At 37.7% G+C, this 72,089-nt stretch overlaps 2 protein-coding genes and 1 pseudogene across 2 annotated transcripts in view; all 3 read right to left on the bottom strand.

The window, feature by feature from the left end:
- Positions 1-3,685, bottom strand: part of LOC130849460 (apolipoprotein R-like) — a 5,628-nt gene extending 1,943 nt beyond the window's left edge. The window contains exons 1-2 of the mRNA XM_057728352.1: positions 3,528-3,685; positions 353-523 (exon numbers count right to left, since the gene is read on the bottom strand). Coding sequence (XP_057584335.1) covers positions 353-523; positions 3,528-3,612 — 256 coding nt within the window. The 5' untranslated portion in view covers positions 3,613-3,685. The remainder of the gene's footprint in view (positions 1-352; positions 524-3,527) is intronic.
- Positions 3,686-15,894: 12,209 nt separating this feature from the next.
- On the bottom strand, positions 15,895-71,577 carry LOC130850478 (C4b-binding protein alpha chain-like). Its single transcript, XM_057730069.1, is given in 11 exon segments — positions 15,895-16,287; positions 16,835-17,010; positions 18,001-18,174; positions 25,152-25,337; positions 56,071-56,268; positions 57,595-57,777; positions 59,703-59,897; positions 60,054-60,139; positions 69,038-69,137; positions 69,701-69,880; positions 71,436-71,577. Coding segments are annotated over 11 exon segments (1,782 nt in total). The 3' UTR covers positions 15,895-16,125.
- LOC130850479 (nicotinamide/nicotinic acid mononucleotide adenylyltransferase 1-like) lies at positions 23,235-24,036 on the bottom strand (annotated as a pseudogene).
- Positions 71,578-72,089: the final 512 nt, after the last annotated feature.

Genomic DNA, 72,089 nt, shown 5'->3' with positions numbered 1-72,089 from the left:
ATTACTCTTTGGAGAAAAACAAATTTTGACTCCGACTTTACACCATAAACCTGTAGGAATTCCAAATGGGCTGGGGATATCAATGTGAAAGGTAAAGCAACAAAGCTCTGGAAGATATCATAGAAGAATATTTTTGAGACAAATATTTTTTTTCAAACAGCACAGTACCACATCCAAGTATTAAATACAGGAAATGACTAAATACATACACACATACATACACACACACACACACACACATACATACATACAAATTTCTAAGTGCTGCCTCCGGCTGTATGGAAACCATACTGTCAGAACTTGCATGGTGGTCCTACCATCTTAGCAAAGGCCATCAGTAAAGTAGAGTTACCTTTACACTGAGGGACTGGAGATGACCAATGTGAATTTCTGCAGGTGATTTTTTCTTCTCCAACCAGAACATAGCCTTTATCACATTTATACCGCACCACAGTATCGAAGGAGAAAAATGAACTCACATCTTCATAGGATCCATGGGCAATGCTAGGAAACATGCTGCAGTCTTGAATGGCAAAAGGGGAGAAGAGAATGAGCTAGAGTTTAATTAACTGTTCAGAGTGATGTACTCTTCCCAGTTTATAGAACAAAGTCATTAGATTATACTGCTGAGGTATGTTTCATTTCCTTGACAAAATCACTAGGAATGATTTACTGAGTTCTTAACCACTTGCTAGACACTGGGTTAATCATCATATATATGTTATACCATTTAATCCTCATGCTAACTCGCTGAGGTTGTATGAACATCAGATCCACATTAGAGAAAAGGAAACACAATCTTAGAGGGGTCAAATATTCTAAACAAGGTCACAGCTAGTGAGTACCAGTAACATGAATTAAACTAAGGATTCAACTCAGGTTTGTGTTAATACAAAGGCTACTGCCACTTTCTGGAATTCTGCTCTCTGTACTGATCATTGGATTTTCACTTTCTGTGGCATCAGTGGATGCTTAAAGGCCACTGATGGATAAAAAGCATAAAATGGAACTTTGGGCTGAAGAACAATACTCTCCTTGTTATTTGCAAAGTCTGGCAACACTCCATATTTGATTAAGCAAGCAGCTCAGAAACCACTTAGGAAACTCTTAACTCCCTCACTTAAAGACAATGTCAGGAATTTAAATTATTTTAAGAATAATACTTAGGGAAGTATTTTATAAAGCTTTTGATATTCTGTGAACACCACCCCCAGTCCCAGGTGAGGCCAGTGTGTGGGTGAATTTATACTTCACATTGCGAGAAGGGCCCTCAGGAGCTCACTGAGAAAGCCTAATATGCCTCCTTTCAGGCTGAGGGGACATTAACCACAGTGGACTAGTTTCCAGCTCCTGTCTAAGAAATCTAAAAGGCTAAGAATGGGCTGTCTAGTGGCTCTGAGGTGAGAGTTAAGGACAGATTTCTCCCGCTTTGAAGTTGGCCTGGACACCTGACATTATCAGAAGCAAGGAGGAGTTAGCACTTGCAGTGGATTAGAAATGGGCTGCATGAGAAAGACAGTCATGGTGGAATTGGCTTCAGGTCTGTCCAAAAGGGCCTCCTGAGGTGGGAAGAAGGCCTCTGTAAAAACCAAAAAGCTCTAGCAGTCACCAGATACCTAGGAGATGGGAAAGAGGAAGTGAAAAACCAGAATCAGAGGTGACCCCAGGATCAACCAGACCCTGAATTGCAAGTTGCACTTAGCAGATCCTCAGTGATCATGAAGGACCAATTTAAAAACAAACAAACAAAAAACTCATGAGAGAGAACAAGCTTTAAATACCCATGAGGCCAAGAGCCAGCTCAGGTTCTTGTTTCCCTTACCTGTGCTCCTGCCAAAGCTTCAACTCGGGGCGGGGGTGGGGGGGGGGTGGTTCAGGAAGCATAGTAACAGTGACTCCAAGTAAGTTCTGTTTCAGTCGTGAGGAAAAGAAATTCACCTGCGTATAAATCGACAGCTTCCACACAGCCTTTCTTACACCTTGGATTAAGCACCTCCATAAAAATCTTAAAATGGCTCAGTTTTTATAAGTAAACACATATGTGCAGTTCTGTACTGGGCTTTTCTTGCAGTGTACTTTAAAATATAAGATATAACCATATAAATAGTTCTACCACAACACCAGTCACACTAGTGCCAGAGGATTAGAACAGGAAATTAGTTCTGTAGGAGAAGGTGGTGACAGAACAGAGCACTAGAGTATTGAGGAACCCAGGAATAAGCTGGAGATACATCTTGAAGGACGGCTGGAAGGTGGGTCGTTGACAAGATGTGAGAGGCAGATGGGTACTGAGGCAGTGGCAAAGTCTCTGGCCTCAGAAAATTGTTACTGTGAGAGAGGGGGGAGGCAGAATCAGAAACGGAGACTCACGTCAGAGTTGACAGACCTTAAATGCCATTTCAGAGAGTCAGGGCCATGGGTCCTGGGAAGATTTGAGGGAACGGAAGAGAAAGGGAAAGGGAAACAGGAACATGGAAAATATAATTGAAAGACGTGTTGACAAATTTGATAAGGCTTTTCTCTACTACCTCAGTCTCTGGAAAAAGGGAACTTAGAGATGAAGTTGGAGGACTGAAAACCCCAAGCATAAAGTTCTTTATCCTGTACTGATCCTATAATCTAAATTAATACTGTCCCTCAATAATGTTCATGCACTTGATATAAAAAATCATCTTTCAAAGATAGATATTCCTTAATTAACCCATGTTTTCCCCCTTACAACTTTCAGTGAGGAAGAAAGCATGGCTTCCACACTTCTAAATCAGTAGGCTAGCTCATATTTTCAGCTCAGAATTTTCCCTCTAAGCTATCCCAAATCCCCCATTTTTACATCATGGCAGCGGTTTCAGGGAACATATTCATAAATATTTTAAATTTATTATGACAATTAATTCTCCTAGGTAAAAATGTTAGCTAACAAAAGAGGAAAATATCACTTTGCTTAAAGGACATTTCCATTTGAATTCTGTAACAACAAATTAATTTCCATAGTGACAAGTCTTCAACCAGTTCTGGTAAGTTCTCTCAAATCCTTTGGTTTCCCATGTGTTGCTAAAAATTTTCTTACATTTCATGAAGTACCCTATTTTTTACCCGAGAAAATTTACTCCATATTTGTAACAGCAGAATATATTTTTGTTTATGGATGGAACTTTAAAAAATTAATCAGTAACTAAGATTGTAGATGGTGTAATTATCCTATTTGGAAAGTAATTTGTTTTAAGCATTTTAGAGCATTTAAATTCACGAAATTGATTTGAAAATTAAAGACTATTCTTTGCTAAAGCAGCCTCACAAGAATTTTTGCATTTCAACACTTTTGTTATTCTAGACACTTTAAAAGCCTCTATCTGAATTAGAACAATTTCTTTTATATTTACATTTTATTTCTTATTAATATAGTTCATTGTACTCTCAAATAGATTATGATATACCACCATTTCATTCTATTTGATTAATCCTTAATTGGGTATTTTTCTCTATACTTTAAAGAAAAGATCCCCTTTTCCCACAACCACTGTACTCACCAGACAAGCAAGACGGGCACAGCAATAGCATCAAGACCCCAAAGAGATGCAGTGCTGGGAAAATGCACTGCAAATTGGGGGCCATGGCGCAGTGGTGCACAGCTCCTCTCAGAAGCCTTGAATCAAGATGAGGAAAAGTACTCTAAGTAACTGTTGAAATGGTGCCTAAGCAAAGAAAAGCAGCCTTGGCAAAGCTCAGCTGTGTGTCACTAAAGAGGAGGGGCTGGGGGAGTGACTAGAAGGCCAGGTGCTGGGCACAGCTCTGACAGGGACAAGCTCATAAGCCCCCTTCTTGGGGAGAAGGGTCTGGAGGCCTCAGGAATTCTATATGTATTTACTCTTTTAACCCCAAGCCTTCCTTGCAGTTCAGATATAGCACACGGGGAATTCCTTTCTGGATTGATATACACGATGCTCTCTGGGTAAACAGGAGCAAATGGTACAAAGACATCAGCTCATGATGCACAGTGTCTGTGGTTGCCTCCCCAGGAGGTAGAAGCCATAGCATGAGGGAAGATGAAACGTCTAAGAAGCAGTCCCTGCCCAGGGAGTGGTTTCTTTAATCAGGGGTATGAATTGCTCATAGAAAAACTGGTTTTTTAAAAATCTAGAAAATTAAATTTCTCCCTAGATAGCCCACAGTCTAGCCAGAACAGAGTAATATGTCTCTAAGTGTGAAAGGACTAAAAAATCCTGCCCATACAAAGATTATTCTCACAAGACTTCAGTAGGAACTTCTTTTCCCCGTTTCCTAGGTTTTCTCATGTAGGTAAAAAACAGCAAATGATTCACTCTAGGAAGATATCCTAGCAAAGAAACTACTCTAGCCTGTGTTTGTAGCACAGAAAAAGCGTGCACCGAAATTTAACTGGCTGAGGGTGATGAGTTATGGAGAGAGGAACGTTTATCATCACTCTCAGAACATCTGAATGGTGCTGAATTTGGGGGAAGCCCTAGATTTTGTCTCTAAGCACTAAAAGACAAGTGGGTGGAAGGCACATGTGTTATTCTTCATGGATTATTAACCCTAAGACTAAGGTTTCTCTTAACCATCTGGGACTGCTTGTTTATTCAACCCTATCATTTCCTAAATTTTGTCTCCTTAAGTGAGACAGGAGAAACTACTAACCTGGATTTTAAACTTTGCCCACCAACTGTAGATTACTGTTCCTAGAGGAGACAAAGATAATTGGCTAAACAAAGGAGAAGACTAGGCTCTGGAAATGAACTTCACTACTCAGCTGACCTGGAGTGACTCTACATATCAACAATAGCCAAAATGCTTACTTCTCAAAATTAAATGAGAAGAATTACCAAATACAGCTGAGTGAACTTCTTAGGCATACTAAAGAAAACAAAATTAAATTTCAGCTTCCTGGAGAAAAAGAAAAAAATAAACCTACTAACTGGTCGCTGCCTTTAGAAAGAGGAGCCACAATAAAGCAATTTAAATGATTAATCAGAAAGTTTTGTTGACCTGCTTTTAATCTTTGAGCACATCCCATACCAGAATTTTACCTAGATTATCATAACTGATCCTCAAAAAACCTTCTAATATGGCCCTTACCTTCCTCACTGCATGGATGAGGAAACAGGTTCAAATAGATTAAGTAAACTGCCCCCAAACCTTTCAGATAATAGCAGCTAAGCCAAATTCTGAACCCGACTGATTATAAATTCGAGATTTTTTTCTTTATACCAAAATAATTTCCACTTACTGGCCAATAATGGTTTCCCTTCAGAACACTGGAACAGCCAAATTGGGAGTAAATCAGCACTGTTGGTCTTTACTCAATGGCAGTTTCACCCTCCAGATGCTGCTGGTGCTGCAGTTAATGGCTTGGACCCACAGGTCCTTCACCAGAGAATGTGCTGCGATGGCAAGAACCACCCCATCCTGATGTACCTAGAAAGCTATACCCTGCCCCCCAGGAGCAACCAATGCCAACTGATACTAGGGTACAAAAGCCATAACTCTTTGCCTCAAGTCTGGACAATGCTGTGGTGCAATCTACACTCTAGAGCCACCATGGATCAGGTGATTCTCCACTTAACCTGAGAACAGTTCTTGATCAGCTCCTTTCTCTCCCTATCCTGCTGCTTTATTCCCTTACAGTTGTTTTTTGTTGTTGTTGGTTGTTTTTTGGTTTTTGTTTTTCCTGAAAATTACAGCATTAAAAATTCACATGCATCTGAATGACTTCTGAAGAAGCTGACTGAAGACAATTTGTACCACAAGTACATCTAAGAAGCAAACTCCAAGAATGTGATTCTAGAGTTTGGATCATTCATCACCCAACATGGGAATTTCTTGATATACAATTAAAAGAGGTCAAGAATGAATGATATAAAGACTGAGGTCATCCACTTCCATTGAAAGTCATGATCTCTTACTCAGTTATCTTTACCTCTCCCCACTTGGCAATTTTCTCACCAGTTCTCAGACTGAAAGTGAGGACAGATTCCTGTGAGGAAGGATCATGCAACACTATGGCAAGTGTATTATTGTATACTTCTCCAGTCCTTGCCCCAAAGGAATCTTCAGTAATTTACTTGTCATTGTGCACTAGAATCTTTAGAGACTTGTGGTACCTGGGAACAGAAAGTGTCACCATGACCCCATTCAAATAGTTGCTACAGGGGCCAGGCAATAAAAGGATTCCTAGTTGATGTCAATCTCAGCGATCCACTGGGTTTTTGGATCCAGTTAGTGGTCATTTCTGTGGTCCTCAAATAGCAGTTTGTAGGACCCTCCCATTGGTACTCTGAACTTTGAAATGAAAGCTATCAAGGTAAGGAAACCTATGTTTAAAAAAAAAAACTGTAAATATTATCATTTACTGATGAAACAATGAATGCTTTTCCCTTAAGATTAGAAGTTAAGGCAAAGATGTTGACTCTCATCAATCCTATTCAGCAAAATATTGAAGGACCTAGCTAGTGCAATATGGTAAGAAAAATGAGTGTAAGACATACAGTTTGGAAGGGTAGAAACAAAACTGATTATTCGCAGACAGCATGATTGTTTATTTGGTAAATTTCAAAGAATTTATAGGAAACCTGCTATGACAGATTAGAGAATTTAATAATATCACAATATACATGATTAGTATATAAAAATCAATTGTATTTCTATATACCAGCAATGAAAAATTTAAAATTGAAATTTAAATAGTACTACCATCTCAAAGGCAAAATGCTGGGTGACAAAAACTATCTCCAAAAGATCATCTACTCTATGACTCCATTTGTAAAGCATTGTCAAAGTGACAAAATGTAGATATGGAGAACAGATCAGTAGTTACAAGTGTTAGGGATGGTGGGCCAGGGAAAAGGAGTGAGTGTGAATATAGAGGGGTAGATCAAGGGGGATCTTTGTGGTGATGGAATAATTCTGTATCTTGATTGCTGTGGTTGCTCCACAAGTCTACACTGTGATAAAATAGATGAGAACTATACACACACATTGAACCAATGTGAATTTTCTGACATATCGATATTGTTATAGATCTTTATGACATAAGCTTTAAAAGAAATTAGGTGGTGGGTACTTGGGACCTCTCTGTACTACCCTGGTTTATTTCTGTAAATTTATAATTATCTCACAATTAAACATTGTTAAAACAGCATAAGGTCTGTATGGTGCATGGCTGCTGAAAACACCAAAACATTCGTGAAAGAAAATAAAACCTAGTTAAATGGGGTGATATGCCTTGTTCATGGATAGAAAGACTCAGCATTATTAAGATGTCATGGTACCAGAACAATTGGCCATCCATTGCAAAAAAATGAATTAACTCAAAATGGATCATAGACATAAATACAAAACCCCAATTTGAGAACTACTAGATTAAGAGATATACTATTCATTCATTCCTCTATGTATACCAGGGCCTAATCTTTGTTACAGAACTGTATCTCTAGCACATACCTGCCTGGACCTCCGTAGCTTAACTCCTTGCAAAAGTGTCAATGCTAACTCATATTTTACTATATCATCTCAATTTTCTAAAGAGATGATATATTTGGCTTTTTAAAAACTCATGAGCTGAAGTTGAAGGTATTATCTATTATGTTATTCACTGTTCTTTGTAAAATAAGCCCTGTGAAAAATTTATTTTCTACTTTCATAACAGACCAAAAAAAGTTTCTGCTTTAGAGTAATGCTTCTTCTTACCAATGTAAATATTTGATCCATTAGATTTCACAATTTTGATTGAAAACAAAACTCAATCATAATTACTGTATAAGTTAAATTTTAATAAATTTACTTCTATCTCTAACATGATTTTGATTTTTCATTTTTATTTTAGCAGGTTTAAAACTATGCATATCTACTATAAACTGATATATTCTTTTTTTAATTTTGAAATTATTGTTTCTCCTGCCTAAAGTGCTAAACATAAAAAAAAAAGATAGACTATACTTAAGAAAACTCTTTAGCAGGAAAAAATTTTAGTTATGTAAATATACATCATTTGTTATGCATAAATATTATGAGTGATAATTCATTTTGTCTTTAAATCTAAAAATATCAGTATCAGAATGTTTATAATTTGCTAAAAATGATGAGAACTCATGATTAGGAGCTATTCACATTCACTATTAGATCAGAGGAATTTTAAGAAAAACCCAATTCCTTTTGTGCCCCTCTGCATCCCTAATGAGATAGCAAAATGGCAGCTCAATTCACAGTCTACATTCATATAAAATGCTACATCTGAAAGACTCTGATTCACCAACTTCCTCCTCCCCAGGCTCTTTCATTAAATGTGAAAAAAGAATGAGTCACATACTTATAGTTTGTTTCCCTGTAGTAGAGAATAATATTCAGCAGCAGAAATTTTTCTATTGATCTTTTGTTGGGTTGCATGAGTAATAAATTAGCATATCATGCAATCTCAGATACTCTTTACTCATGATATAATAGTCAGCACATACTGTTGGCAAACCTCTAACAGAAATACAAAGATGAACTTAAGATGAATCATTCCACTTAAAACAAGGAGATGAATGCAACCACTCTCCTTTCTAGGGATGGGAGCAATTGTTTCAAGAAAGAAAATAAACTATCTCAATGCTAAGTGTGGGAAAGTAATGTTTCAGTGGAAACAGGTTGAGATGCTTAGGGAGAAGCAGAGAAGCAGTAATCTCATCCTGCTTAGTAGAAATTCAAGTTAATAAAGAAGTGGGCAAGAGGCTGGAGGATCCTTCTTGGAAGAAGCTGGACAGAAACAGAAGAGATACAAATAAACATTGATGTTTGGGGATTATCCTGAATTTGTTAAGGTAAAACCAAGCTGCTGAAACAAAGGCAGAAGTTCATATCTTTTTCATGCAACGGTCCAGAGAGAGAAGTGTATTCAGGTTAGTCAGCAGCTCTGTACAAAGAGGTCATCCAGGGATCGGGTTTCTTCCTCTTTGTTGCTCCAACATCCCCAAGCATGTTGTCTTCATCAGCATAGTCAAGTTAGCTCACCAGCACCCTGTCAGCATTTCAGCCCTCATGGGGTGAAAGAGGAAGTGGAAGGTAAGCAGCTTCCTCTTCAGGAAAGTGACTAGGCAGCTGCACCCATTAGGAGGTTGTTCCAAGGGAGGCTCCAGCTGAGGAGCCATTTGCCCTGCTAATATCTAAAGGGGTGAGAGTAGTTCTATTACTTGAAGGAGGTAGGGGAAAATGGATACTAGGAAGCAACCACCCTTTTATGGTCCCCAACAAGAAAAAAATAGCTCTCTGCCTAATCTCCCTATGTACATGGAACCTAATTCAGCTTCTGTGGGCCTCACCCTTGGAAGTAAACATACAGTCCAGAATCATCATCAACAGATATTTGTAATGAACAGAAATTCCAAAGAAACTGTTATTAATATCCTCTGAGATATGAGTAGTCAGCACATCCATAAAGAACAGAACACATTTTAAAATGATGTGAACATTTTATAAAATCAATAAAATTGTTAAAATACAGAGTCAAGGAAATATCCCCAAAGACGATGGGGGAGAAGAAAATCAGAGATGATGGTATAGGACACAGAAAGAAAATTTAAGAAAATTACAGTATTGACAAAGAGGTTCAATATCTCACTAGTAGGATACCGGAAAGAAAGAAGAAAAAAAAGTGGAGAAGAGAAATATGAAGAAACTCTACCAAGTGAATAGAAACTATACAAAATGCCTCTGAGAAAAAAAGAATACAAGTGTCCTCATAGAAGATTAGATATGAAAAAGTCCTATACAATTAATAATTAAAATGATCTCTGACTTCTCCCTTGCAATATTGGAAACTATCATACTAAGAAGATATTCTTTAAAAGTTCTAAAAGAAAGTTATTTTTAATTTAGTTTTCTACACCCAGCCGACTTATCAATCAAGTGTTCAGATGAAGACAGTTTAAACATGCAAGAACTCAATATTTTACTTTCTATATATCATTTCTTAAGCAGCTCCTTGAGGATGTAGTCCAGTAAAATGAGGAAATTAAGAAAGAGAACATGAATCCAAGAAACTTAGAGTAGGAACACAACTAGGTAGACATGAGAGTATCCAGTTCTGTTGAAGTGTGTAGCAGTTAGAGTCAATGTCCTGTCAATATCACTAGGGCCTTACCACTTCAGCACACTCTGCACGATTTCCAAAAGCCAATGTATCTGCTTTCTTTCGCCCAGGCTTTTTGAGCCATTGAAGACTACTCTAACAGCTTGTACAGTAGGTCAAAAATACCAGGTAATTAGCACTTCCCAAAAGCAGACCTTAACATCTATGAGGGATGGAAGACATTGTATCAGCTATCTTACTCAAAGGCAAGCTCCCTTGCCTTTGAGTAGGATAACTCTCAGGTATATGGTTGACACCCCCCTTACAGTTTCCCCATAGATTTAGGTTCTAGTTACCCTCAGAGGTAGGTGGCTTAACAATGCAGCTCTTTTTGGCTGCCTTCCCTGTTCTGTCTCATTGCCTCACTCAATTTCTTAAATACTCATAAACATATTTTAAGCACATACATAAAATCTACCAAGTATTTCTGAACGTATAACACTTAAAACATCAATTATCTATCACTCACTGAACTCACAAGTGCGTTTTTGCAGTAGAATGCAATGTTATGATACAATATAAAATATGAAATCTTTCTTTACTCTCCTCTTCAAAAAATGTATTCAAATGTAAATAAACAGTGGAATACCTTTCTTAAGATATAAAACCAATTCAAATAGCACTTAAAAGAAAATAAGCAAGAAAGTATTTTTAAAAAAATATTAGTAAATGATTGAAGAATTTTCTGAATGAGGCTTGGTAGCAAGAGGGGGAAGTTGGGAAGAGGGTGATAGTCACTCTTTGTGGTGGGAGGTAAGTGAGAGATAGTGAGAGCCAGTGAGTGAAACAGTTAAGTGTCTGCTAGTTGTTTATATCTAACCCTAAGGAACTAGTCAACATCCTCTCCCCAAAGCCACACGGACTTTGGAGGTACGTAGAGAGAACCACTGCAGGAAGCCACAGACATAAAATGGACATCTGTTTGAATTTCTTTTGCTTATAATTATACTACCATTACTAACATATGCTGATGATTCATTTTTAGTTTTAGTTTTAGTTTTTCATGTGATAAATCTGCCCACCTCCTTATAAAGCAATGGCAATTATTTTTTTGTACTTTCTAAAAGTTATTTTTAATATTTGGTTTAAAATTATCCAGGCTCCTTTCCTTCCTCTTCAAGCACCCAGCAGTGAGATCAGGTTGAACCAGTTTCCCTCTTTTAAATTCTTCTTATGAGCCATTTCTAGGCCCCTTAGTCTCACCTATATTCTTAACATTCTCTTCCACTTTCATTGATCATATTTTTAGTGAATAAAGTGGAGAAGAGATATTGAAAATGCAACAGACACTTAAACAATGGGAGTATCCAAAGAAGACATACGGATGGCCAAGAGGCACATGAAAAGATGCTCAACATCACTAATTATTAGAGAAATGCAAATTGAGACTACAATGAGGTATCACCTTACACCAGTGAGAATGGGCATCATCAAAAATCTACAAACAGTAAATGCTGGAGAGGGTGTGGAGAAAAGGGAATGCTCTTGCACTGCTGGTGGGAATGTAAATTGATACAGTGACTATGGAGAACAGTATGAAGGTTCCTTTCAAAACTAAAAACAGAGTGACCATATGACTCAGCAATGCCACTCCTGGGCATACACCCAGAGAATACCATAATTCAAAAAGACACATGCACTCCAATGTTCACTGCAGCACTATTTACAATAGCCAGGACATGGAAGAAACCTAAATGTCCATCAACAGATAAATAGATAAAAAAGATGTGGTACATATATACAATGGAATATTACTCAGCTGTAAAAAGCAATGAAACTGGGACTTTTGTAGAGACATGGATGGACCTAGAGACTGTCATACAGAGTGGAGTCAGGAAGAGAAAAGCAAATATCGTATGTTAATACATATATACGGAATATAGAAAAATGGTACAAATCAAGTGGTTTGCAAGGCAGAAACAGAGACACAGATGTACAGGACAAACATATGGACACCAAATGGGGAAAGCAGGGAGGCTTGGGAGGGTATAAATTGGGAGATTGGGATTGCCATATATACATTACTAATAAGAGAAAAAATACCAACTTGTACACTCTCAATATATGCAGTTTATTGTATGTTAACTGTATCTCAATAAAAGTTCTTTAAAATAAAAAGAGAGAGCAGAGAGGTGAGCCTGTTGAGAAATATCTGATGCACCATGGGGGCTCATCCTACATCCTTATGCCCAAAACCAAAAAAGGAAACTCAAGATTTGGTATAATGAGTTTTTGATTTATTTGTAAATTTCAATTAAGTCATTTTGCAGGCAGGTTTAGCGAATATTCGATTTGTGAGAATTCAGATAACAAGAGATAAAGGTGAAATGTCCAATGGGAGCTGGAAAGCTAAATGACTTACTCTAAGAAATGGAAGGGAATTGTGCTAGAGCCAACAAAAAGCAAGTGATGCAGAGGTCTGATAAAGGGAAGTGAGAGATTTGAATAGAGATAGAAAGTGATAGACAGGAACACCATGTCCACAGAGCCAAGCAGAAAAGGCAGCTGTAGACGAGGCCATCTGTGTTCCACCCATATCCCTACCCTGGAGGTCACTGCAAACAGGCTTTTAGATGTCATTGGCTCCCACTGTTGGCATCTTCAGGAGTGTGCTCAGCTGGCCCCCAAGTGCAGCTCAGATGTCCTGGGAGACAGTGCTACTGGAGCAAACCTATTCCAATAAGGGGAGAGGCTGAGTGGATAAATACCTCAGGTCCATTTTTAGTTTTTTAATGAACCTCCATACTGTTCTCCATAGTGGCTGTACCAATCTACATTCCCACCAACAGTATAAGAAGTTTCCCTTTTCTCCACACTCTCTCCAGCATTTGTTATTTGTAGATTTTTTAATATTGGCCATTCTTACCAGTGTGAGGTGATACCCCATTGTAGTTTTGATTTTTACATTTCTCTAATAATTAGCAATGTTGAGCATCTTTCCATGTGCCCTTTGACCATCTGTATGTCTTCTTTGAAGAAATGTCTACTGAGATTTTCTGTCCATTTTTTATTCGGTTGTTTTTTTGGTTTTAATGATTTTTGGTTTTTGACATTGAGCTGTATGTGCTATTTATATATTTTGGAGATTAATCCCTTGTCGTTTGAACCATTTGCAAACATTTTCTCTCATTCTATAGGTTGTCTTTTAATTTTGTTGATGGTTTCCTTTGCTATGCAAAAAAAGCATTTAAGTTTATTTAGGTCCCATTTGTTTAATTTTGTTTTTATTTCCACTACTCTAGGAGAGGGATCCAAAAATATATTGCTGTATTTTATGTCAAAGAGTGTTCTGCCTATGTTTTCCTCCAGGGGTTTTATAGTATCCAGTCTTAACATTTAGATCTTTAATCCATTTTAAGTTTATTTTTGTATGTGGTGTTAGAGAATGTTCTAATATCATTCTTTTATATGTAGCTGTTCAGTTTTCCTAGAACCACTTATTGAAGAGACTGTCTTTTCTCCATTGTCTCTCCTTGCCTCCTTTGCTGTAGATTAATTGACCATGAGTGTATGGGTTTATTTCTGGGATTTCTATCCTGTTCCATTGATCTATATGTCTGTTTTTGTGTCAGTACTAACTGTTGATTACTGTAGCTTTGTAACGTAGTCTGAAGTCAAGGAGCCTGATTGCTCCAGCTCCAATTTCTTTCTCAAGATTGTTTTGGCTATTTGGGATCTTCTGTGTTTCCATAAAAATTTAAAAATATTTTGTTCCAGTTCTGTGAAAAATGTCATTGGTAACTTGATAGGGATTGCATTGAATCTATAGATTGCATTGGGTAGTACAGTCATTTTGAAGATATTGCTTCTTCCAATCCAAGAATATGGTATAGCTTTCCATTTGTTTGCTTCATCTTTGATTTCTTTCAGCAGCATCTTATAGTTTTTGGAGTACAGGTTCTTTGCCTCCTTAGGTAGGTTTATTCCTAAGTATTTTATTCTTTTTGATATGATGGTAAATGAGATTGTCTCCTTCATTTCTTTTTGTGATCTTTCATTGCTAGTGTATAGATGCAACAGATTTCTGTGTATATGGTCCTGCAATCCAGATATACATCCAGGAGAGACATATATATGGAGAGAACCATAATTCAAGAAGATACATGCACCCCAATATTCATTGCAGCACTATTTACAATAGCCAAGACATGGAAGCAACCTAAATGTCCACTGACAGAAGAAGGGATAAAGAAGATGTGGTATATTTATATAATGGACTATTACTCAGTCATTAAAAAGAATGAAATAATGCCATTTGGAGCAACATGGGTGGACTTAAAGATTACCATGCTAATTGAAGTAAGCTAGAGAGAGAAAGACAAATATTATATGATATTGCTTGTATGTATAATCTGAAAAAATGATGCAAATGAACTTATAAAGAAAAAAGACCCACAGACATAGAAAACAATCTTATGGTTACCAAAGGGGAAGAGAGGATGAGCGATAAATTAGGAGTTTGGGATTAACATGTATACACTACTATATCTAGATAACCAACAAGGACTTACTGTACAGCACAGGGAATTATACTCAATATATTGTAATAACCTATAAGGGAAAAGAATCTGAAAAATATATATATATTTATATATAACTGAATCACTTTGCTATACACCTGAAACTAACACTACATTGTAGATAAACTATATTTCAATAAAAAAAGTTTTTAAAAAAACCTCAGGTTCTAAACCTCAGGAGTACATTCTGAGTTGTGTTCCACATGCCTTCAGAGGGCATTCAGCATTGTGCAGATCCTGTTAGCAACAACAATAACCCCCTCAAATACGCTCCCTCTTTAGGCTGTTCTCCCTTCCCCAGCTTACTACCCGCTCGCTTACAGTGCTTCCTGGGATCACTTCTCAAGGAAACTAGTTATTCACAAATCCTTGAATCAGAGGAAATCAAAATAAACATCAGCCAAAATAATTCCTAGCTGCAAGAGCAGGTGATAGCTTTTAAGATCATGAATGAATACCTCTGTATTAAGTAGTTTTCTCTAACCATTCGAGCTCCTCTGTAGTATCTAAGGTTTGGTAAGAGCCTGCTACACACCACTACCTCATTGGAATACGCTTGGGGAAATTGAACAGAAGAGGTCAATGTTCCCAGCAGAGTTCTGTGTACAAAAAAGATGGGACAAAGGAGCCAAGATATGAAGGGAAGAGAGATTTCAGAGAATGTAAGAGTTAGAGGAAGTAGTGAGTGCAAAGAATTAAAGACTCCAAACACTTCAGGACATAAATGTAATTGATATGGGGTTTCTCCTCATGTGGAAGATAGTTGCTTGAACCAATTTGCTTTTCCAATAAGGAAAATGGGACCAATCAGATTGAGGATGTGGGAGCACAAAGGTGCTGCCTGGTGGGCTTCCACTCATCAGGCTTTCAGAGTTTGTTCCAGAGGATGGAATAAGGAAACCAGATAAAGACATGAATTTCCTTCTTGCAAGGCAAAAGCCAAAGGGGAGCGTTAGGGAGGTAGAGGCGGGCATAGTAGCTTAGAAAAGGGCACGACTGATTCAAATGGGGGACAAAGGACAAAGCTTTGGGGGTGTGTTGATGGTTAATCTAAATACCGAGCACCTGAGTGACTTGTACATGTGGAATTGTAGAGTAAAGGCAATCCAGGGAAAGGTAATGGTGTGAACCCAAGTCCATGTGTCCCAGGTCTCTACAATAACATAAATGTGTCATCTTTATGTATGGGTTGGTTCATAGACCTCATTTCTCACAGTCCTAATGACCACAAAGACAAACATTGTTGCATATGTAAATTTTTTAATTGATAAAATGTGTACTCTGTGTCCAGAAAAGCAGAAATATGAGTCAGAAAATGATTAATAATTCTACACTCTCCAAGCACTAAAAATGAACAAATTAATCTTTCTAGATAATTATCACCAAAATGATGGTGTAAATGAGATGGTAAAGGTGATTAACTGAGGTGATCCATATTGGATTAAAGGAAGCAAGGCACAATTTCCTCCCTCTTGTGGGAAACTACTTAGTGGCACTCTTTGCCTTATCTATCTGAAGCTCCAGTTGTTGAATCTCCAGGTACAGTTTGTACACCTCCAGGACCAATTTCACCTCCTCTGGGCTTGAGAGACACTGCATGAGTTTCTTGCCTTTGACCACTTGCTCACAGCCTTCAGGATACACCTAAAGGGGAAATACGGGGTGAGTAGTGTGCTTGAAAGGCTTCCCTCCCGGTTGTTAGGGGACATAGTTCATGCTGACAAAGGCAGGACTACAGATTCAGGACAAGACCTACCCAGGACTGGTAGATGAGTAGGACAACTAGAAAACACCTTGGGTCCCACCATCATCCTCCTTAGAGGAATATAACTCTGCTCTGAGACAGCCTCCCAGAAAGTCTCTGTGGGAACAGAGACTATTTCTGTTGACTACCCAGAAATGGGACAACAGTATATCATATCCCCTAGAAAAGTAAACTTAGGAGTCGGTACTCCCAGGTCTATGAGACCCTCCACTCCAAAGGGGCTCAGTTTTCCCTGTTCTCAAGTGAGAGCAGGAAAACTTGCCACTCCTGCCTGATCAGAGGGCTTCAAGGTAAAAATGAGAGTTCTTTTGAGTGAATGAATCTTGAAAAGTCAGATGTCACCTTTACTGGCAGGACAGTGCTTTGGCGGAGACACCCTTTTTAGTGTTTGATAGATTGGAAACTTCCTTGAATTCTGCCACTTACCCACTCACACTTGGGCACCTCCGGGTACCAGGTTCTGTCCTCTGAGCAAGTGACACTTTGGGAACCAACCAAACCATAGCCAGAGTCACACTGGACGGTGACCTTTTCAAGTTCAACATATCTATCCTTATCCACAGATAATCTTCCATGTTCTATGTCTGGTTTCAGACACAAAGCTGCAGTGGGAACATAATTTTAAGCAATCTGTAGATCTAAGAAAAAGATATGAGACTACAGTACTAAGAATGAACTATATTTAAGTGCTTCTAATTGTTTTACCTTGTCTTTCATCTGGAGAATATAAATAATATTCATTAACATACGTATTGAGCTTTGGCTACATATTAGACTTTGGGCTAGGACTTCATGTGATTATCTTAATTTAAGTCTCACTATTTCATCTAAGAGAAAGTGAGATACAGAAAGGTTAAGTAACTCGCACAAGGACATAATTTTAAATAGCATGACAGAATATAAAAGGAGCATGTGACCCCAAATTCCCAGCTATCAAATCAATATCTCTCGTATCTTGATCCCCAGACACCAGATACAAAATTTTCCCTCTTGCCTATTATCCTCCTGTGTGCAATGGAGACAATGGTGGCAAAGAATCCCTGCAGTTGTTGATGACAAAGTGACATTAAACCTGTGTGCATGTAACAATCAAACCCGATCTTGACCCCTCTTGTCCCCACAACAGCTGGGAAACTAGGAATCCCCCACAACATGCCTACATCCTGAGCTGGTGGTACCCTGCACTGGCTCTGATGGAAGTACCTGTGATTTCATCACAATGCTTGGAATTATCCCATGGGAGTCTACATTCATGCTAGACCAACTTTCTATGAAAATTTCGCTATGGGCCACAACTATGGTCAGATAAAATGTACCTCCTGTAGACTATTTCTGGAAATACACAAGGAACTAAGAATAGGGACTGCCTCACAGGCTGAATTTTGCCCCTGGGAGAAAGAGGTAGGGGAGATTAATGTTGCAGTTGTGCCCTCTGTACTTTTGGCTTTGGGTACTGTAAGAATATAGTAATTATTTAAAAAAATTATTTCGAATCAAATGTATTTTTGCTGTCTCTGGCAGGGAAGAAACTGTACTCTCAAGCATTTCATAACAGTTCCCCACCCCGAAGATGAAGAGGGAGCTGGAGTTACCTTTACATTGAGGGGCTGCAGGTGACCAGCCTGCAGAAGTGCAGGAGAGTTTGTTCTTTCCAACCAGGGTGTACCCTTCATCACATCCATATGTAGCACTACTAGGTTTAAGTGCAAAGATTGAAGAATCTAGTGTATGATGTCCATGGGCAACAGCAGGAGGAGAATCGCAATCTTGAGGTGAGACATAAAAGTGAAAGAGGGTCAGCGTGTCAAATGCATATAATAACACTTCCCAGAATCTGTGTCGTTCATAGGAGGCCTCCTTCTGTCCTTCTATCTTCTCTCCCCATCTGCTCACTTAGCCAAATCCGGACCTGTGCTGTCCTTCTGCAGCCTTGAGGCTGGGGAACCATAGAAAGGCTCCAACAGAACGACAAGCACCTAAAATTTGCTTCACTTTATTGACAGTTCACTAAACTTGACACTATTTAGGAGCCATTTTGGCATGAAGGCTGGATTAGGCCCAAAGTCGCATTGTACTAGTGGTGCACTCCACTGATTTGAGGCTAAATGCAGAGATGTGCACCTGGGAGAAACTGTAGAGATGGAAAACAAATCCACAATCTCTGACTCATTGCTCCTAATCAAACCTGTCCATCCATCCCCCCAACAATACACTTACCGTCTTCTAAAACAGTTTCGGAAAGAGCTCATAGAAAGAATAAAAATGATGGCTTGCATGTTGGAATAATAGACATGATACGGTGCTGAGTACCTCTCTGAGAGTGAACACTGCCAGGACCCACAAACAGTGCATGAGAAATTTAAATAAAACAGGAGCTAAGGAATGTCAGGTAAAATATTAAACTGATGCACTATAGCATCTACAAGTACTATCCTAAGATGCCTCCTTGAGGCATAGAAAACAATGAGATCCAAGTGCTGGAGTTGCCATGGCACATGGTAGAAGGAGAGATTAAGTGACTCAGAAAAGTGAGCATGCTGGAGTGGATGTACAAACACATGCTGGAGACCACACCAAATGATTATGTTTCCTGGGAAAGCCTGGAGGATACGTTTACCAAGGTCAGAAGGAATATCCTAACTAGAAAAGCACCATATCAAAGGCCAGAGCTGATGATGGGAAGACCATTAAAGAACAAGCTTCACTTTAGCAATCACATTCTGAGAGGTGCTCATATGCTTTAGAAGTTAAGTAAATGTTATCATCATGAGTAGCAGGTTAGAGAGACAACCAGAGGTGCCTGAGAGCTAGGAAGACGCTTAATAGACCATGGCATTCATAAGGGTAAAGATAGATGAGCAGCCAACCAGATACTGCTCACTTTGTACCATCTAAAGAAATTAAGGATGGATGATCAGGAGGCTGATGGCATTTGGTCCAATGAAAAGTTACAGTCCCTTGCTCAGCTTCTGGACTTGTGCCATTTGTCTGGTCTGGAGATCACTGACTGAAGAAAAAGACAGTTTCCAGGGGTGAAGATACTACAGCCCCTTGGGAAATATGCACAGTGAAGAGTGCCCCAGTCTCCCAAGAGGACCTATGTGTATTTACATAGGTAACTGTGCACAGGTGAGAGGTGCACAATAATCCAAGGATTATTGGACACAGAGCTTGAGTTGACATGGATACCTGACACCATCATGGCCCCCTTATTAAGCCACTTGGTGGCCATTTCCATTTCCTTTTAAAGTATAAAGAGGATAGGCCAAATTGGTCATTGGCACAAACCCCATTTTGGTCCTTGGCCTATGAAGTAAGAGCTGTCTTATCCAAGAAGGCCAAGTAGAAGCCATTGATACTACCTACAATCTCCCCCTTGGAGCCAAAGAAGGTAAGATTTTTTTAAATATCATGTACTGAGGGAAATGGAGAAATTTATGCCACTCTTAAAGAACTAAAGATGCAGGAGTTGTCATCATATCCCCATGTACTTCACCAGTGTGTCTACTACAAGAATTTAGGATTCTGGAGAATTACAGTTAACTACTGAAAACCCAATAACATTTTAACCCCTATTGCATCTACTCTACCAGATGCGGTATCTTTGCAACAGCAGATTAATACGTCTTCATGTCTTCCAGTAAGTAAGGCCACTGATTCAACAGAGGCTTTCTTTTCCACCCTTATCAGAAGAGAGGGTCACAAATAGTTTGCACACACGTGGGAGAGTCAAGATCAAATATCTGCATTTTCAGTCCTTGGCAATGTTAACTCCCCTGTACCTGTCACAATAGAGTCTGAAAATATCATGACTGTGTGGACAACCACAGAATGTATCACATTGATACAGAACATTGATGGCATCACGTTAATTCTACTGAATAAGCAAGAAATAGATGGCATGATGATGTTCCAGAGTATGGAAAGTAGAGAAGGAAGAAAAGAAGTAAGCTCAGAAAGGTAGGTTCACTAGATTTGGGCATGGTTTATACTGCAGGTGAAGGCACATGGACCAGAAGGAAGGGAAGAATAAAGAATACATACCAAGAAACTAAAGGTAGTAATTGTAGCCTAGCTTAGCTATTAGATGTGGCCTATCTTCATTGATTCAGAAAAGAGAAGGAAGCCAGGAAGGTCTAAAGAATGGGAACAAACAATGGGGGAAAGAGAGAAAGTTGGACTGAGGGGCAGTAGTTTTTAACAAACGTATCCACTCTAAAAATCATTCAGGGTACACAAACTTTTTCATCTCATGTGGTTTTTTTGTTTGTTTGTTTTGTTTCATTTTTCCAACTGAATGATGCTGCAGTAAAGGACTTTCACTGCAAGGTCATTTACTGCATTCACATTAGACAAACAATGTTAGGGGTAAAAAAGTACAACATAAAAAACGTCAGCATCAAACAAAACACCAGCTTTACACATTTCCTAAATTCTAAATATACATTATAAAAGCAAATTATGAAAAAGGCATGTAGGGAGTAAACAATGGCATATTTCCTTTTTCTCAATGGAAGTCACAGCAGTTACTAAAATTTATTGCGCTATGAAGTTCATTGTTCTAATTTCCATTATCCAAGGAGGAAGTCTGTCCTTGAGGATACCCAAAACCCTATTATGCTGTGGTATTAGCAGCATCCTTGACACCTGGACAAAAGCCAACCAGTTTGTTCTATGTTCAAGCTGTTAATCAATAAACAGCACAATAAGAGGGTCATTTCACTATTACCAGGTTTCCTGGGAGGGTGCCTGCATGCTTCAACCAGTGGGTTCTGAGATCAATATACTCACAGCTGAGCAGGGTATGGGCACTTCTAGGTAAAAAGGAGGGATAAGAGAAATTTCCAGCATTGGAGCCTTTCTGCAGTTCACACACATTTCAGATGAACTGCGTAGATTCCCAAGAGAAGAAATCAAACTTAAATTTGATAATTTTGTCTGCTTCTAGATTTTTCTTCTTTAGTACTGCTTCAACTCTTAAACTCCAAAAAGCTAAGAAGGGGGAGAATGACACCCATCTCTAAGATCTGATTTTCTACCCTTTCATTCATTTAGCAGATAGAGACTGCAACCTACTGGGTGCTGGGCTTTGCACCCCTCCCTGTCTCTAAGAACTTAGGCCTTGGCTTTAACGAGAATGTCAGGAGCATAAAATTTGCACCAGCTTTATGTAACATTTTCCTTTTTTAAACTGTGGATTCAGATCTGATGATACGATTGCACAGTTATAAGTATTATTTTCTTCTGAATGAAAGTGAGCAGGACCCTGTGGGGCTCCTGGGCACAAAATCTTTCTGTCCCCCCGTTTCTTGTAGGGAACAGACCTCCAACCTCCATGAGCTTCCCTGAGTTCCAAAGGGCAGATTCTAACAGGCGCTAATCCAGGAAGGGAAAGGAACAGAAGGGAAGGGAAGGGGAGGGGAGGGAAGCAATAAAGCTGTTCTTTTCTACTTCACCCAAAACTCTATCTCCAAGATTTGATTTGGCACCAGTACACACAGGCTGAGCTTTCGGCATCATGCAGAATTATAAATCCTTCATCTAGAGTGGTGTAGATATGAAATACAAATTCCAAAAAGGGAAATTATTCCATTCTCATTAGAAATTTAACCATAGTCCTATTTCTATCACAGAATGATTTTCATCAACCATAAAACTGTCTATAAGAGGCATTTCTGGTCTTTTTACTTTACCAATTGATAAAATTTCCACAAAATTTTAATCAGTAGCAAACCATATAAAAAGTTTTTTAACATGAAACTGAGACTTTAATTATTATTTGAGAACTCTACTTTGTGAAAGTCCATACAAAAGAACAAGAAGAGAAAAAGTATGAGAAAACAGACCCTTTTTCTGCTTAAATTCACAAATGGCAGATTCAGTTTGCTGAAATAGAAACAGCAGGGCTTTACAGAAACTCAAGAGTTTTAGATTGAGATCACCAAGTTCTTCCACAATCCATTCATCAGTGCCTAAAAATCTGAGCTGAAGGAACTGCTGGACTGACCCAGTGTGGCATTTTTAATGATTATTAAGCTATCAGTAAAGGCTAAGAACACTCATACTTCACAAAATTCTTGTATGAGATCTCTCATTCTCAGTGGTTCTCTCTACTCCAGGTAGCATCATGTCATCTCTGAAGTTATTCCTGAAGATAAAAAGATGACAGATGGCCAGGGATAGAACATGACCCACAAGGGGATGCTAAGAGAATGTATATTGTTATACAGACTAAGGCAGAGGCTCTCTCCCTCTGGAGGGCATTAGAAACACCTGTGCACCTTTCTAAGCCTTCGGGGGCTTGGAACCCTCTCTCTGCATCCAAAGGTGATGCTCCAGTGTGTCTCCAGCATGTCTTGGCAGAGCTTAATTGGTCCTGAGGTATATGCTGGAGAGAACAAATTATTGGCATAAAGTTTCTGCCAGGCACATTCACATCCTGTATTTTGCATAGCTGGAGAAGAGGTGACTAATCAGTGGTGCATTTTACCAGATCACTACTTTAAGAATTACTTCTTTAGCCACCCTGGATGAAGACTGCCCAGAAATAGGCATGCATAAAAAGTTAGTTCCCTTCATGACTATAGATAGGATTTCAAATGAACTCTTGCTTTTCACACTTTGCTTCTTTTATGTAGTAAAGCTAAGATGTCCTTTTTGTCTTACTTTTGTAGCTTGTTTGATTGATTTTAATTTACCACTGTTTCTTACCAACCTTTTAAGCTTTTGTTTATGAAAGAAGGATCACAATTCCTTTCCCTAGTTACTAATGTGATTGTTTCAAATTCCTAAAAGGGAGGTCCAAGATATCACACTGTAGAATTTCTTATGAGTTACCTTCTTCAGTGTTTTTATGCAAATGAACCAGGATAACCCCAACATTCCTCCCTTCACTCCCAGAGCTACATAATTATGCTTTTCAGTATGTTCTTGGACAAGATCTGGCACCAAATAGCAAATGCTCTAGTACCAAGTAGTGAAGGGCTGGCCGGATCTTGCTGTTCTCATGCTTCCACAGCACGTGGGTTTCATAGGTGAATTCCTGAGCATCTTCTCCAGCCCAAGTAATATATATCAGCCTGGAGTCTCCCACAGTTTGAGGGATATCCTCACTCTTCCATAGATTGGGAACACCAAAGGACTCCAACAAATCTGCCCCACATAGCAACTTTACCTTTGGCAAAGTGTTTGGCTTTGGTTCTAAAGATTTTTTTCTTTTAATTTACTAAACTCTTGTCTTTGTTTAGTCCACTTCCTCTTCCATCCAGGCCTTTCCAGCACAGGTAAGTCCTATCATTGATCACAGCTACTAGCCTCCAGGGTCTCTTGATAGTGTCTTGGCACCTTAGCAGTCTATGCAATCCTTCGGAAGACTATTCCGTGTATCAACTTCCACCCATTTTGAATTCTTAGTGGCAAGTTCTGCCATAACTCAGTGATGGGCAAAGATGAGTCTTTTCTTCTTATATGTATCACCAATAGGAGAAATTATGCCTTTGGTAATTCTAATTTTCCTGTTCCATTCACGCAGTCCTTGGCCAGCTCAAACAACTCGAGGTACATGTTGATGACAGGATTAAAAAACCACAAGCAAGGAGAACCACTTCTGTCTTCTCTGAATTTTCCATGCTAAGAATTTGAAGATGTTAATCTAAAAGGAAAACTCGGACACCTCCCTTGTTTTTACAAAGGAAGTTCTATAAACCTGAAATGTTTTGTAAGGTAGGCTATTGGAACCATTCCAACTTGTGTGTCAACAGTTTTCTCTAAGTTGGGCTAGAACAGTGGTTTCACATCCAAATTGTAACTCTGTTCCCAAGGCTAGAGGGAAACTTACTGAGGTTTTTTCATTCCACAGAGAGATTGAAAGAATGAAAACTCCTTGCTCCACACTTGAATATGACCTAGCCTCAGGGACTGCTGTATTTGACCCTCACAGACTCTACCATCTTGGAATGCCTTATGCTTGACACAAAAAAAGGGTTCTGGGATGATTCCCCTAGAGACCAGTTTCTCAGGGGCTCCAGGTGAGGGCTTACCATGTCCTCACTGCCAACCAGCCCAAGTCTCTTTTATCTAATCTGAAATCTTCCCTTAATAATCTTCATCATTTTGAATGTTCATAGCAGCATTATTTACAATGGCCAACAGATGGAAGCAACCTAAGTGTCAATCAACAGAGGAATGGAAAAAAGAAGATAGATATCTATATCTATCTATCTATCCATCTATCTATATATATATATATTACTCAGGCTTAAAAAAGAATGAAGTTTTGCCATTTGCAGCAGCCTGGATGGACCTGGAGAGTAGTATGCTTACTGAAATAAGTCAAACAGAGAAAAACAAATACTCTATCTTTTCATTTATATGTGAAATCTAAAAAATAAAACGAATATAACAAAACAGAAACAGATTCACAGATATAGAGAACAAACTAGTGGTTACCAGTGAGGAGAAGGAAGCAGGAAGAGGCAAGATAGGGGTAGGGGATTAAGAAGTACAAATACTAGGTATAAAATAAATAAGCTACAAGGATATATAGTACAACACAGGGAACATAGCCAATTTTTAGAAGTGAAATGTAACCTTTAAACATTGCAAATCACTATGTTGTAAGCCTGAAACTTAGACTGTACATCAACTCATAATTTAATTAAAAAATAATTTAAATAAAAATAATAATCTCCATCATTTTGATATGAAAAATCTTCTAAAATAATGTGTTTCCATAGGGTCTTACCTGGGCTACATTCTGGTGATTGGGTACTCCACCTGCCATCTGCCATGCATGTAGCCTGAGATGTATGTTTCTCACAACATATATATGAAACCACATCTCCAATGAAATAAGTAAAGTTACTGCTCATGCTTCTTCTGTGTTGAGTGATTCTGCCATGTTTCAGCTCTGGTATTGGACAACAAACCTCTAAAAAACATTAAAGAAGGCTAATGGCTAGTAAAATCACCACGAGGAAGCTCCTATGGCTAAAAGTATGATTTCTACCCTCAGAAGATCTCACCACTGAAGGGAGATTGAGAAAGCAGATGCACTTTGAGTCTGCTCTCCCTGGCCCTGATTTGCTAAAGTATGCCAACTCATTTGTTTTCCAATTCAGTTGTTTCCAATACTTTGTTATTAAGTGATGGCAATAATTTTTACTAAATATATTTTAATTTGGTGATATTGTTAAAGTCTTTCATTCTATTTCCCCAAAATGAGTCTGAATGACTGCAGTTAAACTTTAAGTTCTAATGTGAAATGAATAATCTTTCAGTAAGTGGATTACCATTTTTCATTATTTGTGCATTTCACATATTTTTCAAATTCCAATCTACAGAATAAACTTCCCTATATTCTGGGCCTCAGTGTCTTCATCTCTAAAATGGCAAGATTCTGATAGATGTGTAGAAAAATGCATGTGGTCAATTCCACTGAGGCCCCCAAAATTGCGTCCATATATCTCTCAGCCCCTCACTTACTCCCAAGTGAGACTAGAGAAAGTCTCCTTTCTATCCTATTGAGGTAAAAACACTGGGTCAGAATATGTCTTCTAGAGGCAGGTCTTTCAGCCCACAGTTTCATGGCTCAAGAGACATGAGACACAAGTCACCTTGCAGCTGGTTGAGTCCATGACAGTTTCACAGACTTTCCTTCCGCCAAGCACCCCAAAGCCTACATTGGGGAGGAAAGGACTGTGATGAAGGTCAGACTTGGGCAATGGCTGAGCTGTATTCTCCATTCTACCTTTACCAGTAATGAAGCTTATTCTTAAACTGCATAATGTTTGACTTCTGTGTTTGTGTCTCATTTGATTCTGAACCAGGAGAAGATTATAATTTCTCAGCTCCTCAAACTCCAAAAGCTTTATGGTCCCTTCTGGCAATAATAGTTCACTATTGTGTTCAATGAATATAATAGAAGTGCCATGTCTTCTTCATCCATCCATCTATTGATGGACACTTTGGTTGCTTCCATATCTTGGCTATTGTAAATAATGCTTCAGTGAACATTGGGGTCTCATATATCTTTTCAAATTAGTGTTTTTGTTTTCTTCAGATAAATAGTAAGGAACAGAATTCCTGGATCTTACGGTAGTTCTATTTATAATTTTTTGAGGAACCACCACAAAAACTAGTGGTTGAGCCAATTAAGATATACCTGAGTGAGATAGGATCAAAGATTTTAATGGAATCCTTTTTGTGAGATCCAAGATAAAGCAGTTGGCTAGAGTGATCCTCTCCCTACTTGCGAAAGTAAGTAAAGACTTTTTTTGACTTGACTATAAACCTAAACCATGTTAGGTGATAAAATTTTGTGCCTCTTTGTTGCTTATTGTACCCTCCATTAGAATTTGTATCATGAATGTTAGATTTGTAAGGATGCTTTCCCTAATTATTTCTTCCTCTTCATTCACTCATCTCAGTTACCAAGTATGAGACTCCTCCAACCATCAGCAATGGGAAGCACAGCGGTAGAGATGAAGACCTCTACATGTATGGCTCTTCTGTTACCTACAGCTGTGACCCTGACCTCTCAATGTTAGGCACAGCTTCCATTTCTTGCATCCACTATACCAGATGTGGTATCTTTGCTAGAGCAGATTTGTGTCTTTGGACAAATGAGGCCACTGATTTAGAAGAGGCCTCTTTTCCATCCCCATCAGAAAAGAGGGTCACAAACAGTTACATACACATGGAAGGGTCAAGATCATATATCTGCACTTTAAATCCTTGGCTATGATAACTCACCTGTATGTGTCATAATCGAGTCTGAAGTTATCACGACCACGTGGACACCACAGAATATATCACATTGATACAGAACATCAATGGCATGACATTAATTCTACTGAATAAGCAAGAAGTAGATGGCATGATGATGTTCCAGAGTATGGAAGGTAGAGATGGAAGAAAGGAAGTAAGTTTAGAAAAGCAGGTTCAAATAGATTTGAGCAATGCTTATACTGTAGGTGAAGGCATATGGACCAGAAGGAAGGGAAGAAAAGAGAACACATACCAGGAAACCAAAGTCTAGCTTCTGCATTAGATGTAGCCTATTTTCATTGATTCAGAAAAGAAAACAAACAAACAAACAAACAAAAAACAGGAAGGTCAAGAGAATTGGAATAAACAATAGAGGGGAAAAAGTTGTAAATGGGGCAGTGCTTTTTAACAAATGTATCCATTCCAAGAGTCATGCAGGGTATACAGTTTCTTTTACCTAATATAAAACCTTCCCTTAATAATCTCCATCACTTTGATGTGGAGAAATTTCTAAAATAACATAATTCCACAGCTCTTACTCAGATCACATATTGGTATTTCAGGATGACACACACCATCTGCTTGGCATTTAGCTTCAAAATTATTTCTCATACCATGTATATGAAACCACATCTCTATAGAAATGGACACAGCTAGTGGCAAAACATTTTTTTTCTGTGGTGTTTCTTCCATTCTTCAGCTCTGGTATTGGGCAACATTCATCTAAAAGCTAACAAGTGAGGCTACTTGTTAGTAAAATCACCATGAGGAGGCTCCTATGGCTAACAATCTAATTCCCACATTTAGAAGATCTCATCACTGAAGAGAGATCAGGAAGACAGAGACACTGAGTCTGCTTTCTCAGTTCCTAATTTGCTAACATACTCCAACCCAGCCATTTCCTTCCAACTAATTAATTTCATTTGGAGCCTCCAAAATGACAAGTTGAATGTAATTTGTATGAAAATATTTTGAAATTAGCAAGAGCAATGACAACATCCATCCCCTTATAGTTTCATTATGGCTGAAACCAAATAACAGTAGTTTAAGAATTGCATACTTTCTTAAAGTAAAAGTTTAAAATATTTACAAACCCACAGATATTTGGAAGACCTTCTCCTGGTCTTTCTCATGGATAGTTTAACCCTGATTATCACTGCATTCTATATGGAGGCTAATTAATCCATCTAGCCAAATATGCTACTCATATTTCCACATCTCTACCTGTGTTTATGTCCTCTCTCTTCTACCTAGAATGTCACTCTTCTTCTCTGTTATGCAAGTTTGTTCTGTGAAAGCTTCTTTCTCTTACTGCCCCAACATCTAGTCATTATTTATTTCTCTGAGTACCGACAGTAGTTATTAAGAAGACAGTATATATCTTATCCAACTATTTATTGAGATCTTACTATAATCTAGACACTATGCATACATTATTTATGTCTTCTATGACACTATGTGTACCATAAATAGTATATGTATAGTATGTATATATTTTCTCATCCAATCATCAAAGACACACCTAAGAGAATCACATTATCATCTTCCTCACTTTTCATAGCAGAAAACAGAGCTGGGAGAGGTTAAGTATCTTGTTCCAAGTGAGGCAGTTACTGAGTGTCAGAGAAAGAACTGAGATGTGTCCTGCTCAAAAGTCTGTATTTTTTATGGCTTCTGTCTACACTCTCTAGCAATTATTTAACAGGCAATTTACACTATCCATATTACAATTTTTCCCTTTTGGAGGCAGGGAACATGTATCAAATATCTTTGTGTCTTTGCTCTTGACATTGTAGATCCAAAATAATGTTCCCTCTGTACAAGTCTAGTGTTTGCAAATGATATTTTTAAGACTAAAAATCAAACACATCATTAGAAAATGCCTTTTATAAATTAATCCAACAAATATTTATGTAAAATGATCCCAGTAATGCTGTTCAGCAGACATTAAGGCACATTCCTGCAATACTGTAAGAAAAAGAAGTCACAACCCCATGAATAGCAAAACCATAATATGTCAGTTTATAATCATGAGTCCAAAGATGATAAATGGCAACAAGATGGATAGAAAAAAGAAGGAAAGAGAAAAACAAAGGAAAAAGAATGAGATAAAGTTTTCCAGAGGAAACTGGAAGTATATTTTAAGTTTGGATAAAAAATTGCTTTGATGAATGAGATGTGGGCAAGGGTTTCATCTTGGAGTGATGATTTGAGTAAAGGCTTAAAGACAGCAGAAAATTGCTACTGAAGGATGAAAAGGAGGCAAGCTCAGAAACAAGAGTGAGACAGATTTGGGCATATCTTCTACTGAACGTGGACCAGAGGTAAGGTGGGATTTTGAGGGAATGAAAAAGGAGAGAATAAATACAAAGAAAATGAAGGAATCATGATGAGTCTCTGTGACTTGTTGGATGCAGTCTACCTTCACTGCCTCATGAAAGAAGAGGAGGTCTGGAAAGTGGAGGTAATGGTGCTTAGGCAAGACAAGGAGAATGTCAGGGTTGGGGTAAAGCTTTGGAAGAGTAACAGATTTAGCCATTTCAATTTCCTAGAGAGGAGAATCACCCAAAATAATATGAATTCTTTTACCTCACCTTAAAATTTCCCTTAAAGTATCCATTGTTATGATGTAAAAAACTCCCAAAATAAAATACTTTTATAACCCCCCCCCCCTTAGAAACAACTCTGAAGTCACTCTATGATATTAAGAAAGTTCATAAAGCCTGAACGGCATGAGATCATTCTGGAGCCCTAGAAATTAATCTGACAAAGGATGACAAGGTGGCATTTGGGGACTCCACTTTCCCTCTGCTTGGCATGTAATCCTTGTATCATCACAATTGGGAAAATACCCCATATCACATGAATAGTTTCCATTGAAACAGACAGAGCTACTGGTGAAATCTCTTCTTAGTTGAGTGATTTTGCCATTCTGTGCAAAATGCTCTGCATTAAGTGCTTTGATAGATGATATAAGGGAAATGTATCTAAATATTTTTAAAATATTCTTAGAAATTCTTTCTTAAGAAGAAATCACATAGCAGATGAGTAAAAACATCACATTTATTGGCATATTTCCATTTATAAACTAAAACAATGGCATATCTGCATCTATAACCAGCACTACCCTAGTGGGGCCTGCAGGTCTTTTCAAACCCTTTCAGTGCTCATTGGTTAGGGACAATTATTCCCTAATTTGCAACATAAGACCTTTCATTTATACAGTGTTTTTAGTTTATACAGTGCTTTGTAATTTTACTCTAGTAAATTCACTCATTATTTGCAATGATATAAAATTTTACCTTCTGGATGGCAAAAGTTTTCTGTTCAACAACTGATGCAATAGAAAAAGAGTTAACCCTATAGAAGAATTAATTCTTTAGGAATTTAGGTGTAGCCACTTAAATATAGTACCTTAATATAAAAATTAAAAGGTTTTTCTTGTGGCTAGATCAGCTCCTCAAGGATTTGTAATATTTTGCTTCTCAAGTAATTATAGCCTGTATCAGAAGAACTAAAATTATTTCAATATATTTCTTAATAAAATACTTCATTGTACTGACGTTTGGTTATATTTAACTAATTCTTAATCAGAGGTTCTTCTTCTTAACTGGGTTTAAACTCCCCTCTTCCCTATCACCTCTGTACTCACCACACAGCACAGGTGGGCAGCCCAGTAGAGACAGGACCCCAAGAAGGCACAGTGCTGGGGAAATTCCCTGCAGCTCGGGGGACATGGTGAGGAATCTCAGAGACACAGCACTGAAGCTCAGTGTTCTCAGATGCCCTGAATCAGGCTGAAGTGAAAGCTCTAAGTCAGTAGTAAATTGACGCCTGACCCAAGGAACTCAGACTGGGGAAGGCCACAGCTCTGCGTCACTAAAGGGAAGAGCAGTATTGAGTAAACCAGGTACTGGGCAGGACCCAAGAGAGGCAATCCAATAAAGCGCCAAGTCTTAGGGAGAATGATATAAGTTTGTCATGACAGCTCTCTGCAGTTCTGTGTAGCATAACCCCGTGAATTTCTCACTGTTGTGGGGAGCACTTGTTGGCTTGCCTATCTATAAACATCATTTCTCCTTGAGTAACCAAGAAAAACTAGGAAAATGATACAGCTTGTGTGGCAGTTTCTTCAGGGAATAGGGTGAGATGCTGAGGTATGTTCTATGTCATCTATCAGTGGTGTCATATCTTCATTCACTAATGTGAATTTCTAGCAGGAAGGTAGGATTACAAAAAGATTTGTAGTTGAAATTTCTTCCTCAATACTTTACAGACTAATTGGAACAGAGAAGGTATGCAAGTCTGTAGTTGTTAAAATACAATCCAAACAACAATTAGTCCCTCAATACTTAAGTTTCTTTGAGTATCTGTGGTACCAAATTAATCAACTTTCGGGTTACACTAGTTGGAAAGCAAAGGGAAACTTCTCTGTAATGCTTACGGTACAGATCAAGGAAAATTAAATGATAGAGAATTAAGCATTCTAAATGGACCATGACAACTTCAAGAACTTCTGCATGGTGTTGGATCAGAGTGCAGGACCTTCCAGCCCAGCATATGTCTCTGACACAAGCTCTAGAGGATAAGTTGTAAAAGTCACATTTCTTAACCCCAGGACTTAGTCCATTAATAACTATCTGGGTTAAGATTGGTCCATTAAAAAATGAGTCTTTCACTCAGATTATTTCTTTCAGTATCTGCAAAGGACATAGGTGAAGTTACCAACCTGGATTTCATGTTTTCCCCCTTGGACCATCTGTGGATGTTTGTTGCTTGAAGATACATAGATATTCATTCTCGAAAAATGGTGAGCACTGGAAAATGTCCAAATGTCAACTACCCAGTTGAACTGTAATGAGTGCCAAATGAGGCATATAACAATCAAATTGCTTAGCTTTCAAAATAAAGAGGAACATTCCCCAGAAATAAGTGAGTAAACTCCTCTAAAATATTGATGACAGCACAATTAAGTCATCTTACAGAGGAACTAAAATAAAATCTGAGTATGTCAGATAAAAGAAATAATTTAAAAACACAAGGTTGCTGTTTTTTTTAAAAAGCTTCTGCTTATTAATCATATTCCAAACTTTTACATAAATCAGTGCAGTAAATTTCTTAAAGCAATACTATAACATAGGTGTTATAGCTACATTTTAAAAATGAGGAAACCGATTCAGGAAGACAGTAGACTTCCCAAAACCTTTCTCATTAGTGGCCAAGTCAGATTCTGAACCCAAGACTAATTTAAATCCCCAGCCCTTTTCACTATGCCAAACTATTCTCCATTTAATGGAATCAGACTACAAAGTTTTCTTGCACAGAATCCTGAACCTATCATTTAGAAGAATATGCCTGGAAGCCTTCTGCTTCTACTATGGTGGAAAAGACACGAGACTGCCCTTCTCTCAGGAGACCAAATCTCTATATGATCTACCAGGAACTAGCCCTCATATTTGATTCAATAACTCAGGCCTCAGTCTCCATGTATGTTTAAAGAAGGATTTGGGACTAGAATGGGCTCTGATATTTTCAGTTCAGAAATTCTAAGTTTGTGCAAAAGAGTGAAGAAAATATATATTTATTATCTTAAATAAAGGGCAGGAAGGACAGGAACAGGTTGAAAATCTTAAGGGATGAAACCCTACACCTACAGCCCAACTCACCATGAAAAGATCATATCAACACCTACTGAATAAACAAAATATATGAATGAATAAGAATTTGCTATTTGCCTTAGCCTGCCAAGAAGCAGTCCTTGAGACAAGGATTTGAGTGCAATAATTTTATCTGATAGGTAATTCTAGAATGTGTCATTAAAGGAATAGAGATGTAAAAATGGAAGGGAAGAAAAGGAGCATAGCTTGTATTGGTGAGCAGGCATGTTCTGGAAGGGATTGGGGTGGAGGTAGGGGATGGGAGGAGGGATGCAATTTGGTACAACCATTTTGGAAAACTCTTAACAAGTGCATACGTACACCTTTTGACCCAGCAATTCCATCCTTACATATTTGTGCAGCAAAAGTACATATGTTACCAACTGTAAAGTAGATAGCCAGTGGGAAGCTGCTGTATAACAAAGGGAGATCAACTCGATGATAGATGATGCCTTAGAGGGCCAGGATGGGGAGAGTCGGGGGGAGTCAGGGAAGGGAGGGAATATGGGGATATGTGTATAAATACAGCTGATTGACTTTGGTGTACCTCAAAAACTGGTACAAGAGTGTAAAGCAATTACATCCCAATTAAAAAAAAAAGTACATATGTTCAGCAAAATTCATGTGCAAAAATGTTCATAGCCAAAAAAAATTGAAAATAAACCAAATGTCCATTAACAATAGAATAAATATGTAAATTGTGGTATATTCACCCAATGGTGAAATACTTAACAGAAATGGAAATGAATGAACCTCAACTATACACAACATAGATGAATCTCACAGATATAATATTTAGGGGAAAAAAAGATATGAAAGAAACAATGCATAAGGTATAATTCCATTTCTATAAATTTAAATAACATAAAACCAATCTGCGCTGTTAAAAGTGAGGATAGTGGGATAATTTGCAGGGGTAGACTGGTGAGTTAGTAACTAACTGGAAGGGGGCACCTAAGGACTTCTGCACTTCCAGTAATTTTTTTTTTTATTGCTCTGGTTTCTAGTTACAGAAGTGTTTTACTTTGAGAATCCAAAAGTTTTGTGCCCTATTCTGTTAAAGAGTAGGGAGGTTCTGGATATGTTGGGATGGGGAGTAAAAGCATTCAGGCAAAGGTAACAGTATAAGCACATTTTGAATTTCCTGGATTGCATTCTTTCTAAGGTACAAAAAAAAAAGTTAATTGCAGACATTTGTGAATTGATGTACTGGAGTGTGACAAACTAGCCAATATGACAGTGAACCCATGAGTAGTCATTAGTTAAATCCATTTCACCTGTAACCTGCATTTACTACTCAAGGTCGTCTTAATTGTTTCTACAAAACACTCCCAGGTCCTCCAAGCAACAGGTAGCCTAAACAATAAGATGTTTGCCCTGGTTGTTTTCCAGGGACTTGAAGTCAGTTGCATCTGGTTGGACCTGAGCTGGCTGAGACTGGATAGGACCTCCTACCCTTCAACTTGGCATGAGCAACTGCCCACCTGGCAATGTTTTGAACTTGGAGAGGCCCATGGCTTAGTTACACCTGTGCAATCAACTTTCCCCACACTCCCCATGCTCCCTGTGCCTCAGACCCTCCAGTTTCTTCATTCTTTATCCCATCAACACCCAAGCCCTTTGCCTTCAGGGAAACAGATTTGAGATTTGTTCTGTCATCTCCCTGCAAGCTTTGGCTTGCTGTGCATGAAGCAAAATGAATGTGGTACAGTAACAACAGAGACAATTGACATTTGAAAGATGCTTATTTAATTAACCAGCAATTCGAGTCCAGAAAATTAAACATTTGAATCACAAAAGTCTGGATTATTAAAAATTACACTTTTTCAATAGCGATAATCGTAATGCAAGCTCCAAACCCAGACATTTATTACAGCAAGTGATGGTGCTTAAGGAACAGTAGAGTTGTTGAATAGAGATATTATACATTGATTTAAAGGCAAAAATGACCCCGTTCTTTCCTCTTTTTAAGAAAATTTCTTAGTGATGTCCTTAAACTTGACTTTCTCTTTCCAATTGTTCAAGAGAAGGAGACCCATCAGCCAGCAAGTGCAAATGTGGACTGACTATCGCTAGTTTAAAGCCGCCACCTGTGAACGGTTTTCTGGGGCGGGGCTCCCTCCACCCTGAGGCCATGGAGGTGGTTGGCACCAGCTCTAGCTCCACGGGCCAAGAGGGCTCCCGCTGCCAGAGACCTGCAGAAGAAGTGCATACTGCGCATGCGCGGGCTGCCCAGTTCAGGATAACCAAAGAGCTAGAATGCCTCAAGTGTCAGGGAGAGGCCTGGTTCCAGGAGAGGGCTTATGAGGTTACAAGGCATCTGCCTAATTCCAAGCCTAACCTACACAAATGTGCACATTCTCCCTAAAGACAGGGCTGGACGAATTGGCGGGTGGGCCAGGGTACCCTCCAATAAAAACATCTGGTCTTTAGAAACAGTTTATACAACTCAAGAGCCATTTTCACATCCTGCGGGTTTGAGAGACAATGCCTGAGTTGTCTGCCCGTGTGCACTTGCTCACAGACTTCAGGGACCTCCTAAAAGGTATTTAAAGAAAAGGGGAGGTGGGGGAGGATTTAAGAGGCATTACTGGCAAATGTGAGATTGACCAGTGGATAGATGGATGAACAGAATATCAGGAAAGATTGCATCCTAGCAAATGTGAACATTCAGGCCAAGCCCAGGTACGTTCTGAGCAGCAACCAAGCACAGCTGATGCAGAAAAGATGCAGAGCTGCAAAGGAGACCCAGAGCATCCCTGCAAGGACAACTGAGGAATAATAATTCTAATGACCAACCAGAAACAGAGCAACCAGCACTTATTATATAAAATGTAGAGCTAGGGATCAGGATATCTGGGACTATGGGATCCCCCCAAATGTAGCGATCTTGGCTCCAGCCACAGAGCAGGACAACTTGCCTCTCGCAGCTCACCATAGTGCTTCAAGGTGGAAAGTGATAATTTTGGTAAGTTACTTATACATCCTGACAAAAGTTGGATCTCACCTTTGCTGGCTGGGATGATGCTTTGGGGAAGGCATTATTTTTAAGGTTCAAAAGTACAGGGACAAACACTCCTGCAATTTACCCAGTAACACGTGGGCACTGTTGGGTGCCAGGTTGTGGTCTCTGAGCAAGTGATACTTTGGGGACCGACCAAACTAAAGCCAGAGTCACACTGGACAGTGACATTCTCAGATGCAACATACTTTTCCTTATCCATGGACAGCTTTCCATTTTCGATCTCTGGTTTCAGACACATAGCTGTAATGGAAACATATTTTTGAGCATACTATGTTCCTCAATAAAATGCAACATAACAGCATTGAACAATGAGAATGACAAGAAATTCTGTTCATAAGTTATACTCAGGTCTTGCAAGTTGTTCTATGTTCATAATACAATAGTATTATAATAGTAATAATACAAATTACAGTAGTAATAATTAACATTTATTGAGCAAGTCCTTTTGTCAGTCACGTACTAAATCCTTTACATGCCTTATTTAATCCTAACTACAACTCCGTAAATTAGATACTACAAAGAAACTGTAAAAGTTAATAATTTCCTCAGTGTCACATAGCTTTTAGGTAGCAGAAACTTTGCTCTTAATTGTTACACTCCACAGCCTTGATCTGCATATGGTTGTAGGTAAGTACTTTTCATTGTTCTTGCTTCATAATCTTCCTGGGTTGAATGAAATTGTTAGCAAAATGATGAAAATACCATGTACATGGAAGACAGGCCCATTCTTGACTGATCTTGTTGCTACAACAGGTTGACCAACCCGGAGCACCATCAGGTCATCAAAAATGGAAATGGAAAGGTCACGGGAAAATGGTGGCCATCATGAGACTTTTGTGAAGATTTCTAACACTTCATGATTTGAGAATTAACACATGAGTTTCCTATTTCTTGAACTGTTGGAATTAACTGGTGAGATTGTCATGAAAACTTTACTAGGGCCACAAAGATATTCTTAGGTAAAAGACATTGTCTCTAGACACTCTGGAAAGATACCTAAGAAGCTGGTAGTAGTAGGTGCCTCTGGAAAAGGGATGAGCTGTGCTTTTGAAGGACAGGATTGGGAAGTAAAGTTCATTTTCAATGTGCCTGTCAATGATATTTTAAAGTTTACCATGTGTGATTTAAATATTCAAATTAACTAAATAGGAGACAAAATTTATGTGCTACCTTTGCTTAACAGGAAACATTGTTCTCACTATTTTCTAATTCTGTCTTCTTAGCAGTGGACTGTGGATGGAGCTACCTCTTTCACCTCCTTGACATTGAAAAGGTGAAGGTAACTAGCGTAAAGACTTGCAGAAGATTTTAGCCTCTCCATTCAGAACATACCCTTCATGACATTCATATGCAGCTTCAGGATAAGAAGGTATTAAAATATTTTCCTTGCTCTGGTGAGTGATGTTGATAAAGGGAAAGACTATGCATATGTAGAGGCAGGGGGTATATGAGAAATCTCTGAGAGGAGATCTCTGTATCTTCCTCTCAATTTTGTTGTAAACCTAAAGCTCCTCTAAAAGAATAAAGGTTTTTTTGGTTTTCTTTAATTACATTTTACCAAAAAAAAAACCCAAAAAACCTAAATGGAATGCCTAATCTTACAACAGATCAAGAGCATTAGTGGAACAAAATGAAAGCTTTGAATAAGGTCTGTAGTATTATATCAATGTTAATTCCCTTATTTTGATCATCTTGTGATTATGTTAGATGTTAATACTGGGGGAATCTAAATGAAGAGCATATGAAAATATCTGTGCTGGTTTTGCAAATTTTTGTAAGTCTGAAATGATTTCAAAATGAAAAAAAAATTTGAATTGATAAAAGATGTGGGAGATCAGTAAGCATTGTACAACTCACTAAAAGTGTCTTGAAAAACAGAATTTAAAGCTGGGTTTTGAAGAATGGATGAGAATTTAAGGGATAGAGAGAAGATTTAATTGGATATAAGAAGAAAACTTGTAAAGCAATGCAAAATCTTTGGCTTTTAAGTTTAATAAAAAACTAAAATGTATATATGTAAAATATCTTCCTTGTAGTGTCCATGGACAATTCTGGGAGGTGAACTGGATGGTGAGAGAGAATGAGCTCATAGTTTCAGATTAACAGGACTCTCCCAAATCCCAGTGATTTGTAGGCAATTCCAGTCTTCCCATTCACATCCTTTTCCATAGGATAACTTGCCACACTCAAATATTTCTACTGTTTTCAGGCTGAGAAGCTGAAAAAAAACTTATGTGAATAAAGGCAACTTGGGCTGAGGGAATTCTTCCACTTTATTATAGGACTTTTTTTTTTTTTTTTTTCCGGTGATTGCTAAAATGTTTCCCTGCTTGGAGATATAATAGGAGTTTTGACATGAAAGCATGAATTATTCACAGAGAGTCATGTTAAACTAGAATTATGATCAATAGACATCAGGCTGAATAAAGGAAATATTCAACTGTGAAAAAGTATAAAGACTCAATAAATGCAGGATTTCCAAATAATCCCTAACTTTCTTACAACTCTAATACCACCATAAGAATGTAATTACTCTATTTTACAACTTAAACAGTGACTTAACTGTAGAAACAAGGAATATGAAATGTTAGGTTAAGAACACTGGATGGGAACTGTCTCCAGTTTCACAATTTATATGAAAAATTGCAATAAATTTAGAGGCCTGGGCAAGTCAGAGGAAGGCCTATGTTGAAGGATAATTTCTTCCTAAGGTTAAAACTAAGTGAAAGGGGTGTGCTCACTCCCTCTTGCAAGAGCACCAGAATTACAACTAACTGCTGAATAATCATCGACAGAAAGACACTGGAACTCACCAAAAAAGACACCCCACATCCAGAGACAAAGGAGAAACTGCAATGAGACAGTAGGCGGGGTGCAATCACATTAAAATCAAATCCCATAAATACTGGGTGGGTGTCTCACAAACTGGAGAACAGTTATACTGCAGAAGTCCACCCACTAAAGTGAGGGGTGTGAGCCCCATGTCAGGCTTCCCAACCTGGGAGTCCAGCAACGGGAGGAGGAATCCCCAGAGAATCACACTTTGAAAGCCAGCGGGATTTGATTTCAGGACCTCCACAGGACTGGGGAAAACAGTGACTCCACTCTCGGAGGGCACACAAAAAATGTGTGCTCACCAGGACCCAGGGGGAAGGAGCAGTGACCCCATAGGAGACTGAACCAGACCTACCTGCTGGTGTTGGAGGGTTGCCTGAAGAGGTAGGGGGGGCAGCTGTGGCTCACCGAGGAGACAGGGGCACTGGCAACAGGGGTTCTGGGAAGTGCTCATTGGCGTGAACCCTCCCAGAGTCCACCATTAGCCCCACCAAAGAGCCTGTAAGCTTCAGGGCTGGGTAGCCTCAGGCCAAACAACCAACAAGGTGGGAACACAGCCCTACCCATTAGCAGACAAGCAGCTTAAAGTCTTACTGAGCTCTGCCCACCCAGCCCTACCCATCATCAGTCCCTCCCATCAGGAAGCATGCACAAGCCTCCTAGATACCTTCCTCCACAAGAGGGCAGACAGCAGTATCAGGCAGTATCAGCAGTATTTTGTCTTGTGGAACTGAAAACCACAGCCACAGAAAGATAGAGAAAATTAAAAAGCAGAGGACTTTGTACCAGATGAAGGGACAGGATAAAACCTCAGAAAAACAACTAAATGAAGAGGAGATAGGCACCCTTCCAGAAAAAGAATTCAGAATAATGATAGTGAAGATGATCCAGGACTTTGGAAAATGACTGGATGTAAAGATCGAAAAGTTTGCCAAAGACCTAGAAGAATTAAAGAGCAAACAAACAGAGATATGCAACACAATAACTGAAATGAAAAATACACTAGAAGGAACCAACAGCAGATTAATTGAGGCAGAAAGACGAATAAGTGACCTGGAAGACAGAATGGTGAAAATCACTGATGGGGAAAAGAATAAGGAAAAAAGAAAAGAACTGAAGACAGCTTAACATACCTCTGGGGCAATGCTAAACATGCCAACATTCTCATTATAGGGGTCCCAGAAGGAGAAGAGAGAGAGAAAGGACCTGAGAAAATATTGAAAGAGATTATAGTTGAAAACTTCCCTAACGTGGGAAAGGAAATAGCTACCTAAGTGCAGGAAGCACAGAGAGTCCTAGGCAGGATAAACCCAAGGAGAAACACACCAAGACATATAGGAGTCAAACTGACAAAAATTAAAGACAGAGAATGTTATTAAAAGCAACAAGGGAAAAAAACGACAAATAACATACAAGGGAACTCCCATAAGGGTAACAGCTGATTTCTCAGCAGAAACTGAAAGCCAGAAGGGAGTGGCATGATATATTTCAAGTGATGAAAGGGAAGAACCTACAATCAAGAATACTCTGCCCAGCAAGGATCTCATTCAGATTCGATGGAGAAATCAAAAGCTTTACAGACAAGCAACAGCTAAGAGAATTCAGCACCACCAAACCAGCCCTACGACAAATGCTAAAGGAACTTCTCTAAGCAGGAAACATAAGAGAAGAAAAGGACCTACAGAAACAACAACAAAACAATTAAGAAAATGGTAACATACATATCAATAATTACCATTAATGTAAATGGACTAAATGCACCAACCAAAAGACACAGACTGGCTGAATGGATACAAAAACAAGACCCATATATATGCTGTCTACAAGAGACCCACTTCAGACCTAGGCACACATACAGACTGAAAGTGAGGGGATGGAAAAAGATATTCCGTGCAAATGGAAATCAAAAGAAAGCTGGAGTAGCAATAGTCACATCAGATAAAATAGACTTTAAAATAAAAAATGTTACAAGAGACAAGAAAGAACATTACATAAAGATCAAGGGATCCATCCAAGAAGAGGAGATAACAATTACAAATATATATGCACCCAGTATAGGAGCACCTCAACACATAAGGCAAATGCTAACAACTATGAAAGAGGAAATGCAAGGCAGAAATAGAGACACAGATGTAGAGAACAAACACATGGACACCAAGTGGGGAAAGTGGGGAGGGTTGGGGGGGGATGAATTGGGATAGTGGGATACCAAATTGTACACTCTAAATATGTACTGTTTATTGTCTGTTAACTATATCTCAATAAAAGTTCTTTAAAAAAAAAACTAAGTGAAAGGGATTTTGGAATGCTATATTTTCTAAAAATAAAATAACTAGCACGTGTAACAACCAACTGACATCAAGAATAAACCTCAATTGGCCTTTCTCGTAGGTCCCTCAAAGTTATCTATCACTAATTCTATTTAATCAAACTAGTCAACTTATCTTTACCCAAACCTGCCACATACATTTCCACTTCTATGTATTTCCTCCTGGGACACTTTCTTATTAGAATGCTCTTACCTTCACTATTCATTATCTGAAGTCTCATTTTATCTGTGAAACCTTCTTTGACTATTTCAATAAACAATGACTGTTCTTTCATTTTATAGCACTTATTAGCAATAGATGACTTGGAATTATTTATTGTTTGCATCATGTGCAAAATTCTATGCTAAGCATCACAAGAATGATCCCATTTAATCCTCATAACAGCTCCAGAGGTAGGTATTATCATCATCCCCATTTTGTGGATAATGGAACACAGGTTGAAAAGAGTTAAGTAACTTATAAGGACCTACTCAGGGAACTCTACTCAATAGTCTGTAATGCCCTATAAGGGAAAAGAATCTGAAAAAGAGTGGATATATGTACATGTATAACTGATTCACTTTGCTGTATACCTGAAACTAACACAACATTGTAAATCAACTATACTCCAATAAAAATTTAAAAAAAAAAAGAAAGAAAGAAAGAAAGAAAGAAAGAAAGAAAGAAAGAAAGAAAGAAAGAAAGAAAGGGGTTAAGACCCTCCACCAGGTAACACAGCTATTAAGTGTCAAGGGCAGGATTAGATACAGACCTATCTCCAACCAAAGTCTTCAAGCTCTCTACAACTGCATTTTATGTTCTGTAGCAATTATTTAACAGTTCCATACACTAATACATTCTTTTCTCCCCACATTGATGTTAAAGATCATGTTTGCAACATTTTATGTCCCTAGCAACCAGTTTTTTGCTCTGAACATTGATGGTGAGGATAACATTTCCACCTTTATATAAGTCTAGAGTTCATATATAGTCTTCTGTCAACTTCATTTCAAATATTCCATTAGAAATAAATTTTGATTAATTTGAATTAATAAAATAAATGCATGTGTACATTGAATATTGAACTAGGTCTTGGAGAAAAATAAAATAAATCCATATGAATGAATGAACCATAATATTAGCTGGTTTATGATAAAGTGCCAAGAGACTAATGCAGAGAGATAATTCTGTGGAAGAAGAGAGATAAAGAATTGTTAGCTAGAGTATGAAAGAGATATTTCCTAAGGGAGAACATAAATAAGTTTGGAAGTTTGGGTTGGAAGACTGGATAGGTAGATGAGATAATATTTCATATTTGTGTAACAGAATGAACAAAGACTTAAGGCTTAGAAAGGTTGTGAATAAGGGAGACGTGGCAATGAGAACATAAGATCTGCTGTTCCTACCATATACTGCATTACTAAAAGGAAACAGCTTAACAGATCATGGAGATAATGTATTAAAGATTCAGCTAAGGCATCACCTAGGAATGACACCCTGCCAGATTGGTACTCTGTCTTCCAGGATGCAGTATATACATTGAACCATTGGCCAGTAGCTGAACACATGGAACCAGAAACCAAAGAGCAGAAGTAGGATTGATGCTCCTCACAATTAATCCCACTGACCTACTTGTATAATGTGTTTTCCTCCTTGCAACTTTAGATTCTTCTAAATTAGAGAACTTGCCTCTCAGGGATAGAGACACAACAGTTCCACTAAGGGACACTGAAGTGTTCCACCCAGCTTGGAGCTATGGTTGTTGTCTAGTTGCATTGGGCTCTTTATGCTGTTGGGGCAACTTGAAGGAAAAATGTTATATTGGTGGGGTAGTTAATTGTGGTTATCGTGAAGAGCATCTCTGGATTAACAGTGAGTGGGCAATTACAAGACACCAAGAAGTCTCATTCCTCAGGTATAAAACTTGCGTTATTCCATCTAGCAAGCAACCTAGACCAACTCAAGCGCTAACTAAAGGTGAGGGAAATGTAAAATGGGTGATGGCAAAGGAAGATGATTTATATCAACTAAAGCCTCAAGATCAGAGGTAACATTCCACTAACCCTTCCTTAGAGTGATTTTTCAAGACTGCAGCCAGCCATTACTTTAGAGTCAGTGATAGAGTACAAGTAAAGGGGGCATAAACAAATTAGAGTAGTGTAAAGGGTACACTATAACAAATGGTTTTGTACCCATGTCACATCCCTTTGGTCCACCTCTGATTACAGTCAGCTTCAGTACACAGTTTACCAAGCTCACATCTATACTGTGGTGTTCTACAGAAAGCGTTCTCAGTGAATCTCTCAGGTTTTCTGCCTTGGGCCTTCTCTGAAGCTGGAGAAGCACAGTTGGAATTGATGGGGCAGTTACTTCCCTCAGGGCAACCCTAAACTGATGGGGGACAGAAAGCAGTGGATAAACATCCCAGTTTCCCATCCTTCAGGTAGAATTTTGGAAGGCATTCCTTACACTTGGTGGTCTCAAAGAATTGAGCACCTGCTGTTTACAGTACTCACCTTTTCCCTTTTTCCCTGTCTCAAACTCATCCCTCACTCCTACTCCCAAGGATCCTACTTCCTACTTTTGGATCCTATCACATCCAAAATAAACCACTGGCACCTCAGTCATTTTCTCAAGCTTTGCTTTCAGAGCAACCCAAACTATGATACCAATAATCTCTCTCATGTTGATGTGAAGAATCTTTCATAATGAAGATATCTCCACAATGATGACACCTCCAGTGTCAAACTAATTAGAGACAGATCTTTATAGCCCTAGGTACTCATTTTTTCTCCCTTCTGGTATTTAAATTAAGAGATGAATCAGCAAGACTGAGTTAGAACAAGAAAAGTCACTAGGCTCCAAAGACTCCCCTTTCTAACAAAGTCATTTCCTCAACCTGTGAGCGTCCATTGTCTCATAAGTTTATAAATGCTTCTTGTCCCCTTGACTTATAAATGCAGAGGTTTGTAGGGTGATATTTCTTTTCACTGGAACATTGGCCATAGTGTTTACAGGCTATATATGCAGCAAAAATAAAATAATGAGACTTTTGAGAGGGATTTTATCAACTCTACTACTATCTTCTCTTGCAGGAAAACTTTTCTTATAAAACTTTTTTTTTTTGTTTATATTTTTCAACTGATAAACTTTGTTCTGCAGCTGCCTTGCATGGCACTAGTGGTATGTATATCTGTGACCACCTTTGCATATTTCTGAAAAGAACAACCCCAAAGTCACCTGGTTTTAAGTAGTTTGATCATTTGTGGAACCAAATGGGGCCATCTGAGGAATCTGTGGAACGATTATGGAAAGTTCTCTCAATATTCTTACCTTGCTTACATGCTGGCATTTCAGGCTTCCACATGCCATCTGCTTGGCATGAACTTGTTGCATTAGGAGAAACAGGGTAATAGCCTTCATCACATGTATATGAAACATTGTCTCCATAGGCATACTCACACCTATCAGGAAAATCTCTCCGTTCACTTGTGATTCTAATAGTCTTCAGCTCTGGTGTTGGGCAGCATACCTCTGATAAATAAAAAAGTGATGCTCATGTTTAATGAAATCATCAGGGAGACATGCAAACCTGTTTCAGGAACTGATAGAATTGACAAGAAATCAGTATAGAAATGGCTATAGATTTGAACAACACCATTAACAAACTGGATCTAATTTTCATATATAAAATGTTGTACTGCCAAATTGCAAAATACACATCTTTTTAAGTACATACTAAGATAACTATATGCTTTGCCATGAAGCAAGTCTCAACAAATTTCAAAGATTGAAATCATATAGAGTACGATTTAGAAAAATTTGACATTATCTACTAATTATGGACATATTTATACTTACAGCAATTTCACTCTTGGATGTTTATCCAGCATACATCTGTTAAATGCACACCCAAAGATATATACAAGAATGCTAAAAGCAGCATTATTCTTAGTAACTCTAAACTGGAAACAACCTAAATGCCCACTGAGAAGAAAATGAATAACTAAATTATATATATTTTACAAGGGAGTACTAAACAGGCACAAAAATAAACATACTATAGCTTCAATCCTTAATATGGATGAATCTTACAAACATAATGTTGGTCAAAAGAAGAAAAATACAAAACACCAAATCACTTTGTTTACATAAAGTTCTAAAATAGATGTTATGAGTCAGCAGAACATTTACCTTTGGACAGGAAAGTGTAGTTGGTGACTGGCTAGAGACACGGGGATATCTCTCACAGTGGTTACATGGGTATATTTACTGTGCAGTCTTGTGTGTGTTAGTCTTCAACAAGCATGCTGTAAAACTTAGGTGCTAAAGGAAGTCTGTATAAAATGTTAATTTATTGATAAATAAATTCTTTATTTACCTTTTTGTGATCTTCCTTGGGGTTACATCATCCAGGATGATTGGAGCTGCCTATTAATGCATACCTCTTGGCAAAGCTTTATTGACTCATGTATACCTCTCCCTCTCTATTCTCAAAGGTGAAGAAATAAATATTTTCAGAGTTTTTTATCAACCTTGGAGGTAACACATAGAAGGAAATTTAGTTATTGTTTAAAGTCAGGATTTTTTTCTTTTGTTGCAAAATTGAAGAGAAAGAACTATTGGGTTGGCCAAAGAGTTCATCCAGTTTTTGCCGTAAGATGGCTCTAGTAGCACTTAGGTGCTTTCAACTTCATTTGAAACAATTTTGTTATATTGTATTGTGACGGCTTTCATATCAGTGTGCATTAAAAAGAAAAACATCACAATTGGTGAATTTCTGTGTAATATTGAAAATGGAAGAAAAAAGCAACATTTTCAGCATATTATGTGTTATTATTTCAAGAAAGGTATAAATGCAACTGAAACACAAAAAAGGATTTATGAAGTGTATAGAGAAGGTGCTGTGACTGAGGAAAGATGTCAGAAGTGCTTTGGGAAGTTTTGTGCTGAAGATTTCTCTCTGAACGATGTTCCACGGTTGGGTAGACCAGCTGAAGTTGATGGCAATCAAACTGAGACATTAATTGAGAACAATCAATGTTATAGCATGCAGGAGATAGCCAATATACTCAAAATATCCAAATCAAGCATTGAAAATCATTTGCACCAGGTTGGTTATGTTAATCGCTTTGATATTTGGGTTCCACATAAGCAAAAAAAACCTCCTTGACTCTATTTCCACATGCGATTCTCTACTTAAATGTAACAAAAAAAATTCCATTTTGAAAACAAATTGTGACAGGTGATGAGAAGTGGATACTGTACAATAATGTGGAATGGAAGAGATCGTGGGGCAGGCGAAATGAACCACCACTAACAACACCACAGCCCGGTTTTTATCCAAAGAAGGTGATGTTGTGTGTATGGTGGGATTGAAAGGGATTCCCCTATTATGAGCTCCTTCCAGAAAACCAAACAGTGAATTCCAACAATTAATTGGAATTCTAATTCCCAATTAGACCAACTGAAAGCAGCACAAAAAGCATCCAGAATTAGTCCACAGAAAACACATAATCTTCCATCAGGATAACACAAGACCTCATGTTTATTTGATGACCAGGCAAAAGCTGTTACAGCTTGGCTAGGAAGTTCTGATTCATCCGCCATATTCACCAGACATTGCACCTTCAAATTTCCATTTATTTCAGTCTTTACAAAATTCTCTTAATGGAAAAAACTTCAACTCCCTAGAAGACTGTAAAAGGCACCCGGAACAGTTCTTTGCTCAAAAAGATAAAAAGTTTTGGTAAGACAGAATTATGAAGTTGCCTGGAAAATGGCAGAAGGTAGTGGAACAAAACGGCGTATACGTTGTTCAATAAAGTTCTCAGTGAAAATGAAAAATGGGTCTTTTATTTTTACTCAAAAGCCGAAGGAACTTTTTGGCCAACCCAATACTTTAGAACCTTTATTTGGACATCTGCTTCTGATCAAGATGGAGTAACAGGGATAGGATTCACTCTCAGCCTGAAACATTTAAAAAGGACAAAAGGGGGAATGGACGAAATAAATGAAACAGTGCTTTTTGACGTTAAGTATCAGGCAATACAGGACAGTGATCCCTACTAGTGAGGAAGCAAACAAGAAAAGCTCTTTGATAGTCACAGTCTGGAGAGGTTTCAGGCTTCAGCACAGAGAGGAGAGAACCAAGGCAGGGTCTTCTGCTCTCCCTGAACTTTGGTAAGGAGTTAAGGAAACAGAGATGGGAGTCCACAGAGGCCAATGAAGTCAGTGTTCACAGGACAGAGTGATGAAGAGGAAATGGCTGATCAAAGATAGAGCATTGCAGATCTTCAGAGGATCTCCTTTAAGTTTCAGCTGCATGTAAGGAAATAACCCAAAATGGCAGAGAGAACAAAATCTAGATCTCACTCAGAATATAGTTCATCTTCCCACCAGGTAGACTGGAAAGCCTCATATTTTGTGGGGTCTTGATAGAATAATCAGAAAAATATTGTCTCAGTAGGGGGCTTCTCTGATCCCTCCAAATGCAGTTAAAAAGCAAGCCTCAAAGTAATCAGTTTCCAAGTAATTTAACTGCATCCCAGAGCAAAACTCAAGGAGATTTTTAACAAGGGCAAAAATATCCAGCACCAAAAGATCAAATTCAAAACGTCTGGTATCCAACTTTAAAACTACTATATATATAAAAAGGCAAGGAAAATATAACACATAATGAAGAGAAAACTCAAATCAATAGAAAAAAAACCCTAAAATGATACAGGTGATATAATTAGCAAATAAGACATTGAAATGGTTATTATATTTCATGTATTTAAGAATATAGAGGAGAGATTGAGCATGATAAGTAGAGACATTAAAAATATTTTAAAAGACCTGACAAACTTTTAGAAATAAAAACTTGTAGTTGAGATGTCTCATCTACAGATAAGTATCTGAAATAAAAAAATTCAGTCACATTTCTATTAGATTAGACCCTCCAAAAGAAAAAATTAAGAAACTTGAACACATAGCAATAATCAAAAATGAAATACCAACAGATAAAAAGACTAGAAAAAAAAGAAGCAGAGCTACAATGAATTGTGAAACAACTTCAGGTGGTTTCATACATGAGTAAGCAGAGCCCTTGAAAGAGAGACGGGAATAGAGGTGAAAAAATATTTGAGTAAATAATGGTCATGATTTTATCAAATTTGGTGAAAGTTATAAACCCACAGATTAAAGAAACTCAACAAACCCCAATTATAAGAAACAAAAAGAAAACTGGAGGAAGGTACAACATATCATAATCAAATTTCTTAAAATCAGTGATAAAGAGAAAAATTTTTTAATCTTTCTAAAGAAAAAAGAAGCCCTAAATACAAAAGAGAAAAAAACAAGACTGACAACAGACATCTTGTTGGAAACAAATATTGTATGATCTCACTTACATGTGGAATATAAACAAACAAAATAAATGAACAAAACAAACCAAACAAAAACAAACATGTAGATGCAGAGAACAGGGTAGTAGCTACAGAGGAGAAGAGATGGGGGAGGTCAAAATGGGTAAAGGGGTCAACTGTATGATGATGGATGGAAACAATTTTTGGTGATGAGCACACTGTAGTGTATACAGAGGTAGACATATAATATTGCACACATGAAACATATAATGCTATAAAACAGTGGTAGTTCAACAAAAGTTTTTTTTAAAAAAGAAGACAGTAGACGCAACATTTTAAGTAGCAAAAGAAAAAACTGTCAATCTAGAATTCTCTATTGAGAAAAAATCTTTCAGATACAAAGGCAAATAAAACTTTTCAAACATATAAAGCTAAAAGAATTCATTACCAGCATATCTAAATGATAGGAAATGTTGGTGGAAGTAATTCAAGCAAAAGGAAGATGATGCCAGACGGAATCCAGCTGTATCTACACAAAGGAGTGAAGAGCACCAGAAATGGTAAATATGTGAACAAGTAGAAAGTTTTTCCCTTGATGTGTCCTTTGGTGGGGAAACAGCTGAACAACTGTGGGACATTTATACCATGGAATACTATTCAGCAATAAAAAGAAATAAGTGTGCACAACTACATCTATCAATTTGAAAATAATTGTGCTGAGAGAAGCCAGACAAAAAAAGCACATACTGTATTATTTCATTTGTATAAAATTCTAGAAAAAGCAAACCAATCTATAAAAGCAGAGAAGTGATTTTTGGGGGATAATGAGGGAAAAAGGACAGGGAAGGGCTTGAGGAAGAAATTACAAAGAAGCATGAGAAGACTATTCAGACAGATTGATGTATTCATTATCTTGATTGTATTGATAAGTTCAAAAGGATACACAAATGTCAAATTGATAGAATCACGCACTCTACATATATACATTTTATTGCATGTGAAATAAATAAAACTCAAAGCTGTAAAAAATACTTAATTTGAAATGTTTTTAAAAGCTGACATAAGGGAAATGTAAATAATTACATATTTATTTTATTTTATTTAAACTGAAGTATAGTTGATTTACAATATTGTGCTAGTTTCAGGTGTACAGCACAGTGATTCAGTTATACACACACACACACACACACACACACACATCAAATAAATATATTTTTTAAGCTGTAGAAATTCTCTCAGATAACACTTTTTAATACTAGATTTCTTTTTTTGATAACTTAAAATACTCTAGCTCCCTAATTTCAAATATAGCTAGCACTACCTTTGTATTTGTCAAAGGTTATTAATTTGTGAAAATAAATTTTAAATTGTCATAGTACTACCTCACATTTATATTAGGTTTATAATTTACAAATAACTGTTATATAGCTCAGTATTAATTATATTTATGTTAATTATAACATATAAATATATATTAATTTACCAATATATGGATGTAGCACATTTGTGATAACTTGGATAAAGAACTTCTCATTTTCTGATTTATAGATGGTAAAAAAGTTTTTTTTTTTTTAAACAAAACAGTCAGTGAAACTTTAAACCTAATTTAGAAAACAAGTAGCATCTGTGAGCACCCATTTATATATGAAAAACTGGTATATTAACTTTCTGGGGTGTTTTTTTCTATTCATTAGGGTAGATTCCTCCAAACGATGCTATTTATTCACCCTCTTAATTATCTTTAAATATGCTTTTAATTTTGTCCTTTTATTAATAACATATTCCCCGTTATTTCCCAACAGAATCATAATCATACTACGAATATAACTCTTTCCAATTACATCTAGTTAATTCCTCATTTTGAATATTGATTTCTCAATAGGTTGACCTAAACCACCACTGCTCATTGTCTTTTATACATATAGTAAAATCTAAGTGTATGGAATAACAATCCCTGTAGCCTAGGCTTCCATGATGTCACTTATAAATGACAGAATTCTAATAGTCTGAATGAAGCATCATTTTCCACATTTCCTGACGATGTTCCTACCTAAGACCAGAATAGCCAATCCCTTACCTCCTCACTCACTTTTCTGAAAGGAGAAGGAGGAGGAGGAGGAGATGAGGGGGTCTCATCTGGTGAAAAAGCCTCTACATTTCTGGTCAAGGCTTTCTCCCTTCCTATGGCAGGACAGGCCTCCTGAGAACAAGTTCTCTAGACCAGATAAGGAGGCCCAGTTCTTTTAATCTCAGTACCATCTCAATAACCATAAGACACCCAGTCCTGTTACTGTCTGGCTCACAGACCTTCCCTCAACCAGACAACCCAAAATCTCAGATGGAGAAGCGAGGACCATGAAGGCAATCTGATCCGGGCCATAATTCAGTAATCTACTCCAGTTTTATCAACTATACAGCTGATACCATTATTTCCATTTTTGATAACCAAGCTGGTTTTTCATTTGATAGTGAACTCAAAGGGGCAGAGTATGATGGGCATGATTTTTCAGCCCTCTCAATCTTTAGGATGACCTTTAAAAAACTTGCGCTACTAATTTGCAAAGATTCTAGTAAATTAACTCTAAAAGTATTTTAAAGCATATGGCTTAAGAGATCAATTATAAACAATAAGGTATAGAATCCAAGCATATAATCAAAATTTTCAATGGAAAAGAAGATACACACTCACACACACACACACACACACGTATACAAAACAAATTTTACTTACGTTCACAGCCTTCCAATGCTGTCCATGTGAAATTTTCCTGACAAGTCACAGTCAGAGGTTCATCTGGAATAGGTCTGTAGCCACGTTTGCACTGATATTTCAACTCAGTCCCAACTGCAAATACTACTTCATTACTTAGCTTGTAGCCTCTTCTATCCCAGACAGCATGGGGAATGCCTGGTAACCCAATACAACTATCTGATCAAGAAAAAAAGCACAAAGATGAAAAGAAAGCTCTTTGGGGACTGACAAATGGACCCACTGAGCCTGTCACAAAGAAAAGAGAAAACAAACAAAACAAACAAACAAAACCAAGTATAGCACACATTAATTGAGCAAGCAACCAGATGGCAAAGGCTAAATGGGAATTCCAGGAACAGACTTGGCAGCACCAACCTCTGATACACTATTGCCAAGCACTAAATACACATGGTGATGGAGAGGCTGTTATTGAGGGACACACTATGGTGCAGAAAGGGGCAATGTCTAGGTTATTGGGCCAGCCTATAGGGCCTTAGTTCTCCTTCCATGTCAGTGCACTTATACACAGCAAAACTTTGCTGTTAAACAAACCAAACGTTCCACTGTCTCCTTGACTAATGCGGAATTACAATAGGAGGCATTCCCCCAGACACTATGACACTGTCACCAGGAACTTCATGATTTGTCCTTAAACCTTGCCCCATGTCACTTTTGGATTTTGCTCTGTTTTCTAGTCTGTAGGATGCCAAAGGTACATATGGATTGAAGAGGAGATACATGTCTGTCAAGTTGCATATTTATCAACTTTTGTCACTACATATTTAAAATGTCACCTCATTTCTTGTGATGGCAGACGGGAATGAATAAACCACAACGCAGCAGCGGCTTCCATCCCCAGCTAACTAGGTGAACGTGTGCTAATTACTTAATCACTCTCAGTTTTCTCATCATTAAAATGGGATGAGAAAAAGTAGTAACTACCTCTTGGGATCGTGGTAAATACTAAATGAATTAATTGATGTTATGCACTTAGAACACTTCTTGATATATAGAAGGTGCTTAGTAAATGCTAGCAATCAGTATCATTCGTATTATGACTGATCTGTACTCATTTACAACTTCAAGGTCCAAGGTCAACATTAGCCCACAGAGCATCTCTGTGCAAATTTTATAAAAGGGAGATGTCTCAAAGGAATTTTACCTCCATGTTTCAAAATGTTCTCAGAATATGTTTATTTTGTTAGGATGAGACACTCTGCTATTGTCTACTGCAAAATTTTTGTAAGGAATAGATAAATCTGCAATATCTATGATGTCATTGGTGTCAAAACTGTATGGTATATGTATATGAAATCCTCAAAAAGTATTAAGAGATTTCTAGCAAAAGACCTTCCTTCTGACATGGAAAAACTAGAGAAAAGTACTAAATTAATTTAAAATGATTATTGGGATTTAAGTGGGCTCATGCCTGTGAGCAGGCTATACCCATACTCCTGGATAACTTTAGATGCCAAATATGGAAAGTCCATTGGTCCATACTCACTAAGTTCACAAATGGGAGGAGAAGGATGCCACTTGTCATTATCTTCACAATGGATTATATGACTACCATTAAGGATATAACCTTTCTTGCAGCTAAACACAATAGAGTCTCTGTAGTTATAGGTGGGTCCAAACTCAGAGTCAATGATTCCATTTGGAACTTGTGGTCGATGACAGACAACATCTAAAGAAACATAGAAAGGTCATGTGAGTTAAAAACAAGAAACGGCAATAAGGATGTGACTGCTATTGTTGATATGGTTCCCAGGGAGACCTGATACAAGTGTATATCAAGTAGATACAAAGAAAGCATTTTAAAGCTTTTATGTATATCCTTTCAGTTCCTAGGAGCCTTAGCAAAATGAGGTCCCATCATGTTAGTTGACGTGAGTAAAGTCCTACAACTTTGTCATCAAAAACAGCAACAACAATAACAAATTCATAATTATAGATTGGTGGTTGCCAGAGGTGAAATGGGGAATGGGCAAAATGAGTGAAGGGGGTCAAAAGGTACAAACTTCCAAGGTACAAACTTCCAGTTATAAATAAATCATGGGGATGCAATGTACAGCCTGGTGGCTATAGTTAAATAACACTGTAATATATATTTGACGGTTGCTAAGAGAGTAGGTCTTAAAAGTTCTCGTCTCAAGAAAAAAAATTTTGTAACTATGTATGGTGATGGAAGATAATTAGAGTTATTGTGATCATTTTACTAAACATACAAATATCAAATCATTATGGGGTATACCTGAAACTAACATGATGTTTATGTCAATGACATCTAAAAAAAAAAAACCAAAACCAAAACAAAACAAAAAAATCCTTAACAATATTTAAACCCCAAAGCCCAAATTTCAGACCCCAAATCTTCTCCTTATAATGGTCTGTCTTCCTGGATGATTTTGGTGGTGGGTCGCTGACCAATAGTAATGATATGATGGTCATGATGCAGAGGCAGCCAGGGCATCAGAGATCACAAGCAACTAACAAACTTACCCCACCCCCACCCCACAGCAGTCAGTCACCAAGTCCTGTTTGCCAGTCCTGCCACTTTAATTCCTCTACAACTCATCAACTTCTCTGCAGACCCGCTGCCGTGACTGCAGTTGAAGCCTGCCTCATTTTCTAGCCTCAGCTCCTGTCATTTCCAGCTCTTGCAGGCTAGACTCTAGGCATTTTGAACTCTTCACTCTTATGCTCTCTTGCCCCAGCGTTGTACTGAATCAAAACAGTAAATGACACTGTGTTGTTAAGGTGCTTTAATCGTCGGAAAGAAAGATGTCTTAGACCAGTAAAGGCAGTCATTACTGATACTGATATAACATCCCTTCTGGCTTTTCCAGAGAAGAAGGGGAACATACTTTTCTTGGCTTGTCTTTTACTCTTGACCTGCTAAGGTTAGTTTGATTTTTTTTGCCCTGTAGGCATGTTGACATTACTAGTGTGGTCTCCACCCATATTTCCAGTTGTTCCAGAAGAAGAAGAAGACTATACAGTATTTTCTATTTCTTTTACACTAGGCAGAAATAAGTGACTGGTTCTAGCCAAAGGCTTTAATGAAAAGTAAGATATATCACTTCCAATTCAAAGAATTTATGAGCCAGGGGTTGTGTCCCCTTGTTCACTTCGTCTGCTAAACTGACTGTGGAAATTCTGTCCTGGAGTTTTAGAAGATCTAAACAATCTGGATTACCATATAATTGACAGCTGCCCTAGAGGGTTACCAATTATAAACTGATACCATTATTTGATTCCCAAGTTGATATTTCATTTTTTTTAAACTGCCACATTATTTTTCTACTTATCAAAGTGATAAGTAGATAAGAAATTTATCATATCTATAACAATCCCAAGAAAGAACACAAGGGTAGTCAACAGTGATAAAATCTACATGCAATGAATGATAATAACACTATCCATTTATAGAATGCATTAAAATTTCTCAAACTGCTTTTCCACCTGTTTGCCATCTAATCTGAAAACAACTCAGAGGCAGACAAAGCAGTTAGTATTAGTCCCATTTTACTGTCTTCCTGAGGCTGAGGGGCAAATGACTTTCCTCAGATCATTCAAGTTGGTCCAGAGCATGAAGTATGAATCTGGAGCATAGGACTCATGGTGGTCAGTGTCCGTCCGTTCTTCCTTCCTTCCTTTTTCTTTCTTTCCTTTTTTTTTTTTTTTGGCTGTGCCACATGGCCTGCAGGATTCTCAGTTCCCCAACCAAGGATTGAACCCGGGCCCACAGAAGTGAAAGCACTGAGCCCTAACTACTGGACCGCCAGGGAATTCCCCATTCTTTCTTTAATAACTTTGTTTTCTCTTCAATGAATAACACATTTTCATTGTACACATGTTAGAATTCAGATAGGTAAACCATCTCCCTAATTAGACAATGTATTAATAATGACAAGAACCTTTAACTTATCTTTGAAATGAAAAAAAAAGGAAGTAAAGGAAATAACTCAAGTGAATAAGAAAAAATTTCTTTTACTTCCCATAATTCAAAGTTGAAAAAACAGAAGGCTAAGTGGATCAGTTAAGTAGAATAAATAATATTTTCTTGACAAACCATTAAATATTTTACATGTAACTAGTCTTAATACCAAAATGTAAACACGTTCCCTTAAATAGGGCTCTAGCAATATTAGATTTCTCTTCTCTACGCGCTTAAAGAAAACAACCTAAACCTCATCTTTAATGATATAATTAAAAGGTAAAACCATTAATTTCGGTGTGCTTCCTTTAACGCATTTTTTAATTGAAGACAACAAGCCGGTTTCATTCTTCGGTGGTTTTTCTCCTCCTGAAGACAGGCTATCATCAACCTCTGAATATTTCCTCTTTGCTCTGGCAGCGCCTTGTGTTTGGATTTGATTTGACTGCTGAGAAGCCTTCCATGTTCTCAGCCTCATCTTTAATGGGTGCCACGTGTAAAACTCCACAGGCTCTCGCAATATGGGAACATGCGACTGGAGAGAGTCTTCCTCTGTGATGCAGGGCTGGAAGAGCGGAACAGCCTCTAACTGTGACGACAGAGAAATATCCTCAAGCTCCGGCGAAGGTCCCAACCGTGCAATGTGTGGTGTCTTTCCCGCTTAGACGGCAGCAGCAACAGAACCAGCTGCTTCAGCCAGTCGCCATTTCCCGCCTACCCGTCTGATGCCCCGAGCGGACCGGGACCCGCATGGAAAGCCCCAAGTTGATATTTCATTTGATACTGAACTCGAAAGGGCAGAGTATGGTGGGCATGATTGTTCAGCCCTCTTAATCTTCAGGATGACCTCTGAAATAGCTTCTCCACTAATTTGCAAATATTCCAGTAAATTAACTCTAAAAGTATTTCAAAGCATACATTTTGAGGAATCAATTATAATCAGTAAGGTACAGAATCCTAGTACATGCTCAACAGTTTGGTTGGAAAAGGAGACACACACACGTGTTCACAAAACAAAGTCCACTTACATTTACACCCTTTGGATGGTGTCCATGTGAAATTTTCCTGACAAGTCACAGTCAGAGGTTCATCTGGAATAGGTCTGTAGCCACGTTTGCACTGATATTTCAACTCAGTCCCAACTGCAGATACTACTTCATTACTTAGCTTGTGGCCTCTTCTATCCCAGACAGCATGGGGAATGTCTGGTAACCCAATACAACTATCTGATCAAGAAAAAAGCACAAAGATGAAAAGAAAGCTCTTTGGGGATTGACAAATGGACCCACTGAGCCTGTCACAAAGAAAAGAGAAAACAAACAAAACAAACAAACAAAACCAAGTATAGCACACATTAATTGAGCAAGCAACCAGATGGCAAAGGCTAAATGGGAATTCCAGGAACAGACTTGGCAGCACCAACCTCTGATACACTATTGCCAAGCACTAAATACACATGGTGATGGAGAGGCTGTTATTGAGGGACACACTATGGTGCAGAAAGGGGCAATGTCTAGGTTATTGGGCCAGCCTATAGGGCCTTAGTTCTCCTTCCATGTCAGTGCACTTATACACAGCAAAACTTTGCTGTTAAACAAACCAAACGTTCCACTGTCTCCTTGACTAATGCGGAATTACAATAGGAGGCATTCCCCCAGACACTATGACACTGTCACCAGGAACTTCATGATTTGTCCTTAAACCTTGCCCCATGTCACTTTTGGATTTTGCTCTGTTTTCTAGTCTGTAGGATGCCAAAGGTACATATGGATTGAAGAGGAGATACATGTCTGTCAAGTTGCATATTTATCAACTTTTGTCACTACATATTTAAAATGTCACCTCATTTCTTGTGATGGCAGACGGGAATGAATAAACCACAACGCAGCAGCGGCTTCCATCCCCAACTAACTAGGTGAACGTGTGCTAATTACTTAATCACTCTCAGTTTTCTCATCATTAAAATGGGATGAGAAAAAGTAGTAACTACCTCTTGGGATCGTGGTAAATACTAAATGAATTAATTGATGTTATGCACTTAGAACACTTCTTGATATATAGAAGGTGCTTAGTAAATGCTAGCAATCAGTATCATTCGTATTATGACTGATCTGTACTCATTTACAACTTCAAGGTCCAAGGTCAACATTAGCCCATAGAGCATCTCTGTGCAAATTTTATAAAAGGGAGATGTCTCAAAGGAATTTTACCTCCATGTTTCAAAATGTTCTCAGAATATGTTTATTTTGTTAGGATGAGACACTCTGCTATTGTCTACTGCAAAATTTTTGTAAGGAATAGATAAATCTGCAATATCTATGATGTCATTGGTGTCAAAACTGTATGGTATATGTATATGAAATCCTCAAAAAGCATTAAGAGATTTCTAGCAAAAGACCTTCCTTCTGACATGGAAAAACTAGAGAAAAGTACTAAATTAATTTAAAATGATTATTGGGATTTAAGTGGGCTCATGCCTGTGAGCAGGCTACACCCATACTCCTGGATAACTTTAGATGCCAAATATGGAAAGTCCATTGGTCCATACTCACTAAGTTCACAAATGGGAGGAGAAGGATGCCACTCATTATTAGCTTCACAATGGATTAAACGGCTGCCATTGAGGATATAACCTTTCTTGCAGCTAAACACAATAGAGTCTCTGTAGTTATAGATGGGTCCAAACCCAGAGTCAATGATTCCATTTGGAACTTGTGGTCGATGACAGACAACATCTAAAGAAACATAGAAAGGTCATGTGAGTTAAAAACAAGAAACGGCAATAAGGATGTGACTGCTATTGTTGATATGGTTCCCAGGGAGACCTGATACAAGTGTATATCAAGTAGATACAAAGAAAGCATTTTAAAGCTTTTATGTATATCCTTTCAGTTCCTAGAAGCCTTAACAAAATGAAGTCCCATCATGTTAGTCGATGTGAATAAATTCCTACAATTTTCTCATCATCAACAACAACAAATTCATAATTGTAGGTCACTGGTTGCCACAGATAGAAATTGGGAATGGGCAAAATGAGTGAAGGGGGTCAAAAGGTACAAATTTCCAGTTATAAATAAGTTATGGGGATGCAATGTACAGCCTGGTGACTGTAGTTAATATATATGAGGGTTGCTAAAAGACAAACTCTTTTAAAAGATTTTGTCATAAGAAAAAAATATTCGTAGCAATGTATGGTGATGGATGTTCACTAGACTTATTGTGGTGATTTTTTCCACTAGATATACTAATATCAAATCATTATGGTGTATACCTGAAACTAATGTCAATTATATCTAAAAAACAAACAAACAAAAAACCTTAGCAATGTTTCAACCCCAAAGCTCAAATTTCAAAGACTCCAAATTCTCCTCCTAGTATGGCCTCCCCTCCTGGATGACCCACCTGGCGTTGGGTCACTGGCCAACAGTACAGATATGACGATCATGATGCAGAGGCAGCCAGGGCATCAGAGATCACAAGCAGGGAACAAATTTCCCCCCACCCCCACCCCACAGCAGTCAGTCATCAAGTCCTGTCAGTCCTGCCACTTTAATTCCTCTAGGGTCCCTCCACTTCTCTCCGGGTCCAATGCCATGGCTGCACTTGAAGCCAGCCGTACTATCAATACTTGGCTGGATAGCTGCAACAGGCGCCTATCTGTTAAGTTTTGTCCCACTTCAAATTGTTGTCCATTCTGCAGCCAGACTTCTCTCTCTCAGATGCAGCACATTTATTTCCCTGGTTAGAGCCATCAGTGTCTGCCCTTCACCTTCATTCTGAACTCCTGAGAGTCACATAGGAGGTCCTTCATAACCTGGCCCTGCCAGCTTCCCAACTCTTGCAGGCTAGACTCTAGGCATTTTGAACTCCTCACTCTTAGGCTCTCTTGCCCCAGCGTTGTACTGAATCAAAACAGTAAATGACACTGTGTTGTTAAGGTGCTTTAATCGTCGGAAAGAAAGATGTCTTAGATCATTAAAATGAGTCATTACTGATACTGACATAACATCCCTCTGGCTTCCCTAGGGATGAGGGGGAAGGTACTCTGTTTGTCTTTTACTGTTGACCTGCTAATGTTGGTATGATTTTGTTTGCCCTGTAGGCATGTGTGGTTGACATTGTTAGTGTGGTGCCCACCACTATTTCTAGTTGTTCCAGGAGAAACAGAAGACTGTATTTCCTATTTCCTTTACACTAGTCAGAAACAAGAGACTAGCCTGGCCAAAAGATTTTAATGAATAGTGATATATGACTTCCAAGTCAAAGAATTTATGAGCCAGGGATTGTCTCCTTGTTCACTTCCCCTGCTGAAATGATTGTGGAGGTTTTGTCAGGAAGATTTCAGAAGATCTAAACAATCTAGATTACCATATACATATAAACGACAGCCCCCTAGCAAGTTTCCCAGGCTAGGGGTGCACTATCAAGGAGCCAAAAAAACAAACAAAAAAAAAAAAACCAAAAGCAAACAAAAACCAAACCTTTTACTATTAAAAAGCCTTGGGATTTTGGTGTTGATTATTATTGCAGAATAGCCTATGCTGTCCTCATTAATAGCAGTATATGTTTAGTTGAACAAATGAATAAGTTCATCATTGCCTTAATTAGTTTGTCTTTGAATCATTCCATTTCCCTTAATACATTCATCATTGTGACTTACTTTTACAAGTAGGAGGGCTTGGATTCCAGACACCTATTGTCTTATTTTCCACTGTGCAAGAAATGGAGGCTTTGCCTAACATTGAGAAGCCAGGGTCACAGCTGTAGGTGACAGAAGAACCATACGTGTAGAGGTCTTCATCTCCACCGTTGTGCTTCCCATTGCTGATGGCTGGAGGAGTCTCACACTTGGTAACTGAGATGAATGAATGAAGAGGAAGAAATAATTAGGGAAAGCATCCTTACAAATCTAACATTTATGATGCAAATTCTAATGGAGGGTACAATAAGTGACAAAGAGGCACAGGAGTTTTATAGTTTTATAGTCAAGTCAAAAAGAGTTTTTACTTACTTATACATTGAGGGAGAGGATCACTCCAGCCAACTCCTTTATCCTGGATCTCACAATGACTAGTGGTTGAGCCAACTAAGATATAACTGAATAAGATAGTTTAGAGATTTTAGTGGAATTTGTCTTACTCTAAACATAAATTGCCAATTAATAAGGTCTGGATGAAAGGAAATTTTATTCAACATTTAAAAATGAAAAAATAGTGGTCTCTTGATTACTAATTACCATTTGGGCCAACTTGGAGTTAAATTTCATCATATCAAGGAGAAAGGCTTATTTTTCCATTTTTTCTTTTATTCACTCATTTCTTTAAACCATATTATTAAGCTTTTTCTATATGGTACACATTAATAGCCAATAAAATGAGTAAATGACAAGTTTTGCATTGAAAATCTTAGGACTCCACATAGACCTACACCCTTTCTCTAATAAGCTACAAATCAAACAGTACAAAACAGAGTAAAAGTATACTTGAGTTTGCTATGTAGTTGCCTTTGAATAGAAGATTCAGATAAACTACTGATTTTAAAAAAACAACCCACTTTGACCTCTAATTTGAATCGTCCTTCTGGTACTAGAGTTTGGCTTAATCTCATAAACCACGATCTTCCTCATTGTCACCTCATTATTGTTGCCCTTGAAACAAGTTCCAGTCATTCTTCCAGGACTTGTTGTTTAAAAAAAAAAAATTACATGTCCATTTATGCTGAATATCAATGAAAAGTTCCTGAATAAAATAAACAAAATTCAAAAACACTTTATAAGAATATACCACAACCAAATAGGTTTATATGAAAAATGAAAGAAACCCCTTCAAAATTAGGAAATATGTCAGTATATAATATATTGTTATGAACTGAATATATGTGTCCTCCCAAAATTTATATATTGAAACCCTAACCCCCAGTATGTCTGTATCTGGAATAAGGAAGTAATTAAGGATAAGTGAAGTGATAAGGGTGGGGCCCTGATTCACTAGGATTGGGGTCCTTATAAGAAGAGACACCACAGAGCTCTCTTTCTCTCAACCTCTCTCTCTCTCCCTCAACCTCTCTCTCTCTCCATGTGCATGCACAGAAGAAAGGCAATGTGACTGAATCCTGCTAGACCTAGATCTGGCACTTCCAGGCTTCAGAACTGTAAAAGTAGATTTCTCTTGTGGCAGCCTGAGCAGGTTAATATATATGTGATGTAATAAATCTAAGGAGAAAAACATACTACCATCTTGATAGATAGTAAAATGACATTTGAAAAAGAGTCAACAAGTATTCTTAGCAAAAATGTCCAATATAATGGGAATCAGTGGAGATAGAGCCCTACTAAACTTAGGGGGGAAATACTAGAGTCCTTTCTGCTAAAGTTGACAACAAGAAAGCAGTGGCCAATATCAGTATTTTATTTGAGATAAAATTGCTAGCATAATTATAAAAGAAAAAGAAATTCAAAATATAAAATTTAGAAAGGAAAAAGTAATAATATCATTATTTTTAAATGATATAATTGCATGCCAGGAAATCTAAGAGAATCCAATTGAAGTGCTATTATAAGTAATGAGAGAATTCAGTATATTAGCTGAGATATGAAATTAATATATAGAAATCCATAGTTTCCATATACAGAGATAAAAGTGGTTTGAAGGTATAATGGTAAAACAAACCATTTGAAATATCAAAAATAAAATAAGATACCAAAGAATAAAAATTGATAACTCTAAATGGGGAAAACTTTAAAACAATGCTGAGACACACACACACACACACACACACACACACACACACACACACAAGACTAGGACAAATGGAAAGACAACAAATTCTGAGCTAGGAAGACTCAACATCAAAACAAATTCTGAGCTAGGAAGACTCAACATTCTAAAGTTTGTTTAAAAAATCAATGTAATTTAATAAAAATTAAAAATTAACTGATTTTGAAGTTCATATAGAAATATAAATAAGCAAACATAGGAAAGCCCTGGAAAAGCAGGGGGAAAGATAAGGGATATACTTCAAAATAATGTTACACAATATGAAAACTCAATAATTAAAACACAGAGGAACTGGTTGTGTGAATATATAGACAAACTAAAAGCATGGATATAAAGTCCAAAAATAGACCCATATTTGTGTGGGAATTAAATATAGTTTTAAAAAAATTATCTCAAATTAGTGGATGGACTTTAATAAATGACGGCAAGACAACATTAAATTCACCTAGAGAAAGATAAAATTGGTTAGTGCATGTGAGCTCTCTGTATTAAATAATATTAAACCATGAAAGTAGTTGAATAATCGTCAAGCAAGGAAAGCCTTTTGACTGTAACTCAAATTCAAAAACCCTTAAAAAAAAAGATTGATAAATGTAACCATATGTAGCACATAGCTTTTGTTTGGCAACAAAAAAATACTATAAACCAAGTCAAAGGAAAGATGACACAGTGAGAAAAAAAATTGTATTTCATACATACATATGTTTGTAAATACCTACATTTAAAAACACCAAAGGACTTGAAGTCAGTTTACATATAAATATGAATATCTCTTAGATACATGAAACATACTCAACATCACTTATAAATAAAAAAATACACTTCAAAACTACAGGGAGGACATTCAAGCACCCATGAGACATTCACCTTGATAAATTATATCTGAGCCATTAAAAAAAACCTCAACAAACATAAAAATTGAAAGCATGCAGTGTATCTGTTCTGACTGTAATGGAATTAAACTAGAAACCAATAACAGAAAGACAAGAGAAAAATCTCCAAACAATTGAAAATTAACAACACACACCTAAATAATCCATAGTCAAAGGGAACTCAAAAGGAAGAGGAGGGAACACTTCTCATTTATAAGGCTATCATTACCCTTATATCAAATTCAGACAGAAACCTCAATAAAATATTAGAAAATCAACCCAATAATAAGCAAAAACAATGATGCATCATGTCCAAGTGAAACCTATTTGAGATAAACTGGTTCAATGTTTGAAAACTAATCAATGTTGTCCATCATACCAAGAGATTAGAAAAGAAAAATTATGTGCTCATATGTACAGTGATGAATAAAAACCATTTTAAAAAATCCAAAAACTTTCATGATAAAATCTCTCAGGAAACTAACAATAGAGGAACACTTCTCAACTCGATAAAGAGCATCTACAAGAAACCTATAGCTAACATTCTTAATGGTGAAAGACTGAAGCTTTCCTCAAAGATTGGGAGAAAGGCTGCTATTCAAAATAGAATTAGAAGCTCTAGATAGCACAGTAAGGAAAGAAAAAGAAATAAAAGGCATACACATTGTAAATGGGAAAAAAAACTGTTTCCATCTGCAGAGGACATTAGTGATTCAGTAGAGAATCACAAGCCACATACAAAAAGAAAATAAAACAAAAAAGACTTTTAGAATTAGGTGAGTGGGTACAGTAAGACAGCAGGACAAAGATTAACACACAGAATCAATCACATTACTATATACTACAAGAACAGACATGGAAATCAAAATTTAAAAAACAATACCATTTAAAATTGCTTCAAAGAAAATGACATAAATATAGATATAAATATAATAAAATATGTACAGAAAATGTATGCTGAAAATTACAAAATTTTGATGGAAGAAATCAAAGACCTAAGTAAATTGGAAAGAGTATTCTGTTCATGAACTGGGAGACTAAACATTTCAAAGATGCCCAATTTGATAGAGAATGCAAATCTTATCAAAATCCTAGCAAAAACCAGGCAAAGATGTCACAAAAAAAGAAAATTACAGACCAATATCACTGATGAATATAGATGTAAAAATCCTCAACAAAATACTAGCTAACAGAATCCAACAGCACATTAAGAAAATCATATACCATGATCAAGTGGGGTTTATCCCTGGGATGCAAGGATTCTTCAATATACGCAAATCAATCAACGTGATACATCATATCAACAAATTGAAGGATAAAAACCATATGATCATCTCAATAGATGCAGAAAAAGCTTTTGACAAAGTTCAACATCCATTTATGATAAAAGCTCTTCAGAAAATGGGCATAGAAGGAAATTACCTCAACATAATAAAAGCCATATATGAGAAACCAAAAGCCAACATCGTTCTAAATGGGGAAAAACTGAAAGAATTCCCTCTAAGAAGAGGAACAAGACAAGGGTGTCCACTCACCATTATTGTTCAACATAGGTTTGGAAGTTTTAGCCACAGCAATCAAAGAAGAAAAAGAAATCAAAGGAATCCAAATTAGAAAAGAAGTAAAATTGTCACTGTTTGCAGATGACATGATATTATACATAGAAAACCCTAAAGACTCTACCAGAAAACTGCTAGCACTAATTGATGAATTTAGTAATGTAGCAGGATACAAAATTAATGTACAGAAATCTCTTGCATTCCTATACACTAACAATGGAAGAGCAGAAAGAGAAATTAAGGAAACTCTCCCATTCACCATTGCAACAAAAAGAATAAAATACCTAGGAATAAACCTGCCTAAGGAGGCAAAAGATCTGTATGCAGAAAACTTTAAGACACTGATGAAAGAAATCAAAGATGACACAAACAGATGGAGGGACATACCATGTTCCTGGATTGGAAGAATCAACATTGTGAAAATGACTGTACTACCCAAAGCAATTTACAGATTCAATGCAATCCTGATCAAATTACGAATGGCATTTTTCACAGAACTAGAGCAAGAAATCTTATGATTTGTATGGAAACGCAAAAGACCCCAAATAGCCAAAGCAATCTTGAGAAGAAAAAATGGAGTTGGTGGAATCAGGCTTCCTGACTTCAAACTATACTACAAGGCCACAGTGATCAAGACAGTATGGTACTGGCACAAAAATAGAAAGGAAGATCAATGGAATAGAATAGAGAACTCAGAAGTAAGCCCAAACACATATGGGCACCTTATCTTTGACAAAGGAGGCACGAATATACAATGGAAAAAAGACAGCCTCTTCAATAAGTGGTGCTGGGAAAATTGGACAGCAACATGTAAAAGAATAAAATTAGAACACTTCCTAACACCATATATAAAAATAAACTCAAAATGGATTAAAGACCTACATGTAAGGCCAGACACTATCAATCTCTTAGAGGAAAACATAGGCAGAACACTCTATGACATCCATCAAAGCAAGATCCTTTTTGACCCACCTCCTAGAATCATGGAAATAAAATCAAGAATAAACAAATGGGACCTCATGAAACTTAAAAGCTTTTGCACAGGGAAAGAAACCATAAACAAGACTAAAAGGCAACCCTCAGAATGGGAAAAAATAGTCGCCTATGAAACAATGGACAAAGGATTAGCCTCCAAAATATACAAGCAGCTCATGCAGCTTCATACCAAAAAAGCAAATAACTCAATCCACAAATGGTTGGAAGACCTAAATAGACATTTCTCCAAAGAAGACGTACAGATGGCCAACAAACACATGAAAAGATGCTCAACATCACTCATCATCAGAGAAATGCAAGTCAAAGCCACAATGAGGTATCACCTCACACCAATCAGAATGGCCATCATCACAAAATCTGGAAACCACAAATGTTGGAGAGGGTGTGGAGAAAAGGGAACTCTCCTGCACTGTTGGTGGGAATGTAAGTTGGTACAGCCACTATGGAAAACAATTTGGAGGTTCCTTCAAAAACTACAAATAGAACTACCATATGATCCAGTAATCCCACTCCTGGGCATATACCCAAAGAAAACCATAATCCCAAAAGAAACATGTACCATAATGTTTATTGCAGCACTATTTACAATAGCCAGGACATGGAAGCAACCTAAATGCCCATCAACAAACAAATGGGTAAAGAAGATGTGGCATATATATACAATGGAATATTACTCAGCTATAAAAAGGGATGAGATGGAGCTATATGTAATGAGGTGGATAGACCTACAGTATGCCATACAGAGTGAAGTAAGTCAGAAAGAGAAAGACAAATATTGTATGCTAACTCACATATACGGAATCTAAAAATGGTACTGATGAACTCAGTGACAAGAACAAGGACGCAGGTGCAGAGAATGGACTGGAGAACTTGAGGTTTGGGAGGGGGCGGGGGGTGAAGGGGAAGCTGAGACGGAGCGAGAGAGTAGCACAGACATATATATACTACCAACTGTAAAATAGATAGCCAGTGGGAAGTTGTTGTATAACAAAGGGAGTTCAACTCGAGGATGGAGGATGCCTTAGAGGATTGGGACAGGGAGGGTGGGGGGGACTCGAGGGAGGGTGGGGGGGAAGTCAAGGGAGGGAGGGTATATGGGGATATGTGTATAAAAACACATGATTGAACTTGGTGTACCCCCCAAAAAATAATAAATTAATTAATTAATTAAAAAAAAAATCCTAGCAAAGTTTGTTGTGGACATAGAGAAGTTTATTCTAAAATATATATGGACATACACAGGACCTAGAATAACTAAAACAATTTTGAAAAACAAAAAGGTAGTGGGAGGAATCACTCTACCCAACATCGATTTCCTATATAGCTATAGTAATTAAGACAGGGTGGTATTAGAAAAATAGACATAATGGAACAAAATGAAAACCCAAAAATAGACCCACACAAGCACACAGTACCAAAGATTGTGTTAAATGTTTAGGCTTAACTCCAATAAAATTATTCATAAAAGAAAAACTCAAAAGTTGTACCACATCAAAATTAAAAACCTTAACTCTGCAAAAGACTCTGTGGAAAAGATGAAGAAAAACAAGCTACAGACTAGAGGAAAACATCTGCAAGCCACATATCCAACAAAAGACTAGTATGTGGAATATGTTAAAAAAAAACAAAACAAAAACAAAAAAAACCCCTCAAATCTCAACAGTAGAAAGCCAAATAATCCAGTTAGAAAATGAGCAAAGACATGAACAGATATATCACTGAAGAGGATAGAAATGGCTAATAAGCACACAGAAAGATGTTCCACATCATTGGCTATTACAGAAATATCATTAAAACCGCAATGAGCTATTACTACACACCTGTCAGAATGGCTAAAATAAATGGCAACACCAAATGCTGGTGTGGGTGATATGCATCAGTCTTACATTGCTGATGGGAACAAAAACTGGTTCAACCTCTCTGGAAAACAGGCAGTTTCTTAAAAAACTAAATGTGTAGCTACTATGTGACCCACCTAGGCATTTATCCCAGAAAAAAAAAAAAAATGAAGACAAGTTCACACACACACACATGACACACACACACACACACACACACACACACACACAAACCTGTATGTAAATGTTTATAGCGTCTTTATTCCTAAGGGTCAAAAATGAAACAACCCAAGTATACTTTGACAGCACATTTCCTTCCATGGAATATTGTCTCAGCAATAAAGTGGAGCAAAGTATCCAAGCATAACAACTTGGATGAATTTCAAGAGAATTATGTTGAGTGATGGGTCACTTTCAAAAGGTGACATGCTACATGATTCCATTTATAATAGCTTTTTTGAAACAACAAAATTATAGAAATAGAGAATGGATTAGTGATTGCCAGAGGTTAGGGAAAGGAGAGGGAGGGAATGAATTTTCTATATAAGAATAATACAAGAGATCCTCGTTATGGAACTGTTCTGAATCTTGACCATGGTAATGGTCACACATATCTACACACATGATAAAACTGCACAGCATTAAACACACACACACACACACACAGAAATGAAATCTGAATAAGGTTAATGGATTATATCAATGTTGATTTCTTGATTGTGATATTGTACTTCAGTCATGCAAGATGTTACCATTGGGGCAAACTGGAAGAAAATGGTATATAGAATCTCTCTTTACTATTTCATATAATTGCATATCAATTTAAACATCTCAAATTAATAGTCTTTTAAAAAATACAGGGAAGTTTTATTTTCCAATCTAAATAGGCAAAAATTCAAAAGTTTGATGAAATAATTGTAGAGGTGGTGGAGAAATAGACATTTGTTTACATTACAAAATTGTACAAAGTCTGTGAAGAGAAATTTGGCAATATTTATCAATATTTTAAAGTATCTTCTCTGTGATCCAGCAATCCTACTTCTGGGAATTTATCCTACAGACATAACTGCATGCGTGTAAAATAACATGTACAGAAAATTATGCATCAGTGCATTATGTATAACAATGCGAGAGTGGAAACTCACAAAAGTCTATCAATAGGAACCATTAAATAAACTATGATAAGCTATGATACATGCACTGGAAAACTATGCAGCTGTAAACATACATACACAGAATGAGGAAACACACAGTACATGAATATCAAAGATCTCCAGTACTTATTTATCTTAGTCCAAGTTGCTATAACAGAATATCATAGACTGGTGGCTTAAACAACAGAAATGTATTTCTCACAGTTCTGGAAGCTGGAGATCAGGGTACCAGCATGATCAGGTTCTCCTGAAAGCCCTTCTCCTGATTTGTAAATGGCAGTCACCTTGCTGTGTCCTCACATGGCAGAGACAAAGAGAAAGGAAACTAGCTCTGCGTTTCTTCTTATATTGGCACTAATCCTATCATGTGGGCTCCACCCCCATGACTTAATTAACTTCCAAAAGCCTTATCTCCAAATACCATCACACTGGGGATTAGAGTTCAACATATAAATCTGGGGAGGATACAAACATTCAATCCATGGCAATATTGTTAAATGAACAAAATAAAAGCAAGGTTCAAATTAACATAGGCAGTCAGCTGTCTTATGTGTGATAAAGGAAACAAAATATTAATAAAAATATGTGTACTCTCTTGTATTTACATATGTAAACACAAAGAGATAAATCAGAAACTAAAGTCACTTCCTGTCAGAGGGCAGAGAGGAATGAGATGGAGCAGAAGTGAGAGTTCTGGATGTATACCTTTTTACATCATTTTATATTTGAAACAAGTGAATATCTTATCTACTTATAAAAATTAATTGAAAGGTATTGCTTCTGGATTGCCTTATACTTACCCCTCTGAGCAGCTGAATTCTATCGTTGAACCAAAAAGAATATCTGTCTTAACTTCCACTTTCCCATTGGGTAAATCTCCTAGGTTTCTGCATTGTTTCTCTGGGAGGAAAATGAAAATAATGACTAATGATTACAATTACTGACAAAATTGGGGGAGGGGAGAAAATGTCTGATTGATTGGCTTTAATTTCTGCTTCCACATAAACCCAGAAAATGTTTTCAGTGCTTATTTTTGATTGACTTATTGAATTTTTTATTTTGAGGAAGAGTAAATGTAAACATTTATTCCATTTTTTTGAATACTTTTTAAAAATAAGGAAAGAATGTGCTTAGATTTGCTTGCTCAGTTAGATGTAAGATAGATAGTAAAGGATGTGACATATGAACCAGTTATCCACACAAATGTATGTTCTCAAAAATATATGCCCTTGGTCACAGGGAGACAGAAGGAAAAGGGAAATAGATTCTATATCCTTACTGTTAGAAAAATATCTCAGTGTATATTCCCAATGGGCTTGGTCCAAATACTACAGGTAGTGTTAATTTTGAAGGCTACTTTGATCAAAGATTTTCATTTGAATTAAAGAATTTATTAAGTTCCTAAGAGAACTTTCCCAAATGAAACAAAAGTACAGGTGAGAAAAATAAATGTTGATACTTACTAGCACAGAAAGCACTATAGTCCCATGAGCCTCTGTCATTACAAGTAACTGAAGTTGAACCGATTATACTATAGCCAGGATGGCAGGTGTATTTCAGTTTAGTTCCAGTTTTGAAGTCTGTGTCATGCAACTTATTTCTCGGAGAAGCAAACGGTAAATAAGGTGGAGGACCACAATTGCCTGGATGCCAAAATGACAAGGAGAATCAAGTTATAGCTTGGGACACAGCATCTCAATTATTCAGTAGTAGGACTCTTAGAACAGAGATCATGCTTTTCTCCTTCATCGGGATTCCTATTATCCCTGTTCAATGAATGCAGTGGACAATCCATAATCCATGTTTGTTATTTGATGATAATGGCAACAATTATGGAAAAAGGCAGAAAAATTCATCCATCCTCTCCTGTATATGTGATACTTTGTCAAAAAATAGACAGACAAACCTGAATTTCATCATTCTATTAGATTCCCCAATCTACCTACTCAGAACACTGGCATCTATACCATTCCATATAATCCTATCTTCTTGCCAGAGCAAAAACATATCTTTTATTAATAATAGCATTATATAAGATTAGTTGCCTCAGGAGTCAAGAATGAGGAGGCATTTCTTTTATGTCCTTTTGGACCTTTTGGATTTTGAATAGACTGCATATTTGAAAGTAAGGTGTTTTTCAAAAAGCATCACAAGGTAGCGATGCATTAAAGCTTTAAAAAGTAAAGTCTTGGGCTTCCCTGGTGGCACAGTGGGTAAGAATCCACCTGCCAATGCAAGGGACATGGATTCAAGCCCTAGTCCGGGAAGATCCCACATGCACCACAGTGACGCAGCTTGTGCTCTAGAGCCTGTGAGCCACAACTATTGAGCCTGTGTGCCACAACTATTGAAGCCCATGTGCCTAGAGCCCTTGCGCCACAACAAGAGAAGCCACCACAATGAGAAGTTTGCACACCACAACAAAGACCCAATGCAGCCAATAAATAAATTAATAAAAAAAAGTAAAGTCTTAATTCTACTTCCCTGGGCATAATTAAATAAACGGGCAGGAGCCTCAGCATAATTACCCCATCGCACTATTACTTTTTCTTTAATTAATTTTTTTATTTGCTGTGTTGAGTCTTTGTTGTTGCACACAGGCTTTCTCTAGTTGCGGTGAGCAGGGGCTACTCTTCATTGCGATGCACAGGCTCCTCATTGTGGTGGTTTCTCTTGCTGCAGAGCATGAGCTCTACGCATGTGGGCTTCAGTAGTTGCAGCACATGGGCTCAATAGTTGTGGCCCACGGGCTTAGTTGCTCCGCAGCATGTGGTATCTTCCTGGGGTAGGGATCGAACCTGTGTCCCCTGAATTGGCAGGCAGATTCTTAACCACTGCACCACCTAGGAAGTCCCTTCCCACTACTTTCTGAAGAATCACACAGGTAATGAAAGCTCTTTGTGGTCAGGTGGCAGACAATATATGTTTATTCCAAGTCATGATTTGCTTTGAGGTTAGGTTGTTTGAAGAGTTCCTGGAGAGAAAGTTCTAAAAGGGAGTATCAAAAGTGACCATAAGTGAACCTTTTGTGTGTGTGTGTTGGGGGGGGAGGTTTATAGCAAATTTCCCTAAATTTCAGGTGGTCAAATATACTCTTCAATGTTAAAGATGGGTATCTGTTAGACATCTCTTAAAACAGGATATGTTGATGAACTCAGCTGTATGGTGACAATCTGACCTTGTCTTCCCATTACTCACCAAGAACAGTTGCCAACAGAGCAGCGACCAAGGTCATTTGGAACACAGTTGGATCAGAGACTTTCCATGGCCCAGAGAAGGGCCTGGCTGCCACTTTCCCTTTCGTATCAAGGGCCCCATGTGGAGCTCTTGGAGGATGCATGATCTGATGTTTCCTTAATATTTCTCTGTTGAAAGAAGTCATCTTAATAAATAGTTATTGAATTCCCATTTGTCGTTAACGTACTAGGAAACATCACACAAGAATCATCCCTTCAAGGAGACTACAACTCAGTGTGGAAGAAAAGGCATTAAGCACAAATATTTGCAATAAAAGATAGCAAATATTAGCTGCTTCAGGAGTATGTCCAGGAGGCTGGTTAGTTCCAAGTAGAGAGGTGGGACTGGGCCTTATGGAGGTGGCTGCATCTGAGGTAGCAGATGTTGCTGTGAAATTTGGAGCATTGGAAGCAAGACATTTTTTGCCAAAGGTGAAAACTGAGAAAGACATAGCAATGAGTTATAGAAGGTAAAGGTTCTTTCTGGGCAGCAATACTTAGTACTTCAATTTGTTTGGCAGGTAAGGAATGCGTGATGGGAAAAAATAGTGAAAGGTAGAAGGACTGATTACAACTGGGATTTATTGAGTTTTCAGTGCTAAGACTGGGAGTTTGG

The sequence above is a fragment of the Hippopotamus amphibius genome, chromosome 3, assembly GCF_030028045.1.
Source record: "Hippopotamus amphibius kiboko isolate mHipAmp2 chromosome 3, mHipAmp2.hap2, whole genome shotgun sequence".
Classification (NCBI taxonomy): Eukaryota; Metazoa; Chordata; class Mammalia; order Artiodactyla; family Hippopotamidae; genus Hippopotamus; species Hippopotamus amphibius.
The sequence above is the reverse complement of the archived record's forward strand: the minus strand, read 5'-3'. Positions and strand labels throughout refer to the sequence as shown.